The 72,089-nt window shown below is 32.4% G+C and overlaps 5 protein-coding genes across 14 annotated transcripts in view; 1 reads left to right on the top strand and 4 right to left on the bottom strand.

Annotated features, from left to right (window-relative positions):
* LOC108455493 (nuclear poly(A) polymerase 4-like) overlaps window positions 1-4,439 on the bottom strand; it is a 4,932-nt gene extending 493 nt beyond the window's left edge. Inside the window, exons 1-12 of one of the 2 annotated variants that reach the window (XM_053019583.1) lie at window positions 3,853-4,439; window positions 3,656-3,733; window positions 3,376-3,483; window positions 3,089-3,151; window positions 2,841-3,002; window positions 2,214-2,327; window positions 2,033-2,095; window positions 1,620-1,949; window positions 1,367-1,531; window positions 485-1,249; window positions 154-233; window positions 1-25 (exon numbers count right to left, since the gene is read on the bottom strand). The exon at window positions 1-25 is cut by the window's left edge and continues 493 nt beyond it. In XM_053019583.1, the coding sequence (XP_052875543.1) occupies window positions 1-25; window positions 154-233; window positions 485-1,249; window positions 1,367-1,531; window positions 1,620-1,949; window positions 2,033-2,095; window positions 2,214-2,327; window positions 2,841-3,002; window positions 3,089-3,151; window positions 3,376-3,483; window positions 3,656-3,733; window positions 3,853-3,987 (2,088 nt within the window). In that variant the 5' untranslated portion in view covers window positions 3,988-4,439. Of the gene's footprint in view, window positions 46-153; window positions 234-484; window positions 1,250-1,366; window positions 1,532-1,619; window positions 1,950-2,032; window positions 2,096-2,213; window positions 2,328-2,840; window positions 3,003-3,088; window positions 3,152-3,375; window positions 3,484-3,655; window positions 3,734-3,852 lie in introns of both variants that reach the window. The other variant, XM_053019582.1, reaches the window with a different exon arrangement.
* A 20,283-nt stretch (window positions 4,440-24,722) lies between these two features.
* Window positions 24,723-26,028, bottom strand: LOC108455909 (protein OXIDATIVE STRESS 3-like). Its single transcript, XM_017754485.2, has 2 exons — window positions 25,572-26,028; window positions 24,723-25,109 (listed from the first exon to the last, which is right to left on the bottom strand). The coding sequence occupies exons 1-2, from the start codon at window positions 25,865-25,867 to the stop codon at window positions 24,833-24,835; spliced, it is 573 nt and encodes a 190-aa protein (XP_017609974.1). The 5' UTR covers window positions 25,868-26,028; the 3' UTR covers window positions 24,723-24,832.
* Window positions 26,029-34,141: 8,113 nt separating this feature from the next.
* LOC108454177 (protein HEADING DATE 3B-like) lies at window positions 34,142-39,025 on the top strand. 8 transcript variants are annotated; one of them, XM_053019578.1, is made up of 6 exons: window positions 34,142-34,227; window positions 35,169-35,227; window positions 35,319-35,561; window positions 36,711-37,525; window positions 37,725-37,776; window positions 37,925-39,025. In XM_053019578.1, the coding sequence occupies exons 2-6, from the start codon at window positions 35,222-35,224 to the stop codon at window positions 38,912-38,914; spliced, it is 2,106 nt and encodes a 701-aa protein (XP_052875538.1). In that variant the 5' UTR covers window positions 34,142-34,227; window positions 35,169-35,221; the 3' UTR covers window positions 38,915-39,025. The 8 variants fall into 8 exon arrangements, with proteins under 8 accessions (XP_052875538.1, XP_052875539.1, XP_052875535.1 ...); XM_053019579.1 differs by lacking the exon at window positions 34,142-34,227 and adding an exon at window positions 34,279-34,451; XM_053019575.1 differs by lacking the exon at window positions 34,142-34,227 and adding an exon at window positions 34,283-34,515.
* Window positions 39,026-41,307: 2,282 nt separating this feature from the next.
* On the bottom strand, window positions 41,308-57,182 carry LOC108456880 (isoleucine--tRNA ligase, chloroplastic/mitochondrial). Its single transcript, XM_017755612.2, has 22 exons — window positions 56,943-57,182; window positions 56,228-56,426; window positions 55,857-56,011; window positions 55,681-55,782; window positions 54,757-54,826; window positions 53,258-53,370; window positions 52,993-53,061; window positions 52,420-52,527; window positions 51,473-51,623; window positions 49,715-49,946; window positions 49,300-49,586; window positions 48,987-49,123; window positions 48,127-48,274; window positions 47,777-47,908; window positions 47,044-47,172; window positions 45,826-45,953; window positions 45,563-45,727; window positions 44,690-44,815; window positions 44,181-44,254; window positions 42,439-42,688; window positions 42,148-42,327; window positions 41,308-41,858 (listed from the first exon to the last, which is right to left on the bottom strand). The coding sequence occupies exons 1-22, from the start codon at window positions 57,030-57,032 to the stop codon at window positions 41,616-41,618; spliced, it is 3,288 nt and encodes a 1,095-aa protein (XP_017611101.1). The 5' UTR covers window positions 57,033-57,182; the 3' UTR covers window positions 41,308-41,615.
* A 13,483-nt stretch (window positions 57,183-70,665) lies between these two features.
* The window catches only part of LOC108454413 (uncharacterized protein At1g51745-like), a 4,638-nt gene continuing 3,214 nt past the window's right edge, over window positions 70,666-72,089 (bottom strand). For both annotated transcript variants that reach the window (XM_017752866.2, XM_053019573.1), the window contains exon 3: window positions 70,666-72,089. This exon is cut by the window's right edge and continues 15 nt beyond it. In XM_017752866.2, the coding sequence (XP_017608355.1) occupies window positions 71,143-72,089 (947 nt within the window). In that variant the 3' untranslated portion in view covers window positions 70,666-71,142.

Below are 72,089 nucleotides of genomic sequence, written 5' to 3'. Positions count from 1 at the left end.
CTAAACTTGAGATCCTTGCGTCACGCTGTTGATGCCAAACTCAACCTGTTATACAAAGCAACAACAAAAGAAACACCAAAAGAAAGCAGTATAAAGAAAAACATTGCACATGGAACACAAAAAAAGAAGTCAATTAAGATTTCGAATACAAACCGTATCACAGGATTCTGCACAGATTCTGAATCGACAACTCCGTTCATGGACTTAAGAACCACGCCAACCACAGTTTTTGGCTTCACAACAGAAAAACAACAAACAAAAACATATAGCTTAGGTAAAGAAGTTGAATCAACGGATCAAAATATAGCTCAAGGGGGGAGACAATAGGTTATTTGAAGCTTGAACTAGTAAGAGTCGTTCATCTCGAGGATCACGCACTGCCCAACTTGAAGTTTATATACTACTATGGCAACAAACATATAAATTATGGAGCAGAAAAAACATAATTTTCATTAACGAAATTTATGGAACTTCAATCCAAAACCTCTAAATCTTTCAGCAATCCATCTTGGAACACTTTGTTCTGATCAGCATGGTCATCCTCCACAGAAGATTTTAGATCGTCACTTGAATCACTCTGAGAAGACGATGGGTTATCATCACCTACATTGCTCCCTTCACTACTACCTGCTGTAGATTCATTCCCAATATCCTCATGTGAGCAGGAGCTGATACCACTGGAATTCGATGATGTATTGACTTCAGCAAATCTATTCATTTCATCTAGATCTGATGTAGAACAACCTGTGCAAGTGCTGCCAAGCTTGCAACTTATAATCTCGGGAGAAACTGATTGATTCCTGTCAGGACTCCTCCGTTTATCCAGCCTACTTTGCTCACTATCTTCTCCATCGGGATCCTTCTTCCTTTTAAGGCATTTCTCACCAGATTCAGCTTGATATGCAACACCATTGTTGCGAGACATATTGTAAGACGGCTGCTCGGGAGTAAGGTGTAAATTCCGAGAACGTTCACAGCCATCTGGGTAAACATAAGCCGGAAGCTGCTTTCTACGGACATGTGATACATAGATTTCCATCCCAGGCTTCCAAAACATGTACATATTTATTGAATGGCGGAACTCATCAACTGACCCGCGAATATCAAACTGTTGACCTTCTTGAACAATTTCTCCATGTTTTCTTTGTAAACCCATAAAAAATGCACAATGGGCACATGGCTTGGAGGCATCTACATAATCCTGAGGATAAGGATGGCACTGCAACTTTCCATAAGTGTCTCGCTCAATCTGTGAACAATACACATAAATACAGATGAGATAAAAACAGAAACATCAAGAATGATGTCTCTGTTTCATGAAGGATCACAAAATTTAAAAACCATGCTATAAAGGCACAAAAATTACCATCAAAGTCAGCTGCCTCAGACGGGATTCCACCCAGCCTTTCCAAGAACGCAAGTCATCAGCATCAGCTGCAAGAATGTCCACCTGCAGATAGTTGGTGTAGCTTTGGAAGAACAAGTAAGGCTCGAACAGAGCACTCCACTTTGCTTTATTCAGCTCAATTTTCTGGATTTGAATTTGAAAGGACAAGGATCAGTATAATTGTTTAGCCAAAATTATCAGTAAAGAGGGAATTCGTTCTCCATTATCTCACCTCACACACGTTGTTACCATATTGGAACTGCTCCATCATGACTCGAAGCGTACTTGTAGACACATTATAGCTAGAATTCATGCATGGATAGGCAGGTGTGATAATTGGCATATGATGAGTCCTATCACGAGGGTTTTTACGAGGATCCCAAACAGAAAATCCGAGTCTATCTTCATCAATTGCACAAAGCATAACTGGGTTTGGCCAACGCCACTGGGTAAAGACCCTAAAAAATCGTGAAACAAGCATACTTGGAGCTGCATTAGGATAAAGTTGGCAAATTCGAGCTACAAGAAGTGCCCAATTAACACCCCCGAGAAATCCAGTCACCTGAAAATGGAGATTTATGTTAAAATAAATAGAGACTACAGACTGAAAAAAATTAGAAGAGTAGGAAGGAGAAGAAGACTTACATTGGAATAAACACCACGCCTTTTAGCCCAAAACTTCAGACATCGGAGTGTTGTGCGAAAATGCTACAACATTAAAAGAACATGCAGCTTAGTAGATGATACAGACCATCAACAATTATAATATAAGACAGGAAAATAAATTAAATTTTGAAGATCAAGTATTTGATTAGCAGCACTTCACCTCAACATTCGGCACCAGTTTCAGAATTTGATCTGCAACCCTGCAGCCATTAAGACTTCGAACAGTAGGCTCATCTACATTGTACAGTACTGAAATGTCTGAGATGTCCAGATCCTGTCCCCAAGCAAGCATTTATCAAATATATGCAAACCACATAAAAATCAAGATAGTCTTCACCTACTTGTTCATCACAAAGCATAGAAGCTCAAACAACTAGACGGGAGTAAGAAGCAACAGAACTACATAGAACACATTTTGACTACATAATTCTTAGAAAGGAAAAACAATCAAACAAATAAGAGTGGGAAAAAATGGTATATTCTAACAAATGAAACATATTAAGTCATATTAGCACACTTCTTAAAAGAAGCAATGTGAAGGACTAAAGGGAGGTGAACATAGGCAGATACGAACACCAACAAAGAGAGAAAGGGCACAACTTTAGATGCTTTAAGACAAAATAAAGATTGGCTATGGAGAGAAGTGAAACACTTTCATAACCTTCAATACAATTCTTAAAATTGAGCAAGCACTGATCAGCAATATCCAACAACAAGACACCAGAAATTAATGTACAGGTGCTTATTTGAAATAGAATTTTTAAAATAAAAGGTGGTTCAGACTCACATGAGGGACAACCAAATGAGAGATGCTTGCATAAAGAAGATCAATTGGTATTCCATTAAACTTGAATCTCATTACAGGGACATGAGCATCCGGAACTGGTTGTAACTCTGTAACTTCTTCCCTTTCTGCCAGGATGTTGTGCAGTACAAAGAAGAAATCTTCCTGGTTAAGACACCAATCAAGGAGAGAATAAATTATTCCAGTGTCTGTAAATCATTCAAAGAGTCACTAATGGATTAAGTATTTACCTCTCGGCTCACATAAGATGGTCCCACACATAGGGCGTCTATGTCAGATCCAGGTCCATGAACCTACACGAAATAAAACTTAACCAATATATCTTCACACAGAACATAATTACAGCGTAACATATCATAAATGTGTAACAAAAAACAATAAAAAAAGGTTCATAGTAACATCAGCAAGCTTTCAACTCCATCAGTCAACATTGGAGTTATGTTATAGCCAGCATAGTTATTCAAGTGTGAATACCATAAGCGCCATACAACAAGAAAGAAAAACATAAGACACTCACCCCAAGTCGATAAGAACCAAAAGTAAAAATGAGTGCCTTTGCATCCTCAACCATCTGATCAGTATAACCCCTCAAACGAGTAAGTTGCTTAACCCAATTTGTCACAATCTGAACACAATGAAGAGAGATATCACCAAAACTAGGCTACATTGAACAAAAAGTTCAACATATTTCAAACCAAAGTAACAATAATAGCTTCCCATTACTTAAACAATCTAATTGTAGGTAACATGGCACTAACACTATCTCTAGAGGGAGAAAAAATATTGCAGGCAATTACCTCTTGAATTTGACCAAGAACTTCTTCTCTCTTTGATGCTTCCTCTTTACTCTCATATAGCCCAGCTTGCACCAAAAACTGTAAACAGATTTCCACACAAAACAAACAAAAGAACATGAATAGATAGATAAATAAGATCAACAATACCCCCACCCCCAACCCCCCCAAAAAAAAATCAGATATTTCCCTACATATACCTTTTCCAAATCACGACTTCTTTGTATGTCGGCTGCGGTGGGGCCCGCCATGGAAATAGGCTTTGTCACACCATACTGCGTCACTGGCGCAGCTATCGGCGGCTGCGAACCACATAATCCCTCTGAACTCACCATCTCTAATCAATAGATAACCGTTTACCGCCAAAAATGAAAACCCTAGAATTTCCGACTCAAAGCAGAAACCAATCGTTGCCCAAAAAGAAAATTTCTTCGATCGAGTAAATCAAAAAAGACGCAAAAACCACAAGGAAATTATGGGAAAGAAAGGGAAATTTTTGAAGAAAAAAAAAAAGGAAAGTTTCTCAAAAGGAAAAATTGAAACCAAGAAAAAAAAAACAAAAGAGGAATGAAAAAAAAAAGGAGAAAATTGAGAGAGGTCGGCAACGATGGAAGGGATGATTTTTCGGGGAGAATTTTTAAACCTAAGTAGAAATAATAAAAATGGGTAGATTAATAGGTCTAAATATCTTTTATCTTATATATAGTATAATATATAATATATTTCTAATTCGTAAAGGAGTCTATACCATACTCCATTTCTACTTACTTGTTCTATTCTGGATAAGTTGTATATTTATTTTTATATTTTATAATACATTTTATATCTTCTATAGTTTTCAAATTTGAATCGTCTTCAAATTATTTTTTAAATTTTAACTTTTTATATATTTTTAGAATTTTAGAATTTTTCTTAAAATATAAATTTTGAAATTTTATAAATATTTTAAATTTTAAAATTATTTTGAATTTATAAATTTTATTTTATTTTATTTTTGTAATTTTTGTTGAGAGAAAGATTAATTTGTTTATTTTCAAAGTTGTCGTGATTCAAAGAGTATTTACACCAATATGTTATTCAAATTATTCGAATTATGAAATTCAACTCGACTCGAACTTGAAACTCGAATTGAGTTATTCGAGTTTACTCGAATAATTCAAATAACTTAAAATTCAATTTTTCTTCAAATCGAATAAAATTTTGCTCACCCCTAATTCCTAAATCTTGTAACAGCGCTAACATAAAAGTAGAATTCTAAAATTTAATTAGTATATCATGTTTCAACTTAAATCATTTTATAATTTTTATATTTTTATAATACTACATTTATATATAATTTATATATTTTATTTTAATATCATTTAATAATATTTTAACCTTATTTATAATTTTATTTTACATGCAAAAGCTCACTTTATAATTTAATCATCTTTTAAATAGTTTTACAATTATTTCTTTAATGTTTCAATCATTTTAATTAATTTTAAGCACAAATAAGTAATATAGATTTTATTTTAAAACATTTTATAATTTTAAGCACAATTAATTAAATACCATATCTCAATCCATATTTTTAATTGAAAATTAATTTTTGTAATTTAATTTTTTAAAAAGTCTAAATTTAAAATTTCTAATTCAATTATTAATAAAAAATATAACCAATTATTGAAGAAAAGGATATATATTGATAAAAAAAAGGATATATATTGATAAAAATGAATATGCATTACATTTAATTAAGGCATAATTGTAAAAAAAACCTTCAACGTTTGGAGGCTTTTGATTTTATGCCCTTAACCTTTTTATTTTTTGATTAACACTATCAACGTTACGATTTTTTCAGAAATCAGTTCACTTTTAACGGTCAACGTGAGTTGATTGTTAATCAAATTATAGGTCAACATAGTGGCCTATGTGGTATGCCACATAAGCATACGATGTCATATATGACGTCATCTATTTAACTTCTTTTTTTTTTCATTTTGTTTCCATTTTCTTTCTTTTTCCCTCTTTCTCTCTTCCCCTGCAAATCACACCATTGAAGAGCTGAATGCTTGTTATTAGGACCAGATTTTTTATTCAATGTTTAAGCAAAAGCACAAGTAACAGTCCCATCACTTTCAGGGCCAAATTCATTAGCAATCCCAGTAGCATAAAGAACAATGAAATCAAAACAATCAGTACCGTGTGAGTGATTACCATCGATAGCCATTAATCGTGAATGAACCTTGTTACCAGTATGGAGACAAGTATCACATGCCATTAAATCACCGAGATCAGCTTTGCAACATTGGTCTAACACCGTGGATTGACCTAATTTAGCGACCCAATCTTTAGTCGTTTATATCTCACCGAAAAGATCAGGCGTAATCACGAACTGGGTCGGCTCGAAACAAAGGGAAACAACATCGTTAAGGAGAGAAAGAAAATCGAGCTTGGAATGGAAATCATGGAGGCATGAAACGGAAGTGGGCAAATTAGGGAGCTGAAAAAGAGTGGTTTTTTTAAGGTGTTCGGCTAATCCAATGCCGAAAATCGATAACAGCGAAACACAACAGTTTTGTTTTGAGATTTTAGCTTTGCGTGTTGAATTTGAAGGGTGAAAATCATGGAAAAGAGTTGAGTTGCATGGGATTCTCGTTACATAGTTGAGATCCATTGGACAAGAAGCAGCTATGGTTAATGAAAGGGTTGATAGGAAAATAATGGACGAGATTGAAAACTTTAAACTATTGATGATCTTCATTCCTTGGTTTTTTTTTTTACTTTTTTTTTGGTGATATCAATATGAGGAAGAAAATTTTCATTTCTTTAAAATTTGCCATTGTAGTGGTGGTGATAAAGAGCAAATTTAAATCTTTAGGTTTTAGAAGAATCCTTCAATATATGGTGTGATTTGCAGGGGAAGAGAGAAAGAGGAAGAAGAAAGAAAATGGAAAGAAAATGAAAAAAAAAAGTTAAATAGATGACGTCATATATGACGTTGTATGCTTATGTGGCATGACATATGGGCCACTATGTTAACCTACAGTTTAATTAACGGTCAACTCATATTGACAGTTAAACGTAGACTGATTTCTGAAAAAATCATAACGTTGAGGGTGTTAATCAAAAAATAAAAAGGTTAAGGGCACAAAACCAAAAGCCCCCAAACGTTGAGGGTTTTTTTTACAATTATGCCATTAATTAATTTGTATTATAGAAGTTAATGCATTTATAAATAAAATTGTTATTGTATTATATGGTGTATATGTGAATTGTTATTGGATTATTGAATTGAATTGTTACGGTTCAGATTGAATGTCGAGACAGGAACTAAATTGAATAGAATAGCAAGTTGTATGAATTAATTGATATGTGATTATTAGTATGAACTTGAGTTGAAATATGTTGTTTTCATGATGATTTGATGATTTTATGGATTATTTGAACATGATTAAATATGATTTGAACTTTATATAATAAATCAAAATTTTGGTTGCCCTATTAGCTGTTCGGACCGAGTTGGATATAGTTGGGATGCCATAGGGTTAGATTATTGATTGAAAATTATCATTGTCGGGAAACCTAAGGTGGTATGTAATGACCCAAATTTTAAGGTCATTGGAAAAATTGAAATTTTCGAGTCATTATTTTTGCAAAATGAATTCGTAAATATTTATTAGAAATATTTACGAAGCTAGTAGTGTAGTTGATTAGACTTTGATTAAGTGAATTAGCTTGAATTAAGGCTAATTTAATGAAAGGACTAGATTGAATAAAGTGTGAAGTTTTAATTATAAACTGTAGGAAAGCCAAGAGACTAAATTAGCAATTAGGCCATAAGGTGACAAATGTATGGTAAAAATAAGTAAAATGTGTAAAATATAAATGGTACACATGTAATAAACATGTGTATTTACTTATTTTATAAGAAAATAATAATAATGATTAAAGTATATTATAATAATATAATATAATTAAATAATTAAATAAAACAAATAAAATAAAAGAAAGAATGAAAACTAAATAGAGCAGGGAAAGAAAGAAAGAAAAAGAAAAGGAAAATTTAGGGTTTTTGAGTTCCAAGCTTGATTGGTAAGTCAATTTGATCCTTTTTCTTGTGATTTTAATGTCTATGGAATCCTAGGAAGAAATACTTTTTGGGTTATGTTGAAATTTAGAAAGATATTGAATTTTTAGATGTTGATTAAGTTGAATAAATGGAAGAATTAAGTGTTAATTTAATGGAAATTCAAGTTAGAAGTGGGAGAATGAATAAATTGTAAAAGAAAATATAGGTCTTGCAATAATAGGGATTGAATTGAGAAGATGTTATAATTAATGTTTTATGCTGTAAATTTAAGAGTTGGAATAGTTTAAAATGATAATTGAATGAAAATATAGGATTTATTTTGAAGAAAAAGAATGGTTATGGTGGAAGGACTAAATTGGAATTTAAGTAAAAGATACTTGGAAATACAAGAGTGTGTTATTAAATAATATATATTGATCATTTTAAATGTTAAATTTTATGTAGCCAACGTAGCACCGGAAACATCATCGAAAAAGGGAAATGAGAAAGTGAACGAGGATATCGAGTAAACTCGAGAAATTCAGTTTGTATTTTTATAAACTATGCTTAATGATTTAATACAATGTAATTGCTATTCTTAGTAGTTAGAATGTATAATGAATGATATGATAGAAATTATTACTGCTTTTGTATTGAAATGTAAAGATTTGTACACCCTATTAACAAGTGTCGGACTAGTCGGATATAATTGGCATGCCATAGGATTGGAAGTGTTTAGGGATATTCCAACTGTGTGTCGATGAGACACTATATGTGTCGACTACTGTGACTGTTCCGGATTTGTTCCAAAGAGGTACTCTGTACCTGACTATGACTATTACTGCTACTGTTACTGTTACCCTACGGTGTATTCCGGTTTCGGCCGATGAAACACTGTACATTATCCTTGGTGTGTGGGTTGGATCCGTGTATCCGTCCAGGTCCGAGTTATGTTAATAGGGGTAATTAAAAATACTAAAGACAAAGACTGACTGCTATTGATTATGTGGCTGTGACTGTCATACAAGTATTGAAAAATATTGAATGATATGAAAAGTATAAAAAGAATTGTTTAAATACATTTAAGAGCTATAAGTTAAAGGTAAGTGATGAAGCTAATAAGATTTTGAAATAAAAAGTTATCTTACAATGTATATACATAGCTTATTATTGTTTTAAGTATTAGTTTATAGAAATACCACTGAGTGTATACTTAGCGTACGGTATGTTTCCGTACGTAGGTCTAGGTACGAAAGAAAGTTAAGGACTCAGCATCCAAGCCAATCCCGGACTCAAAGTGGTGAATACTTTTCTTTTGGCAAAATGGCATGTACCTAGGTTGTTAAGGTGTTATTTTGTATATGATAGTGTATAAACATGAAAGTTGTTGAAGCATGGTATGAAATATGCATATTTTGAAAGTAAAACTTACATGAGTTTGACTAGTATGATAATGTTGTATAATTTTGATATGAATTGTGGTACTTAATTCTTAAGAGGTATTGAATGAATGAATGGATATTTGTTAAGTTTGAATGGCATAATGAATGATATTTAATGTAAGAACTATTAGTAAATGTTTGGGCATGAAATAGATGTGTTTAGCATGTGAAAATAGCTTTAAAATGGTCAAAAATCATGTTTTCACACGGCCAAGTCACATGGCCGTGTGCCCAGACCGAGTGAATAAGTTAGAATCTGCCCATGGCCTGGCCCCATGGTTATGTCCCAGGCCACACAGGCATGTGCCCCTATCTTCAAGGAAAAATTTCCAAAGTTGCCAGTTTAGTCCCAAATCACTTCTAAAACATATATTGGGCCCCGTAGGCCCATATTAGGGACTTTATGATGAAGTTTGATGAATATTGATCTGAAATGTAAAGTTTATGACTCGATTTTGTATAAATGTTAGTGTATAATTCTGGTAATACCTCGTAGCCCTATTCCGGTGACGGCTTGGGGTTAAGGGGTGTTTCATGGTAGATTGTACACAATGAGTCATTGTTTCCTGGCAACCCGTGGTGGCAAATTAATCAGATCGAGAAAACTATTATTGTCAAGCAATCTAGGGTGGTAATATGTACATGTATAGCGTCATCGCTGTCGAGCAACTCGGGGTGATAGATTCACGTATTCGTTTCAACTTCATGTTTGGTTAATAGGGTAATAAAGACATGAAGTGATTAAATGATAAATGAAATGTTAAATGAAATTAAGATACAATATGTGATCATATGTGAAATGAATCGAAAACAAGCCCTAGGGGCCAAATGTGAACGAGAGAGCCAATAGGCTCAGAAATAGTTAAAGAGCTTGTATGAATTTTAATATATATATATATATATATATATATATATATAAATGTTGATGTTGTAATATTAATTGGTATGTTATAAAAGAGTGAAATCGTACCTTAATTGATGAATAACATATATGGTATATTTTGGACGCTTGTGTGATGTTATGAAGCATGAAATGAATTTTGGGCATATGATGAGATAATGGTAGCTATGATATGAATAGATGAAAATTTTGTCTAATGCAAATATATATGGAAATGATATCACTTAACTTGAATCATACGGGAATAGTTTTAAATGAAATGTGTGTATATGTTTAAGCTTTCATTATTTGTCTTGAATCATTGAATTATCACTAAGCGTATTTGCTCAGCGTGTGGTTTGTTTTCTCGATGCATAAGTATAGCAAATTCCTGGTAGTTTGAGCATGATCCAGCATTTCAGAAGCAATCCCCAAATCAACAAAGTTTGTATAATTTTTGTTTTGGTGTTAAGTATTGCATATACCTAGGCTGAGTCAAATTTGGTACAAAACTATGTTTATATACACTTTTTTTGGTTTAAAAAGTTGATGTATGAACTTGGTTAATAGATTAAAAAAATGGATTCAAATATGGTTTGAAATGGTATGAAATGTTATGATTGCCAATGACGTTGGTAAATAAGTATGTATGTTGATGGTTTGGAATGAATTATACTAGTTAGTTAGCTTGTAACATGGTATTGGTACACCATTGTCAAAGATGTTTTGCAATGTTGGAGGCTTAGAGATTATAGGTTTTGACTGAATTTGTGGTTTGGTTTTGCATATGTAATTATTTGGAAAGTGCTTGCTGAAGTTTCATTTGAAAATTGCAGAAATAGGATGTCATGTCACGACGTCGAGTGTATGTTGTCGCGAAGAGATTAGGCCACCATGCTATGATGCGACATCGAGCATGGGTCATTGGGACAAGGCTAGTTAGTATGTCAGGTTCCAACAAGGAACCCCCAAACGTCACAACATCAATCTAAAATTTTGAAAACATTATAATATAGTCCTAATTTGATCTCGGGTTAGCACTAGAGCTTTCGTAAGCTTGTATAAGACCCGAAAATGAATACAAATCATTTTATATACCTACTTAACTTATATTGGGATGTTTGTGATCAAAATTGAACTATGATTTGATCAAAGTTGCTCTAACAATGAATGTGACACTTTGTAACTCAAATTCGGCAACCAAGTCGAGTTTGGGGTGTTACATTTTGATACAGGGACTAAATCGATAAAACTGGACTAAATCGAATAAAATTCAAAACTTAGAATTTATGCCTCTAAGAGAAAATATAGATAGGTGAGATTGAGAGGAGATGCTATTGAGCATCAATTTGATTGTCTTGAGTTAGTTTTGTGAGGTCGACAGATAAATTGAAGTAAATCTTTTAATTTGGTAAAATGGTAACCAAGAGCTAACATTGAGCCAATTAGAAGTTTAAGCTTTTTAGATCCTTAATTGAAAGACTAATCAGCAATATGGAAGTCAACCAACCGTTTTTGTTTATTGAATTGTTAATCGTTTAATTTTATCTGTTTTACAATTTGGTCTTTTTAGTGTTAGGTAATCAATTAGTGTAATTAACCTCGATTATTGTTTTATTTAAATAAAATATTCACATAATAAAAATTGTAATCACCAACTAAACAAAAATAATTAAAATAAATTATTGTAACCCATATTTTTTCAACTAAAATTTAAGAATCTTTATTAAAAAATATATATCAATATAAGCACAAACCAACTTTTCTTCTCCCCAAAACTTAAACACAAACAATTTTTTTACCAACTAAAATATAATTTTAAACATTAAATCTAAATATTATAAGTAAAATATTATAATACACAAATTACTATTACAAACTAAAAAAACATACATTAAAACTATCATAATGTATTCATACAACTTAAACATAAAAATAATCTTTACAAACAAAATATAATCTTAAATATTAAATCTAAAAATTAACAACAATTTAAAATATAAGGGCAAATATGCCATTATCCTTTAAAATAAATATCATAATGTGCACTTATATTTTAGGATTTACATTCGTATGCATTGGTATTTAGAGTGGGTTTGGATGGGCAATGCGTTTACCTGTGATCAGTATAAAAATAGCTGTGACGATAAGATTAAATACTATAACGATACTAGAGCATGAGATAAAAAGTAAGGCAAACGCTCTGCACTGCACTTTATTACTCATCCAAACCCACCTTTAGTAAGAGTAATCTAATCATCTCTATCATCATCGTTCTCTTTTCTTAACATGATGACATTAAGTGTGAGTTCTAATACGAATAGGAGTTCTGATCATAATAACCATAACTAATGTGTAAAAAAATTTGAGGGCTAGATTTTAAAAATAAATTATTAGAGAAGTTCAAAGATAATTTTATCATTATACTAATTTATAAATTTATAATTTTAAGGAACTTAAAAATAATTTTACAAATTTAAGAACCAAGCCCATGCCTGCGTTAGATTCGTTTCCAATTATTTGTAAAATATTTAAAAAGCACCGCACAACAAAGGGATTTTGGAGTAGATGTTTATATCAAAAAAATATAAGAAATATACTTATTTAGCTTATTTTAATAATATTATTATAGGTTTTGATTATATATGTTCTTTTTTATATAATATTTAGAATTATCTGTAGTCACTCCTCAACTAATAAATAAGAGGACAATGCGCTTCAGCGCACTTAAACTCATGTCCTCTTCCATTGACACCAAAATAAAACTTAATCAACAGTTTTTTTAATTTTCAAATGTGTATTATTGAAATGATTTGATTTAATTAAATTGAACCTAATGCAATTTGAAAATGAGAGTTTATGGCTACATCTTTTAAATATTAAAAGTTAATTTTAAAAATTAAAAAAGGATTCCGACATTTTAAAAATAATGAAAAGATTAAAACAATTAATTTTTTAATCGTAATCGTTATAATTAATATAAGAGATAATTATATAATCAAAATATTTGATTTGATAATTGCTTTAGTTTATGTAATTATAATCAATAACTAATTACTTTTTATTTAAAATTAATTTAAAATAAATAGCATATTTAAGGTTTCATTTAAAAATTTGTGGGAAATGTGAAAATTTTAAATATATTTCATTCAGCCTATGAAAAAGATTCCATTTATAATTGTTTTCTATATTTGATTTACTTTAAATTAATGAAAATTACTTGGTTTAATTCCATTTATAAAATATTAAGTTTTAGGTCCAATGAGGCATCTAGCTTCAAATTAGAAGAAATAAGTTTTATGATACACGTGGTAAAAATTGAAAAGGACATTAGTCCAGCTGTCCAAGAACCAAGAAGTTTCCAATGCTTAAAAAGCTCATACCTTTGGAATTAAATGTATCAAAATGATGATGAAAAAGAATTAAATAGAAAAAGGAAATTATAATATGTAATAAAGCATAAAGGCTTCCACGTAAAAAAAAAAAAAAAGAGAGAAATAGGGTAGATTAAGAAATAAAGGACGGATGAAAATGAAATAAAATTGTTGAACAAGGGAAGAAGTAATAACAGATAAGTTGGAGATAAGGAGAGATAGACAAGATGTTGAAGGGTGAGTTCACCTAGAGACACAAAAAGTTGAGATAGGCTGATTGTTGAAGGGGAGGATTAGGAGCTTAGAGGGACAATTCCTTCTCTATTTTTGAAAATGTATTCATAGAGAGGCCCTTTTGCTCTATAGTGTGATGTGGTAGGCTCTTATTGTAGACATACAAACATAGTGTACATGAGGTGTTGATAAAAAATACTGAATTAAGATCATATTCAAATTATTCGACTCGAGAAATAAAAATTTGAATTTGACTTGAAAAGAAAACACCAAATAAGTTTAGGAAAACAACGAAAATATAAATAACTAAAATAAGAAATTTAAGAAATATTCAAAATAATAAATAAATAAACAAAAAAATAAAATAAAAGTAGAAGATGGATCGAATAAACCGATTGATAGATGGATAAGTGTCAAATTGAACCCTTTGAAATATCATTCCTAGCAAACTCAATTAACGACTCTAATCAAATCTCCAAGAAATAATCCTTAGCAAATTGAAGGAGAAGAATGAATTCCCACAACTCCTTAAAGAAAATCGAGAAGAAAACTACTTCTAATAAACAGATAAAACCCTCAAGTATACTAGAACTCTAATTAATCTAAACAAGTAGTTTTAAACCAAACTTTCTTGTTGATTAAGAAACATAAAACTTCTAAATAATTTGAAATACTTAAAAAAATGTCCAAAATTCGGAATAAATAACTAATAAAATAATAAAACCTAATAAATACAATATTAGGCTTATATGTAATAAAAATAAAGCCTAAAAATCGAACCCAATATGATTTAAACTTGAATTAAAAGCCTGAAACTCATAATTTTCATAATAATCATGTCTAGAAATTCTTACTCGCACAGTTTTCACTAAAACGATCATAACTTGAATTCCAAAACTCGAAATCAAGTGATTTAAAGTGCATTTCGAAGATAAGAGGTAGATCTTAGAACACCATGAGACATCCCAACCCAAAAATGCCTAGATTCTATCCAAAAATTCGTCACAAGTTGACTAGTTTTCCAGACTTGAAAATTGGCACCTTTAATGAATGAAATTTAATAAATTTCACCTCATCCTTGCATGTATCAAGTGTGGATATAGTGGTCTAAGAAGTACAAGGTCGTTGTTATTCTCTAGTGGGGACCACTCATCATTGGAGGTTTGTTCACACTTTAGGAGTATCTATGTAACACCTCTAACCCATATCCGTTGTCGAAACAGGGTTACAGAGCATTATCGGAGTTTACAAATCAAGTATAGATATTTTATATTGTTTCTCATTCTTATCAGAAACTAATCAAAACCATACATGTTGTCTCTTATATGAGCCCTCAAGTCTCAATACATATATTAGAAACGAGTCAGGACTAAACCGGGTACTCAGAGAATTTTTTGCAAAATGTCAAAAAAATTTTAAAGTGCAAGGGACACACGCCCATGTGGTCAGGACGTGTGTCTTACACGGTCATGTCCCAACCTGTGTCCAAATTAAGGTGCTTACTGACTTGGGTCACACGGTCAAGCCACACGCCCGTGTGCTAGGTCGTGTTGAGCATACTGACTTGTAATAATTAGGTGCAGGGTTCACATAGCCAAGCCACATGCTCGTGTGCTAGGCTGTGTAGATAATTTTGAGCATTCTATTTCTTAATTTTTAAGATGCAGGGGACACACGGCCAAGTCACACGCCCATGTGCTAGGCCGTGTGTCACACACAGTTGAGACACACATGTTTGTGTTTCTGCCTGTGTGGACGAAAATAGGCTATTTTCAAGCCACATTTCTCACCTAAATTTGCCTTACACCTACATTAACATTTTAACACATTCACAAGCCAATGTAAGATATTTAAATCAAGCCAAAACCAAGTTTTACGCATGACATTTCATCATATATGACCAAGTATCTAACTTACCAAATTGATCAATTACATATTTAAACATATGTATACTAAATACACAAGTTAACTTATACTCAATATATCTATTAGTTAACCATCATTCAATCATACTAAAACACACAAATCAATCATAATAAGGTCATATACTTTCATATCCAAATATACCAACCATAAGTCATACCAATTGCTAGTTACAACCAAAATATTTACAAGCCATCATTGACTAATTAACCTATACATGCCATTATATCCAAAATTAGTTTTGTATTTGTACCAAAGTGGGTCGATGGATAGTGTGATGTGTCTCCGACCAACTGTAACACCCCTAACCCATATTCGTTGCAGGAATAGGGTTACGAGGCATTACTAATCAAATCACAACATACGACATACATTTCTCAAACATAAATTCATTATCACTTAAATATTAATCAAATATAATTACATTGTCCCTTATAAGGCTCTATGAGACCTTAAAACATGCTTGAAAGAGGTTTGAGACTAAACCAATAACATTTGAAAACTTTGTGAACCTTATAAAATTTTCATGTATACAGGGATCACACGCCCTCACCAGACACGCCTATGTCACAAGCCGTATAGAAACAGGACATACATACTAACTTGCATCACATGGCTGGAGACACGCCCGTGTGCCTTGACTGTGTGAAATCTGAAGGGTATACTGACTTGGGTCACACGGTCAGCCACACACCCATGTGCTAGCTCGTGTGTCACACACAGCCAATAGACACGCCTGTGTGTCTAAGCCGTGTAACTCACTGACTTGTTTAAATAAGTTACAACAGGCACACGGTCGAGTCACACGCCCGTGTGCTCAACCGTGTGGGGCACAAATAGGCTTGGTTTAAGCCATATTTCTCACCCACTTTAAGCACACCTAAACCACAACATTTCATACCATTTTAATACACTTATAGGCAACCAAAACATGCCAATTCATACACAAATCATGCCATTTCATCTTCAACCATTTCATTACTCAAATCATAACCATAAACATACCAAAACAATATGTCTTCAACCATTTCACTACTCAAATCTCACTACTCAAATCATAACCATAAACATACCAAAACAATATGTCTTCAACCATTTCACTACTCAAATCATAACCATAAACATACCAAAACAATATGTCATTACCAACAATTTCACCTGTCTTTCCTATGCATTTTTCTCATCATTTCATCAACAAATTCATGCCACAAAATATACCAATTCATCATCCCTATATCATACCAAATCAACCATGATATATCATTGGTAACCAATCAAAACAATTAACCACTTAGCCATCACAACAACCATACCAAACATGCCAAAACACAAGGTTATATATACATCACATATCACTTACCAAATTCATAAATTAAGCCAACCCAAATGGCCAAATACACACCCACATTTACATCATTTACAAGCTAACTCTTATGGCTAATTTTCATAGCTCAAAACATATCACAATAACACTAGCCTATACATGCCATATACCATATTTACAAAGCATCAAAAGTACCAACAAGTTGCTCGATAGTGTGACGATGTTCCTGATGATCCCTGAGTCCGAGCTAGCTTCGATTATCTATAAAACAGGGAAATAACACACAAAGTAAGCTTTAAAAGCTTAGTAAGCCATATTCAAATAAAAGTACCATATGAATCAACACCATTTCCATCAATAGGCAAACTATGAGTAAGCACATATAAGCTCACAAACCTTTCCCAATATATACATATTCAATATCATGAGTGAGTTTATCAATTACTTTCCTTTTTAATACTCATATGAATCTCGTACGTACCTGAGTCACTTAACACATTCACACATTCTTTCTTGACTTGACTTTGCCCGTTGAACTTTTTGGAATAATTAAGGATACTTGGAAATCACATATAACTCGTACAATGCCATATCCCAGATATGGTATTACATGTTATCACATATCGATGACGATAGCCCAGCTATAATCTCACACGAAATCAAATAACGATGCCAATGTCCTCGACATGGTCTTACACGTAATCACATAATGATGCCAATGTCCCAGACATGGTCTTACACATAATCACATCTCGTTAATCCTAATTTCATGACATTCATATCCTATACTATTTCTAAAGTTCATACAAGATTTTCGGATATTGTAACGCTGTCGATTCTTACTCGTATTTGATCATTCAATATTCATAGCAGTTCAATGATAATTAAACATATATAATTCAATTTAAAGGCATTTATTTGCATATGAACTTACTTTGTATTCGAGATAAACGGATTGGATCGACTATTCGATAACCTTTGATTTTACCCGATCTAAATCTGATTTCTTTCGTTCTTGATCTATATACGTTCAAAATTAACTCATTTATTCATCAAATCATTCAATTCAGTCCACAAACACCTATTTGGGCATTTTTACACTTTATCCCCTAAAGTTTTACATTTTTACAATTTAGTCCTTATTTCACAAATACAAAAAATTCATGAAATTTCATTAAACCCAAGCCTAAACGAATTTCATATAGGTCCCTAGAAGCCCAATACTTTTATTTATTTCACATTTCAACCCTTCAATTTACAATTTTCACAATTAAATCCCTAATAGGTATTTTTACTCAAAATCACTTAACAAAACTTATATAACTATAAAAAAATATTCATTTTTCATCATAAAACATTCAAAAGCTTAAGCATTCATCAATGTCACTTCAAAAAATCATTAAAAACTTCAAAAATTAAGGCATGGGCTAGTTAGAATACAAAGCAATGATCTCACAAATGTAAAAATTATCAAAACCGAGCTAAAGTCGTACCTTAATTAAGCTATGCAAGTTTTGAACCCTAAATGAGCAACAATGGTTCCTTTTCTTCTTCAATATTCGGCTAGATGATGAAAATTGAAGGAAAAATGGCTTTTGTTTTATTTAATTAAAGTTAATTTACAATTTTACTATTATAACCTTAATGAAACCATTATAAAATCACTTAATACATGCCCACTTATGTCCATTAACCTTTAAAATGGTATAATTACTATTTAAGGCCATCGTATTAAAAAGTCAAGGCCAATTGACACCTTTAACTAATAGCATGCAACTTCTACATTTAACGCGATTTAGTCATTTTTCTCAAATTGACTATTAAACGATAAAATTAGCTCACGAAATTTTCACACATGCATATAATCATGCTGTAAACACATAAAATAATATTAAAATAATTTTTCAACCTCGACTTTGTGGTTCCAAAACTACTGTTCCAACTTAGCTAAAACCGGGCTGTTACACCAACTTCTAACCTAAACGAGCCACGAAGTTACTATAAAACAGGGGAAAACAAACCGAGTAAGCTTTTAATCTTAGTAAGTTCGTATAACGGGAAATTAACTTACCATTCATTTACAGTTAAGGTAAACATACAAAATAAATCTAAAACAATTCGGCCAATAGCCTAAACACATATCTTCATCAAACATGTTAGTCGAGTATTTCTCATGAATATTAAGAAACATGTATAAGTTCATCAATAATCAATTTCCATATACATATGCTTTTCACTTCAAGTATTCATGAAACATGTACAAATCATATCCTTGTATTTTAAGTATATACTTGTTACAATTCATCTTTGAGTCATATTATCTCATGTAAGAACTTTGCCCGTTGAATCATTTAAAATATCGATGGATGCATGGGTAGTACACACGAAATGTATAAATCTGTAATCCGTCAATTCATATTCGGGAATGCTCATAAGAGCACATAAACGGAAAGCTCTCTCTAGATCCATATAACAGGAAACTCATCTGAGTCATGTAACGGGAAGTTCAAGCGAGCCAATATCGGGAAGCTCCGAAGAGCCATATATCGGATGCTTATAAGAGCTGTGGTGTGTCCGCAACACATGCAGGATTACAACCAATTGGGGTGCTCCGAAGAGCTATTAAAGGGAAACTCGCAAGAACCATATAATAGGAAGCTCATGAGAGCCAAATATTGGGATGCTCATGAGAGCTAATAACGGGACGCTCTTTCGAGCTGTGGTGTGTCCGCAACATATGCAGGATTACAACCAATAGAGATGCTCCGAAGAGCTATTAATAGGAAGCTCACAAGAACCATATAACAGGAAGCTCGTGAGAGAAAAATATCAGAATGCTCATGAGAGCTAATAACGGGACGCTCTTTCGAGTTGTGGTGTGTCCGCAATATATGCAGGACCATAACCAATCCAGGGACCCTGTATCCATCGAATATCATCTATTCAAACGAGACTTAGCACTTTTCAGACATTATCGAATATGCGATCCATTCTTATACATAACAATTTTATACATTTCACATACATAACATTCAATTCAAACATATAAATATACAATTTAGTTACACGAACTTACCTTGACAAGTGTTCGTGTACAAAAGCTACTAATCCGACACTTTCTCTTTTCTTCAATCTAACTCCGCATTTGGTCTATCTAAATCTATATAAACAAATTTAACTCAATTTAATAAAATTCATATTCAATTCAATCCAATTCACATCTTAGGTAAAATTACCATTTTGCCCATATATTTTTGATTAATTACAATTTCGTCTCTAGGCTCGGAATATGAAATTCATGCAATTTAATCCTTATTCCAAGCCTAGCCGATTTTTACATATAAAAATAACAGCTCATGCATTTCAAAAAATTCATAATTTTTCCATAAATTTTACCTTTTTTCAATTTAGTCCCTAAATCATAATTTCATCAAAATTCCCTTAACAAAAGTTGTTTATCTATCAACAACTTTTTATTTTCTACCATAAATCTTCATAACTCATGCATACTCATCCATGTCAAAACCCTATTACTTTGATAACTTTACAAATTAATCCCCGAGATAGCTAAATTAAGCTATTACAATTTCAGAAACATAAAAATTATTAAAAACGAAACTTGAATACTCACCTAATTGAGCAATATAAGATTATCGATTCTTCAAGCTTTAAACTAGGGTTTCCATGTATTTTTATTTGGGAAAAATGATGAAAATAATGATATTTTGTCATTTAATCATTTATCATCATTTATTATTTCCACTTTCCAATTTAGTCCTTTTCTTTATCAAATTTTTCATTGATGACTAATCATACTTATCTACTAACTCTTCTTAATGGTCTATTTTCCATATAAAGACCTCTAATTTTGAATTCCATAGCTACTTGATACTTATAGCTACTAGAACTCAACTTTTGCATTTGATACAATTTGGTCCTTTTATCAATTAAACATGTAATCGGTAAAATTCTTCTTAACAAAATTTTTATACAATATTCCTATCATATGGTAGACCATAAAAAATTTTAAAATAAATTTTCTTCCAGACTCGAATTTGTGGTCCCGAAACCACTGTTCCAATTTAACTGAAAACGGGCTGTTACAATCTATTCCTAAAAAGCAGAACTTACCTTATTTCTAAGAGCAAAAGGATTGGTTAAGGGTCATTTTGGTCGAATGGTATGCTATTGGAAGGCCTATGCTCCTTTAGCCAAGGCAAGTGGCCAATTAGGTCATAACTTTGGGCGACATCAATCAGGAGGTCAAAGCCATTTGTTCTGCTGACACGTGTATAGGTTGGGGAAAGGTTAACAATAGCCTCCCCTAAGTTGAAAAGTAGGTTACAAAGTGACCTTTCGTGAGACATTTCTTTACTCACATGTTTTGAGATAGAAAAAATGTTTTTTTTTTGTCGAGAAAGATAAAAAGTTGTTTTAATTCTTCTAGAAGGTTTGCCATAAATGCCAAGTTTAATCCAAATTCACTTAGGGAGTAATGGCAATGATGAAAGGTGTTTGACATGGTGCATATGGTCAAATGCCATTGGTCATAGCCCTCAAACCTAAAACGGTGTGCTTGTGAAGACCTTTGAGAAAATCTATAAATCTTAGACTTGGTTGTCTTTGAAACCTTTTTTGTTTTATTTGATTTTCAAGGTTTTTCCTTTGTATTTTCAATCATCTGAGGTTCTTCTTTGGTTGTTAGAGTTATAGGCTTTCTTGTGTTCATCATCAAAGTTTCTATAGACGTTTTTTTTCTCCCTATTTCATTTGTTGTTGTCGTAAGGATTTAACCATGTCTAGGAACTAAGGATCAGGATTTTCAAGGGGAAGGAGCTCTACTAAGGATCAGTCATGGGGGAACAGGTCCATCGTCGTGGAAGATAGGTCCACCACCATGACATCAAGTTCAAAGGGGGAAACCCATAATATGAAAAAGTAGTAGATGAAGTGGTTGTTAGTGGTATGTACAAATGTATTACCACCACGAAGCAAGAGATGTGGAGGGTATTGAGGTGCAAGATGCTCCTTCAAACAATGTACAAAATAAAATACGTCACTTTCGACATAATAAATATATAATTTCATCATTCAAAACAACTATTTCCAATTTCAAAATATTCATGGTAAAACCACCCACACCTTCTTACTTTCAATTATTCACATAAAATCATTCATTGAATTATTTATAATATCATTCACCATTTATTTCATCTGTAAACATAATACTTTCATCACTTAAATATAGAAAATAATTCGCAAACTTAATTCTTACAATTTCACATCAAATTATACAATTAATAAATATAACATAATAATTTAAAAACTTACCCATATTTTCTCTCACTTCCATCTTTGTTTTCAAGCCTCTATTAGTTTAATATGAACGGACATTTTGAATTAGAATTGGATTTGATATCTCACTTGAATTTCAAAGAATTTTTTGTTAGTAATATGCTTGAACAAGAAAATGACCAAATTGTATTAAATGTAAATTATTTTTCCTCTCCCACATTAGGGTATTTATAGAAGAGAAATATTTCTCTTCATATTTCTAGAATTTTCTTTATTTATCTTTATTTAACATTTAATTAATTTTATCAAGGGTTCACATTTAATCACATGATTTTAATCCAATGGTTATAATTTTCCTCATAAAAATATCACATTTTTAAATTTAAAATTGAAAAATAATATTTAATGACAAAATAATCAAATTGCCCTTTAAAATATTTTGACATATTTAAGACATAAGGGTTAAATAGTCATTTTACCCTTTCCCATCACTCATTTGTTTGACAAATGGCATACTTATGTGTCCTAAGTATAAAATTCATGGTATAATTGCAATTAAGTTATTTTCTCATAAAATAGTAAAATTGTACTTTAGTCCTTATATTTTTCACCACTTTCCACTCTAGTCCATATTTCAAATTTTCGACTCCATCTATTGATTCATATCCATGTCATATTCATACAAAATATTCCTTATTGATTCATATCCATGTCATATTCATACAAAATATTCCTTAAATTTTTCCCTTTTTCTAGAATAGTAAATTTGCACTTGTAGCTCATTTTCATAAACTTTCAATTGAATCTTTATTAAACTTTCGCTATTCATACTTTCTTTTCATTGTCAAAATTTGATTTTATTATCATTATTCAATTAATAAACTCTTACTTTTTGAAAAAAATTACTATTTATCTTTGAAATATTAAATGTTTCATAACTTAATTTTTATTAATTAATTATTTAACATTAAATTAATAATTAAATATCAAACCATATAAATTATATTGAATCAATCAATTCAATCCATTTTAAATATAAAAATTACCAACTTTTAACATTTAATTTAATGACTAAAAGAAATAAACAGTTTCACCACTGATTTTATATACATGGAAACTAATGTTCAATCTTCTTTACAATATTTTTTTGGTGAAAAGACAAGAATTTGAAAAAAAAAATACAATAAAATAAAACTAGTTCCCCAACAAGGAAATGTCAAACACTTGAAGATTTTCTCTCCTTTCTTTAACTAGTTTTGCGATTCTATCAACCTCTTCATTCTCCTCCCTAGAAATATGTCGAATGTCCTAATGTCTTACTCTAGCCAAATTTTGGAGAATTCCCCTAACCAGAGTTGAGACTAACTCATTAGGAGCCCGGTTTTGGATAGCTAGAATTGCCTCCATGCTATCAGTTTGAATCAACACGGTGTCATAATTCTGCTCCAAAAGAAGCGTTAATCCATTCAAGATGCCCCACAATTCAGCTTCCATAACAGAGCGAAAGCCCAAATACATGTTGTAGCCTAAGATCCATCTTTCATTTTGATCCCTCATAACACCCCTAATTGCAACAAAACCAGAACCCTTTTTAACAACACCATCAGATCTTAAGCGAATCCAATTATTGTGCAAGGTCAAAAGTGGTGATGATATTTGCAAAGCCCTCTTACTTGCCTTACTTTTAAAGAATCTATAGTGTTTAGCCCAACTGCAAGATACTTTGATAACTTCATTTGTACTAAAAATTTAAAAAATACACTTATATAATCCTTCACAAATCGAGAAATTAAATTTTTACATCTTTCGAGTTAAACGAAAAGAACTCAAGAAGTGACCTTTATCCCCCACTCAAATGGAAAATTCTTTATATAATCCCTTTTAACTTTTAGGAAATCATAAGTTAATATAATGATAAAATTATATTTTGTCATTCCAAATTTTTTTATTCATTTTCACTCAAAACAATTCTTCTAGCTTCTCTTGTTGGAAATTATAGATTGCAAATTAATTATTTATGAGCACTATTCAAATTTAAAGTGATGATTTATCATCTTGCAAATTAGTTATTCATAAGCACTATTCAAATTAAAAGTGATAATTTATCATTCAATGAATACATTTCCGTGGGACATGTTTCTTCCATGAAGTATGTCCAAAATGAAGGGTTATGACTCTTCAAAATAGTATTCCTTGAGTGCATATAAATAGAGGGATTATGGTGCTCACAAATTACATTAAAATCAATTCAATTTCAGAAATTAGAATAAGTGTTAAGGAATTCCTTGATTTTGCTAATTAAAGGAAACTCAAAACTTCGTTGTATCATGGAAAGATCTTTGTCTTAACCCTCTAACAACTTCTTGGGGCAAATAGTTCTCTTTAGAAAATGTCACCCGCACCTAGAAGTTTACTGTTTATTTCTATATTAATCTTTTTTTCTATAGTCTCCACTCAAATTATCCAACATCTCTCTTGTCTTGGATTTGAACATTGTAAATAAAAAAAAAAAAACCAACATTGAGAGAGCTTCCATAAGTAAAGTTTTGGGGTTATAATCTTGTGGATCTTCCCGCACTAAGGAGTAAAATGTGGCTCAAGTTCAAATATAGTTGAAATTCAACATGGTTATCGAATACCGAAAATCTCGAAAATTAAAATTTCTTTGGAATAGGAATTATGGGAGGCCTACCACTTAAAAAACTACTTCTAACATTCCTCCCTAGGCATGACGATGAAAGCCCATGATTTCTCCATAATTTCTTACCAATGGTGGCCCTTGGAGGAGTGTACAATTTATGGCTTTTACATGCCTTCAATTTCTTCCTATAAAATGGGGTTTCCTTCTTTGCAAGTTCTTCAACGGTGTTCACACTTGAAAGTGATGTAAATGTTTGTGATTTCCCTTGAAAATATTTGGAAAGTCCTCTCCTATAACACCAAAAAAACTCGATCGTTAAGCATATATGATATAAAATCAATTATCGATAATACAAGAAAATATCTAAACACATGGTTGAAAGCAAAGGGAGGCAATGGCGTTGGCTTCCAGAAAATGGTACATCTACTATTTAACTCTTTAAAATTTATAAAATTACATATTAATATAATAATAAAATTATATTTAAAATTTATGATTCATCTACTGTTCCTAACGCAAATTTTCACTTAATTCCTATCTAAATATATTTAACTTAGAATTGATTATATATATATATATATATATCAGTTCTTGTATATGCATAAACATGTTAAGCATCCAGATAATACAAGCAAAAATCTAAGCATATAACTTAAATGATGTGGGATAACAGTATTTCATGGTACATAAATGAAGAAATATGCATATAGAAATTTGTAAATTAGGGTTTATATATGTATGTATATACTTACTTGATGGGGAGTTGGGCCATGAGCTCAGATAAATGAAACAAAGGTCCATCAATGGTGGAAGAAGATGAAGATGAAGATGCATCATCCACCATGTCTAATGATGATGATGATGAACAAGTTCTTGAATATACATCCCCGATGAATGATGATGATGATGAACTTGTAATCTCATCATCATCATCATAAATAATGATATGATCATCATGATCCTTCATGTTCATCCATTGATCTTTCTTCTCAACAAAATTTGGAGTACTTGCAAACATTCCATTATTCATATCAGCTTCTTCACCCATTTCTGCAAATTCTTAGGGGAAAAAATAATTTATGAATGTTTCAGAAAAGGAAAAAAAAAAAAACCAAGGCAATACCTATAATTATGAAGAAGATTAAGATTTATATATATGTATATATTTATAAGTGTATATAATTTGAGAAGCTGATATGCATGACATGAAAGCATACATCTGGATTAGGTTTGTTGTTATCTTTTATTATTTATTTTCAGGATAATGTCTGTATGACAGAAAACACACACATTTTCCATGATATTTAACAAAAAATGGTTAAATATATTTGGTACATGATATTAATTTTAATATTCAATTTGGTACTTAAATTTTTTTGTCTCAATTTTATACTGAGTTTAACATCATTTTTCAATTTGGTGCCTAAATCAAAAATTCAATGAATATAATTGACATGTATATTCTAATAAAAAACCCCAATATTTATTAAAAGAAAAAGCTCTAATACTAAATTGAACATTGTAACTAAATTTAAGTATGAAATAGTTTATTAACCGAAAAACTATGAAATGTGACCAAAATTAACATTTAAAATTTAAAAATTTAATTAATAAAGTGAATGGAAAAGAAAAAGAAGAAGAAGAAAATCATTGTTTAAGTGTTATCAAAGTATTTGGATAATTTCTAAAGTTAAAAAAAAATTTAAAAATAACCTTGGTTTAAAACAATAATAAATTTCATGTAAAAATAAATTTCATTAAATATTTCATACAACTAATAAATAAGCTTAAAATGCCCAAATTCATATTTTAGTACATCTACTTTTTATTTTAAGAATTTATCTTTTATTTTTAAAATTTTAAAATTTAAGTCTATTAATTAATCTTTTAAAAATTATTTTATTAAATTCATGTTCATTACGACGTCATTTTTTAGTTACATTGCTACAAAAAATCAAAATATTACACCAAAAAATTAATAGTATTAACAATTGGATGTAAATTTTGAAGTCTGAAAAATCTTAAAAATTAAAATAGAGAAACTAAATTCCAAATTTATAAATAGTAGAGGGACTTATAGCATATTTTAACCAAGAAATAAAAATTAAGGTTGAAGGATATACACGTGTTGTTTGCTGGGAATGGAGGTGGATGAAGTTTCCATGCCCTAAGAGGTTAGATTAGAAGTGGTCTTTGTCAGTAGTAAATTATTAATAGCTTAGCCCTTATCCATAAGATTCGACATTATCTATTTTGATTTTTTTTGGACATAGAATTATGTAGTAGAATAATTATAAAAGATGATAAGCTTATTGCCTTTCAACGTCCAACACCAACATTTTCAACATCTTTTAATTTCAAATTTAATCAATTTATTCAAATATAAAATTAATAATGAGTACTACCTCAATTATTATATCAAAACTACTAAATTTTAAATTTTAAATTATATAAATATAAGGTAAGTAAATGCTTTGGTCCTAAAATTAGAAATTTGAATTTTAATATTTTAAAATATATAAAATTAATAATGATAAAATTACACTTTAATCCTAAAATTATAAAGGTATAAGGCTAAGGCATTATCTATTTTAATGATTAATATATATAATCTAAATTTAAGATGATTTGAAATAAATTTACAAGATGTAATTCTTTTTATACAATGTATAGAATTATTCATAGTCCTTCTCAACTTATAAATAGGAAAATAATGCATTTCAGCGCATTCAAACTTACATCCTCCTACATAGACAACAATGCCCATATTAATTTTTTTAAATCGAATCAAGTTTTACTCGCCCTTAATCTAATTAACAAATATAACAAAATTTTTTAATCAAACCTATAGAGAAATAAATTAAACCATTATTTCCTAATTCAACCGATTTAACTGATTCAATTAGATAAATTATTTATAAAAAAAAATTCGAATCCAACCAATTTAGTTCACATAAATAAATAAACGTTGAAGGGAGGGCCACATTGTTTTTGGTTTCCTATAGTAAGAAATTCACAAGCCGCTCTGATATTTTCTAGCGTTATTTCAGCAAAATCCTAACCGTTTGGGGTGGTGGGTGGGGCCATCATCGCATCATCACCATCATCTTCCACGTAAGCATTACTTTTTAGAAATTATATATTATCGGTGGGCTACTCAGTAATCACATGATCCCAAACGCTACGAATTACATGTGGCAGACAATTAGGTGGTGACCTAAATGGATAACTATCACCCATGTGGAGAAAATCTAAAAACTTTTATTAATTAACGATGTTGACCTTTGACTTTCCCCATCCTTCTCTTCAAATTTTAGGTCTAATTATGGTTTCAGTCCCTTAGTAAATTTGATGAATTTGTATTTAATTTTAAAATATATTTTTGAAAGAACCTTATATTTGATACTAATATGTTTACATTGAATAAAATACTTCCATCCGTTCAATATTTTTTTATTATTATTAATAATAAAATGTTTGACTATGTTAATATTACAAATTAATTAAATATCAATATAATGGGATAACGTTTTAAGAGATTTTTTTTATATAAAAAAACTTTTATCCATATTTTGGTATGCCAAATTCTAGTCAACCATGAATAAGTATGGGATATGAAGTGTATGAGAATATGTATCGAAGATGATAATGGATTAGGGCGTGAAGAATATTGCCAAATCCACTATTGTTCTATTGTTTGTATGATTTGTCTTGCTTTATTGTGGATGTTAAATTTTAAATATTCCTACCACCTTCATGAAAGTTGTATATAGCCATAATGTCCATTTGGCCATGAAACCATAATGTTAGGCTCAAAGTTATTTAGAGGGGGTGAATTGGGATTTGAAAATTCTTTTCTAAAGTTAAGAGAGGGTAGAAAAACTTGATTAGCATCAGCATTATTTTCAGAGAAGGAGAACGTGGGTTCAAACACGTTGAAATGTGTTTATCCTTCTATTTAAGGGTGTGAAAGGGTGATGGGTAGTTGTATACGTTGTATCAATAAAAAAAATAGGGTAAAAAAACTTGACACGATTGATTTTTGGTGGTTCAGTTCCAATTGCTTACCTTTACTATCTTAACCTCACTTACCCGGGATTTTCTTAATTTCCTAACTTGAATAAGATACTTTTGAAGAAAAAAGTATAACCTTTACAACTCTATTTTTTTTGTAAAGCTAAAATAAAACATTTTTCTTTATTTTTCAAGGTTAAACTAAAACCTTTCTAATTTTTATAGCTCAACTGGAAATCCTTCCCAATTTACAATTGAAGAAATTAAAATAAAGAAAGAAACTACTTTAAGATAGGTGTTTACAAGATTTAGGGTCACTAAAAACTAGAATAAAACTTGACCCAAAATTTTGCAATGAAGCACTAAAAAACTACAAACAAGAAAAAGATGAAAAAAAATCAACCTTTTAAGTAATTTTATCTTTAATTTGGTACTTGATATTGATCTCTTTCATCTTATAATATTCTTGAGGTTTTCATCTATCAAAGAATTAATTTGTAATTATTGAAGACAAAATATAGCTGTTGCAACCTATGCTAATGATACCTCTAAGAAATATAGCTATTAGATACACTGTAGTATCGATACCATGAAGCTAGATATTGATTAGGGAAAATATTAATACTTTGCCCCTCTAGAATTATTTGTGGCTACTAATTCCCCAAGGTATCGATATACTTTAGTACTGGGTATTGAATTACTTTAAAACCATTTTAAACAGTTTTAAAACAATTTGGTATCAATGCCAAAACATGAAGTATAAGATAAAACATATTTAGACCATGTTTTTGAGTATCTTAAAGTCTTGAAAATGTATAATAAAAATATTAATAATATTACATAAAAATAATTTAAATATATATAATTTATTATATCATAAAGAGAAATTTGTAAAATATGATCTTTGTTCTTTAAAATACATATCAAATATAAATTACGTGAAGAAATAAGAAGGCAAAAACATGGACATCGAGAGGGAAATCAGAATTCCAAACAAAAAAATACGAAATAGATAATTGCAACAATGGACATAATAGTATACATTAAATTTGCAAAAAACATGATGCAATTAAAACTCGAATGTTCGACCTTTTGTATGCTGCCATTAATGTCCCATGTGCAGGGTCGTGGAAGGCCTCAGATTTTCGATAAGTCAATTTACTCCATGCGAATAAATTTTAAATTTAGATAAACTATTAAAATAGTCACTTATGTTTGAAATGTTACGTCTTAATCACTTACATTAACGTATTGTAACATTTTAGTCACTGAGTCATTAATTGCTGTTAACGGTGTAATGGTAAGTTAACGTGGTATGTTCAATCATCATAGGTATTTATACCAATACCTAAAACTACTCATAACCGCTATATATTCTTTTGGATTTTTTTTTGAATAGTTTTATTATAGATTTTAATCATATCTTCTCTTTTCAACACAATACCTAGAACTACTCATAACTCCTTTCCAACCCTTAAATAGGAGACAATATGCTTCAACGCACTCAAACTCACGTCCTCCTATATTGACAACAATACCCATGTTAATCGAGCTAAGACTCAATTGGTTGATATCATTCGAATTTATAACATTCATAGTTGAATAAATTTGAATAAATCTAAGTTTAGGTAATTTTGGCTTTTGGATTTAGGTTATTCCAATTTTCCATTTAGATTTGTTGGATAAGACTATTTCAAGTGTTGCTTGTTTAGGTAATCTTACATTTGAATGGGTTTAAATATTATTGAGTTTAGGTTGTTGACTTTTTATAATTTTTTCGAGTTTGGATTTTTATTAATTGAGTTAAAATTTTGACTTCAGATCAAAATTGAGTTGAAAACTTACATAATATCTTTGTTTTATGGACTTCAATTTGAATGTGAAACATAAAAAATAGACATGTTATTTACTCAAAGTTTTGTGGTTACTAGTGTAATAAAATAAAGAATAGTTAGTATAAATTTAAACTTGAAATTAGAAAGATGAGTCAAAACGCTTATAAAAAAATAAGACTTCATCAACATAAGCGAAAAATTTTCCTTCTCTTTGCTAAAATTAAGTTATGAGAGTGGCTGAATATTATCAATTGAATTAGTTTATAACTAATTTATATATAAAAACATGTGTAAAAAATAATACTTCTACGAAAAGTAACAGCAAAGTCATGTAAAAGTATCCGGTAATGGGATGCACAATTTCTTTTAGTACATTACAATTTTGGGTAGAGGGCAATAATATTCACTCAAATATTCAGTTCATTCTATTTTGGTCACTTAATTATTAATTTATTTTAGTTATTTAACTTTCCGAAATTAAATATTTTAGTCATTCTTTTGTTAGTTGCCTAACAAAAGTCTAATGTGGGCTTTGTTTTATTGGCCTAATAACAAATTTAGCTCTCTAATGTTTACACATTCTATTAATTTGATCCTAAATCTAAAAAATAACAAATTTAGCCCTCTTTGTGTCATTTTAATCCTAATTATAAAAAAATTAAAAATATTGAGGGCTAAATTTGTCATTTTAAGTTTTTAAATATATTTTATAATTTTTAGAATTAGAACAAAAATGACAAATTTTGTAAACGTTGAGGGCTAAATTTGTTAAATTTTTTAGATGTAGGATTAAATTGATAGAATGTGTAAACATTGAAGGGCTAACTTTGTCATTAGACCAATAAATAGTTGAGTGAATATTTTTATACTTTATCCTATAATTTTTGAGGAAGGAGATGAATTGTACATAGTTTTGGATCAAGGAATGTAACATTATTGGAGGTAGGATTTCCATGTTTGGATTTCTAACATTATCTTGCGCGGGTAATTTTATTTTCCCAGGTAATTTCAATACCAAGTAGTTAATCTGACATTCTCATGTTTTTTTCTTTTTTTACAAATTTACCCATATTTTTACTGACTATAATAAAAAAAAGGTAAACTATACTGTAGGTCACCTTAAAATAGCATTATTTCTATTTTGGTTATTCTATTTTTTTTGTCAATTTAATTACTCTAATTAAGATAATTGTTCGAAATAGTTATTGTCGTTAAAAATTATGTTAATCCATTAACGAATTGCTAACGTGACATCTCTTTTTTACTTTTGATTAAAGATAGGAACCTCTCTATAATTAGTCAAAAATATTTTTTTTGTTTATTTGTAACATGAAAATTCTAATTATGATATTATCAACATTTAAATTCTCTTTAAGAAAAGAAAACCTAATGACAACAAGAACGAATCACGACCATAACTCCATCCTTTTCAATAAACCCACCTATCAACATAATACCACCAACCACCCTTTGATGTGAATAAATTCTTCATTAGAAATGGCCAATATTTGTTTTTGGCATTGTTTCATCAGAGGTCAGGCAGCACATTCTTCCCAACCGGCCAAAAGGATAAACAAAATCAAATCGTGTATTGGGCACATTTTTAGATAATAATGGTAGAGCTGAAATGGGTGTAATAAAGAGTAAAGCATGGCAGCAAGGAAAGAAGTTGAAATAATTTAATGATGCCGTTACAACCATAACATGGAGAATCACAGCGTATATCAAAATGATGAACCCTCCAAAAGAAACAACATTCATAACCAACTTAAAATGATCGAATTTCATGAAAAGGTCCTTTTCAGTTGAAATCCAACAAATGCAGAGGAAACGTATCAATAAATTACTTGAAGCCATTGAAGGAAGTGGTCCAGTTTTGCTTCTTCTCTACGTGCCATTATCGTTGGTGGCTTGAGTTGGCCGGTGACCAAAAGCACCACAGCTAGGTTTAATAAGGGCTTTAGCTGTTGTTGGCGGTTGAGTGGCCGGTGGTGCTCTACTGGTAGGTTATGGTTCGTCGTCATCATTGTTGGATCCTCTCTTCTAAAAAAGATTCAAATATTAAAATATTTATGTTGCAAATAAATAAAAAATGCGTTTTGGACTAATTATAAAAGGATCTCTAACTTTTGTCAAAAATTAAAAAAAATGCCACATCAGCGAGCCGTTAGTGGATTAACGGAATTTTTAATAACAATGACTAATTGAACAATTATCTTAATTAAAATGATTAAATTGATAGAAAAAACTTTAAATGACCAAAATAAGAATAACACTATTTTAAGATGACATACAATATAGTTTACCCTAAAAAATAATGAATCAAACTCTCTAGTTATGTGATATATTCTTCATTAACATTGCAATTATATTTATTTATATTATAAGTTGAGAAAATTAACATTTTGTTTGAAATATTACATTTATAACAATTATTTTTATCAAATTTACCCTTAAACCATTACGAATAAAATTTTATTTAGTTTTTTTTCCTTTGAAAACGAGTTTTATTAGGTTAAATTAAAGGTTAAGGGTTTATTTACATACAAATTAAAAAATTAAGGGCTTATTTGGATACTAAATGAAGTATACTGATTAAAGTTTAACTGTTTAACCTCAAGTTGTGGTCAGGGTGTTCACATCCTCCTGTAAGCATAAGGACTTAATTAAATATAATGATAAATTTAAAGGACTTATTAAATATATTATCCTATTATTTTGTTTTGCTACCTCTAAAGTACCGTGAATTAATCACGTGTGATTAAAATATCTATATACACGCACAGCCAAGTTAAAACATAAAATCTTTATTTCCTTTACCGAGATTTGAGTTTAATTAATATCTATTCAGATGTTCATCTTTAATCCCAAGCGCTAATAAAGGGAGTGACTGTCACTCGCATATATGTCACGCCATATGAATCACTATTCGTCCGTGTAAACCATGCACCTAACATCCACGTGAGTATCAACCACGCAACTTCCATTGTTTTCTTGCAAAATCTGGCGAGAAAGTTTAGGAAAAAATAAAGCAAAATCGAAACAAAAGATTGATATTTTTTAGTTTTTGGTCAAAATTTGATAGTAGTCCCTGTACTTTGATAAAATTATAAATTTAGTCCTATACTTTAAAAGTTAAATTTTATTTCATTTTATTTTTTTGATTTCATTCCAATCATTAACATTGTTGAAATTTATCAACTTAGTATATATATTTTTTTCAATCAGATGCGAGGCCATATGAGACTAGTTTAATCAACAAGCTAAGTTGATAAATTTTGATGAAAAATATTAACAGTTATCAATAATTGGACTAAAATTTTAATTTTTAAAAATAAGACTTTTAATTAAGGAAACTAAAACTCAAATTTTAATAAAGTACAAGGGCCGAATAAATATTTTAACCTTTTTTTTTTTTTTAAAAACGGATTTTTAGTTAAAAGATTGGCTCAAAATTTTGAATAACAAATCACATTTGGCCATTAAATCCCCACACACCATCTCGTTAATTACTCACATGTTAATAAGACTCAGTCACTTTGGTTCTTCAAATTTACATGTAAATCTTCCATTTTCCTTTTTCCTTTTTACTATTATTACTCCCTGTAAATTGCTTAGATTTTTTTCCCCTTGTTTTATACCCAATGAAGCAATGTATGTCAGCAACATGATGGGTTACAAAAAAAAAAAAAGGGTTCTAGATGATATGGCATGATCTTGTTTGTTCCATGCAAATTCCTTCAATAAAGCCATGAATATGAGCAACATGATGGAATAAAAAAAGTGGGTTCTTGATGATATTGTAAGATCTTGTTTATACTCAGTCACTTTGGTTCTGCAAATTCAAGTAATCTTTTGTTTCCTTTCAAAAAAAAAAGTAATCTTTTGTTTTGTTTCTCTTTACATATTCCCTACAAATTCTTAAGCTTTTTTATTTTTTATATACCTAATGAAGCCATGGATGTCAACTGGATTAGGAAAAAGTGAGTCATAGGTGATATGGCATGATCTTTGCTGTTTTTAGCTCTATTTAGTTCAATGGTGAATTGGTGATGGGGCCTGTTTGGGTGATAAAAAGGAGAGAGAAAAAAGATCTTTCTGTTTGTGGAATTTTGAAGGCAAACCCTCTTCTCTGACAGAACCATTTTCTACATATTTATGTGTCTCCACCAGCTGTTTGTTTTCTTTTCTATATTTTTATTTGATTTTTTACCCCATTTTACTGGGTTTATGTTGTTAAAAAAGGAATGTTTTTAATTGTACTATTGTGGTAGTGGTGGTGTTGGTATCTGAATATATGCTCAAATTTGTTCTTTTTTTTTTTCTAGCAATAGAGCATGGATATTGGTTAATTTGTATATTATCATTAGTAGCTTTAATTTATTACAAAGGGTAGTGTTCTTTTTGGAGCAAAAGTTTCATGAATTATTGTTTGCGGTTTATGTTTTTCAGAAGAAATTTATCTTCTTTAATCCCAATTACTTCTTTGTTTGCAAATAGGTTGATTTTGGGTGAGAAGCTATTCAATTGCCAGTCGCCAATGCCATCAAGGGATGAAGGTTGGCCTTGAAATGATGTTAAAAGGAAATGTTTTTTATGGTGGAATAAGTATAGCCTGTTTTTGAAATTGAATTTTTTGTGGTGAAAAAGGGCTTTGGAAAAATGATGATGAAAGGAGGAAAAGATGAGGCAAAAGTGATGAACCCTATGTTTCCTAGGCTTCATGTGAATGACGCTGAGAAAGGAGGGCCAAAGGCACCTCCAAGGAATAAAATGGCACTTTATGAACAACTCAGTATCACTTCCCAAAGGTTCAACTCAGGATCACAATCCATGTTGCCTTTTCCACCAAATAATAGCAACATCTTGGTTCCTTCAATGTCATCAAGCCATGTAAGTTTAGTTGGTTTTTAGCGATTTCCTGAAGTCATATGTGATGCAATTGTCTCCTTCAAGTTGCCTTGTTTATTAGTTATCTCTGTTTGTATGTCTGTTTAATCATCTATGTTACTCGTATTTAGGTGTTATTATTAGATGCAGGTATGTTTCAGACACGGATATGGATATGGGTACTTTAAAAGAAAATGTAGAGTAGGAGCAACATGGTTAACCATTTTAGCCTTTGAACTTTGAAGTCCTTTTTGATCAGATGATACATATTGTATCATAATCATATTCATATCCAACACTCACATTGAGTGTGAGGAACATAGCTGGATTTAATCAAATGTTATCAAGCCATGTAAGTTTAGCTGTTTTTTATTGATTTCCTGAAGTCATATGTGATGCAATTGTCTCCTTCAAGTTGCCTTGTTTGTAAGTTATCTCTGTTTAACCATCTATGTTACTCATATTTATGTGTTGGTGTTAGATACGGGTAAGTATTTGAGGGTCTTTGGACGGTCATGTATTTGTATTTATACCCCTGTATGTGTTGGATAAAGATTAGATATGGGTACTTTAAAAAAATGTAGAGTCCGTGTAATATGGTTAACCAATTTAGCCTTTGAACTTTGAGCTTTGAAGTCTTTTTTCATCAAATGATACATGTATCATACGTGTATTCATATCTGACACTCACACTGACTGATTTTTGTTTATAAGTGATATTTTTGAAGTCCTTTTTGGAGTCATATGATGCATTTGTCTCCTTCAAGTTGCCTTGTTTATAAGTGATCTTTGTTTGTATCTCTGTTTAACCATCTATGTTACTCATATTTAGGTGTTAGTGTCAGATAGGATAAGTATATAATATAGGCATCTTTAATTTCCTTTTAAGTTTTTCTATGCATTTGAAGGTTTTTGGACGGTCATGTCTTTGTACTCATATCCCAGTATGTGTTTGACACGGATATTAGATATGGGTACTTGTACCATACCTATATTCATATCCGACACTCACACCGAGTAACATAGCGGTATTGAATCAACTGTCATTAAGCCTCAGTCTCTTCCATTGCATTCATAGTTCTTTACCTTAAAAATTTCCAGTTTATACAAAAGAAAATCGTATGAAGTTCTAAGTTATGTTCATATTTTTAGGGTGGTGGTAATGAAAGGAACATGTTTATGCCATTAGCAAACTCTCATGAATCTTCAGTTTTGGCTGATGAGAAGTTTAATTCTTGTTCCATCCCTGGGACTAAACTAAGCACCATGAAAGGAAATCAAGATCGAAAATCCTCGAAAACTACCAAGTGCCGTAGTTTTGATCCATTGCAACCACTTCATTTCTCGAAGTTCAAGAAATTTTCATATCGGTCAGTAGGACTCGATGATGACCTTACAGTCCCAACCTCTATTCTACCTGGGATGGATCGAAATCATGGTTGCAGTAAGCAAAGTGAAGGTAGGGAAAGATTTTCTAAATCGAACTTGAGCTCTTCGATGCAGTTTTGGGCTTCTAATAAAAAGCAGATGAAGGAAAATGGAAGATTATGTGAAAATAGTCAGGACCTCATGGAAAGGTCCAATTCAATCGTGTCAACCAGAGATGAAATATTGGCCGGCACGTCATTGGACTTGTCAACCAAAATCAAGAACCCAGGATCGTTAAAACGACCACATGCGGTGATGAATCAAGAAAATAAAAGCATCACGGTTGATGTGTTGAATAGTAATGATGTTCCTGATGCAAGGTTGATATGCTCGAGACAATCACTTGGAGTCGATAATGAAAACAGAAATCTGGTGCACGAAGAAAAGACACATGGGGCTACAGAAGTTGAGGGTGTTAACAGACATAACAATGTCCCAGATGCATCAGAGTACATATCTGCTTCCGATATATGTCCTGATGATGTCGTGGAAATAATTGGCGAAAAGCATTTCTGGAAAGTAAGAAGAGCCATAGCCAAGTAAGTATCCTTTTGGTGTTGCTATCTGCGTCTGCTACAGCTAATGAACATCAAAAGGTCTATTGAATTCGGTTTTCCATGACTGCATTTTTGTACCGATATTGAATCATATGAACACCAAAACTCTTCCCGAATGCATTAACATGTGTTGTTAGTTGTGCTTCTTAATGGTATACTAACATTATGTCGTAATTTTCAGCCAACAAAGAGTCTTTTCCGTGCAAGTCTTCGAGTTGCATAGACTGATAAAGGTAGACATCTTAACATGATATTAATCTCATTTCTTGGTTTCATACCAATCGGTGTAACATGAAAACTAAATCACCCTGCTCGATTTTCTTATTTCTCGGATGGAACTGAAAGAAAGGGAATTTACATTGCATATTGCTTTTGGAACAGGTTCAGAGGTTGATTGCTGGCTCACCACATATGTTGTTTGAAGATACATTTCATATCGACAAACCATCTTTCGATGTTTCTGCTATCAAGAAGTTGTCATCTGATGATGTTCCTCAACCACCATTGATTTCTAAAGTAAAAAGTAATTCTCGAAAACCTGATACTAACATCGAATGTGCGAATGACAATGCATTTGCAGAGCTTCCTTGTGCTTCTGCTAATGATGAGACCAAAGGACTTGTTATACATCAGCCTAAATACGAGTCTTATTCTGGAAATGCCTTCTCAACACTGATGACTGCCAATTCCGGGTTGTCTCCTTGGTGTGTCTCACCACCCGGAAATCAATGGTTAGTTCCCATAATGTCTCCTTCGGAAGGACTTGTGTACAAGCCCTACACATGGCCTATACCTCCAACTGCTGGCTTACTTACACCAGTTTATGGAAGCTGTGGTACTGTGAACTTAGGTGTAAGCGGTCGGGACTTTTTGAACACGGCTAAAAATCTTGCAGCTTCTCACCAACATGATATTGAAATTCTTCGAACTGACCCTCCTATAAGTCAGACCACCTTTCCGCATTATGGCATGCCGGTCATGAATCCATCAGTTACTGGCTCAGCACTTGAGCAGATGAGCCTTGTTATTGCAGTCCAGTCTAAGGCCAACTTCACCATGGCTCAACCGAGTTCATGTAACACGTCTAGCCAACCAAGTCAAGCAATCTCATATTCTACTCAGAAACTGCCTGCACCAAATGAGACCGAAATACAAGGGACTACTGCCAGTAGTCCCTCTGAGAGAGCTAAAGTGGATGCACTTCCTCTTTTCCCTACTGAACCACCAACAACGGCAGCTAATTGCGATGCTCGGACTCATCAACAACGAACAAAGGTGATTAAGGTTATACCCCATAACCACGTATCGGCAACTGAATCCGCAGCTCGTATTTTCCAGTCTATACAAGAAGAAAGGAAACAGTATGATTAGTGTTTTCCTTTTTATCTAATGAGAGTGTTCTTGGTTTTGTGTCTGAATATTTGATGTGTAATATTTAAATGTTAATTCGTGTACATATATGCAACATAAGGTTGAAAAGAACCAGTTTTTGTTCTATTCTAACCAATGCTTGCTTCTATGCTTTTATGATCAATAGGCATTTATTCGAGAGCCTTTTTGCAGCTGGGCTGGACCGGCCGGTTCAACTGAAAACCGATGATTCTTATCGTCCAAGACATCCTAAAAACTGAAAACTTAATGGGTAAAAGTCGGCTTTTGTTAATTCGAGATTTAGCTGCTACTTGCCCCTCGTTGGCTAAATGAGCAAATTACTCTTTAACTCCTCCTAAAATTAAAAGATTCAACGTAGACTTTTTTAACCTCTGATTAAATAGAAAATAATATATAATTTTAACTCTTTAGAAAAATTAATAATTTAATATAAGCATTTTTATTATAAAATTTGTAGCTTCCTGTACTCAAACCTCCAATTTCAAATTGTTGTAATAACAACAGTATCAATCGACAATAAATTGACAATAAATTTAAATAAATTTTAAGATGATTTTTTTTTATTTAATTAGTAGTACACGAGTGCCCCAACTTTTCATAAAACTTTCATTGCATAGACTAGTGAAAGCAAGATGGATAAGTTGATGTTTCTATCCATTTTATGAAAGCTATCTCAGTTTTGAATGAATGACAAATATTCACATTTGAATTCGAGTAATTAAAGTGAAAGAAGAACAAAAAAGTGATGTTTTCTTTCTATTGCGATAGCTAACTTAGTTTTGAATCTATATTTCCAACATCCACATTCGAGTTCGAGTAATTAAATCAACATTTCCTAAAATTTGTTTCATGTGCATTTCGAAACTTCTAAGAAAATGTTTACATCTGAGTTCTTATTTTTTTAATCATATAGAAACATTATACTCTAAGAACATGAAAGAACTTAGGAAAGAAAAAAATTAACTATACCAATGTCTAATTTCTTATTTCTTTGCTCACTGGCAAGGTACTCATGAGTTGAGCCTAAGTATGATATTAACACATTTTATATTTAATTAAATTGGTCTAATCCAAAATATAGGTCTAAATTTTTTTTCAAGTCTGCTCATATTTTTAAATGTTTTACTCAAACCCATTTTAAACTGCTCATATAATTTTAATTTAATACTTAATAATTTTATATTTTTATTTATTAAAATTTTATATCTTGTCATTTTAACATAATGTATACATTATAGTAATATATAACTCACATAATATATTTTTGCTTCATCGTATTTTTGAGTTTAATATTTTACTCAAACACTCTCAAATTTCAAGTAAATAATAACTAATCTATAAAATCTAATTTGGTTAATTAATAATAAAGGAAAAGGAAAGTTGAAGAGAAGGGTAAAGGAAATATATATTTTTATGGATAACTAAAAATAATAAAAGAATGGGAAATAATTTTAACATATTTTTATTTGGTTAAGACTTGAAAATGAGAGTTAAAGTAAAAAGTCATTAAAATAGACAAAGGATAAAAATATCCTTTTAAAAATAAAAATTTTATTTTATTTTATTTTCTCTCACTTTCTTTCAATTAGGGTATTAAAAAAATAAATTGATTGACTCTTAGCTTGATTGGCATGAACATTATAGTCAATACAGGAAGACGTGAGTTCAAGTATGTTGAAGCATATTATCCTCCTACTTATGGATTAAAAAGTAAAGTGCGTAAATGTAACTCGTTTAAGAGCTATTCAGAGTTCTTAGTGCTCCATGTAAAGCTTGTTGGAAAATCCGTTGTTGGACTTGATTAATCACTCTTTGTTATTCAAAATAAATGGTTTCGTTTTTATAATTTTCTAATTGTTCCAAAATCTTATAAGTTGAATTAATTAAATTAAATTTTTCTCGTTCTATCTCAGAGCATCTATTCACTCGAAACTAATCCGCCTCCGTTTCTATTTTCCGTAAGCAAACCTGAGTCTTTTCCAGCCGTTCAATAGCCCCTCCCCCTCCCGCACATGATTTTTTTGAATTTCGAATAGTATTCAAAATCATTTTTTTCAATTATCTAATAAACCACTTACTGAAAATAAATTACCTTTCCATTATTTTTTTTTATTTCCCATGATTTTTTTTAACATTATTCGGGCTCCATGCATTTCATTTCTTCTATTTAAATTTAACTCTTGAATTTGAATAATTCTAAATTATTTCGAATCATTTCAATTTGGGATTTTGATTAAGATCAAATCTAATTAATCCATGCTTTAAAATTTGAATTAGAAATGGAGTTATTTTCAAGTCATTTGTAAATAAAGGGTTGTGGATTGGAAGAAATAAAATGACTTTTTTACTATTCAAGAAAATGTAAAAAAATATTTTTATATTGTAAATTTTTAATAATTATTATTAAATAATCGCTCAAATTGGACACTACTGAGTTAGAAAACAATCTTACCTAAAATCCAGCTCTAGTAATCTGTTCTATATTTTGTGTGCAAAGTTTAGTAATTTTGCAGAAAGGTCACATGTACGCAGAAAAATTGATTTACTTAACACTCTTCTGCAAAGAATGGGTAATATTTTAGCTTGGACATGAAATTAGCTACACTGTGAAGCTCAAAACGAAGATCGGCCAACTTCCAGGTTAACCTCATTTTCAGCCGGATTTGTTTGAGTTTAGGTCTCAGCTGATGGCTGCTGCCATTGCAGGAGTTGGTTGAATACCAACAACATTAAAACAACGGCCACAAAGGGTAGGGTGCTCCGTAAAAGATCCAACTTGAGGTGAGTAATTCCAGCATCGCTCACACTTTGAGCCGTCGGCCCTTGATACTCCGATCCAAACCCTGTCATCTTCGACAACGTACTCTCCAGTATGTGAAATATTTTGAACAAGTTCCTGGTCTAAAGATGGAACTACCTCTACCTGCAATATTTCCATTGAGAAGAAAGAACATGTGTTGAAAAATTATGCGTAAAGAAGTGTAATCCATTAAGTTAATAACAAGGTTTTTTTCCCAACTAGACCTGCCCAAGGGCCGGACTATCTATTCAGCCCGAGCCAACCTTGGACGAGGATAATTTCGAGTATTGGGGAAAATCGACTAACTACAGCTTAAACCGATTGGTGAATTCCAGTTCGAACATAGGCAAGCCATCAAATGTAACAGATCACTCAGTTTCAAGAGTATATATGTAAATGAAATTAAAATTACCTGAGACGTTAAGAATATGCGGTGTAAGGCGTCTGCATCATAGTTAGCTGAACACATTTCGAGTAATCTAGACGCCAGGATGGCATCAGATACATGTAGATAAACCTTTGCTTCAAGACTGGAACCTATTAACTTCCCGGTACGAGCAATCTCCAGCACCTTGTTTACCTCGGTTCTCAGCTGGTATCAACACGATAAACATTAGCCCTTTGCCAGTCTTCAATTTTAGTGCATTTCTCAAATAAACAAATCCAAGATTAAACATTTTGTTACGTTTAAAAGATTGGTTACCTCAAGGACCTTTCCCCAGAAATCGACTTCTTCAGCTGGAAATGTGAGCCATTTTTCATTCACAGATGGCCATTTTGACTCGAAAACAAAACCAGCAATAGAATCATCTTTGATGGTATACTGAAATGGAAGATTCTGCCACACATCCTCTGCTAAATGTGGCAAAATAGGAGCAATTACCCTGGATAGGGAAAGGAGATGCGCAGCAAGAACAGTTTGACAACTTCTCCTTGTAAAACTTGTCGTGCCGCTGAAAATTGTCAAACTTAGCAAGGAAAACAAGAGAGAAAGAGAAAGAGATACTTTTTCATGATCACTTTCTTTAAGACTAGACAATCTACAAAAAATAAACTAAGCATAATGGTTGGTTGTGGTTGAAACTCTTTACTAGTTATAATGCGAAGTACAACTGGATAAATCTAGCTTATTCTTTAAATAAAGAACCAGCACACAATCCCTTTCCAGAAAACCTCAATACACCAAGGGCCATACTTAGATTTATTGGATTTGTTACTGAAATATCAGTATTAACCCCAAAACTACCAGTTGATGGCCAGTGACCCAAGGAAATGAAAGACTCAGTCACATTTTTCAGACTGACAGATGATTTGTGGCTATTAATAAGAAATCAGTTATCTAAAAATGTCCTAATGCACATGACACGAAGATTCTCAATCTATAGGTATGAAGTAAAATGTTCCTAAAACTTGGAGACAATTTATCATTATATAAAAAGCTCGGCAATTTCAAAATAAGGGAAACAATATAAAATTATATGAAAAGCTCAGCAATTTCAAAACGGAGAATGCTCCAAGCAGGCTTAAACAGTGCTCAAAGAATCAGTTGGGCATCAATTCCGCCCAATAATAAAATAAATGGAAACTAAAATGTTAAGTGATGGGTAAAACATATTAACTCAGCATTTTTGACTACTCAACCTTATTTTCCTGAAATAAATTAAAGAACTTTCAGGGAAAGCAAGAAGAAGAAACATTTGAACATGCACTCCTTCACTTTTAAGACTAGTTCCAAGCATATGAACATCCCAAGCCATGACTCATACTACCAGTTTATGTTTCAATTCAATCGATCAATAGCGTATAGAACTCTTATCCTGCATTCATATGCTGAATGTCTGTTGATCAAGTTTATTAAGCTAAATACAAATGCATCACAATAACAGCAAACTCATTCCAAAAATAAATAAATAAATAAAAATCTATAGATGCATTGCATTAAGCACGGACATAAGCTGTTGGGTTATAACTTGTTCATGCAGAATGATCATGCCTGAATTGCCTAGATATAAAAGAAAAAAAACACTAACCAACTTTCTTTGCAAGTTAGATATTCTGAAGCAGTCTTGCTCTTAATTGTGCAAGCAAAAAACCATAATAATGAGAACTCTAGTTTAAACTACATAGTTACTGATGGTAAATTACTGCAACAATAAAATTACACGGCATATGACCCACAGTGACCTGTCTTTGCATATAAAAAGCTGGTACTCTGTCAGAATTTGTTTATACTTGGGAGTAAAAGTCATTCTTGTTATTAAATCAATGCGAACTCCAAAAACTTAGTCCAAGATGTGGAAAGAGGCAAATGATATTAACCAATATCATACAAAGACTCACACTCTAATCATCAGTTCAATAAAAGGGGGTCTACTAGAACACAATAATGAAGAAAAAGTAAAGTGGAACAGCTATCTAGATATGATACATTAGGGAAAGAATTACCCAACATAAAGTCGATCTTTGGCAATATCAAAGTAGAAATTTGACAAATCAACATTCACAAACCGTTGTATGATCTGAAATAGGGAAAAAGTTGTAAGTATTAGAAAAAAAGCAATAATGTGCATTTAGCTAAATACAAGATCTACTATATAGCAAATGAGTCATCTGTAAGGCAGCTACCAGAAACACCCAAGACTACTGTACGCAACAAAAAGCTGAAGGTTGGAACCATATTGTGATTTCAACTTTTTCCTCACAGTATTGTTACATTGTCCAATAATAGTAGGATCTCAATAAGAAGAAAAACATAGTAGGATCTATGTTAGGGTGCCATTATCATTGAGAAAAACTAACAGAGAGGAAAGTGTGTAGAAAGCATTTTCTGTGACCAACAACTTTTCACTGATTGTTGCACTTTAGGGAATAACTAAAACTCCAAAATGCCAGTTTGCTTGAAGCTAAACTTGCCAGAAATCATGAATTCAATATACAATTTAAAATATATATACCTGGAATATTTTGAAAAACTGATAATTTTCATAACCCTCCCTTATATTCTTTACAACATTTTCAAGCTGAAACAGTGCATGCCGATCAATCATGGGCAGTTCCTGGTAAGAGACAGCATTTTCAACCTGCCATGTAAGTAGGCCAAACTGTAAATAACAAATGATGTGAAACAAACCAAGAAATGCAAATATGCTTCTCAAATTCTTCTTCTGAGTGTATCATATATTTATTGTTTTTGTGTAAGGTATGCAGGTTAGGTAGTGAAAAGTCTAACAGAATTAGCAAGTAATTTAATCATCTAGTGGAGAAAATATAAGTGTGTGTTTTGATGAGGGATTTAATTCGTATAGAAAAAAAAAAAAAAAAAAACCCTTGCTTGACATGATAAAAATTTAAATTCTCAAAACTCTTTGAATTTGAATAAGGGAATTGGATGACTCAAATTCTCATTTCAAATTCCACCTCTCGAGGTTAAACCTGTCAAGTCCTTTAAATGAGCATCTGTTATGTTTCAGTTTTAAGCAGCTTTTATTTTATCTAACTCTTAGCAACAAAAAATTGATTTACAATATCTTCTTTTTTTTCTTTTACATATTATTAATAATATTATTTCACAAATTAAATGATAGCAGATTGTTCTTTTTCTATCTATAACATCATTACTTTCTACTATAATTTTTATCTCATCATATTCTAGCACTTAAAATTTCTTTTAAAAAAATATTCATCTAAACAGAGCAATTTTAAATGTTTTCAGTTCAAAATTCTTCAAAATTTCAAAATCCTCATCCAAACCCACTGTAACAGGGAAAACAGGGTAACAAGTGAAGCCGGGACTTTGAAGGTTGATTTTAAAAAGAACTAGAACATACCTTCCAGTCATGCAGATTCCCAAGGAGATATCTCAATGTTCCTCTCAGCTTCCTATATACATCAGATATTTGACGGAGGATCTGTGGCCCAATCATCACATCACCAGTATAATCTACACTAGAAACCCAGAGTCTCATGATATCAGCTCCATAGCCAGGTGCTTCCTACCACCATGAGATAATTATCATCAGAAGCTATATCTATTGAAAGAAACAGGGAAGACAGAAAGAATTTGGAGGGGATTATATTGCCAAAAACTAACCTTCTGGTTCTTCCCTCCCTCAATAATGGTATGAGGATCTACAACATTCCCCAAAGATTTGCTCATCTTTAAACCCTTCTCATCCAATACAAATCCATGCGTTATAACACTGGAATACGGAGCCTTTCCTGGATGGTAGAGAAGAAAGAACAACCAATCAGGGTTACATATCCAAACAGAATGAACAACATTGCAACAAGAGACATGCTGGAATCTATTACATTGCAGTAATATAATTCTATTCAACAAGCAAGTTTAATATCAAATCAGAGAATTGGTAGCAACCACTAGTGCGCCGCAAAAGTTCATAAGGACTACTAATTATAGAAACCAGGTGTACTTACAGTCATTGATGCAGAATAGGAAGAAGCTGCATGAGATATTTAAATATTATTAACTACATGGATATATTGTTGGGTTTACTCACAATTGTTATATATATTGAGAATAGCATATTATTTAGGAAATTTAGTGTTACTGTTTCACTTATTTTGAGATGATAAGTCATCAAGTTATATTTGGAATTTTGTTTGGTTCCTGGTGTACTCTACAACCTACAAATTGCTTCCTTATCTCACCAATTGCACTCGGTAATCATGAATCAACTGATATTTAGGTCCATTTTAATAATTGAGATTTTGAGATTTAAGGTATCGAAATGAAACTTTACCCTCTTGTTCTACTTTCCACTTTCCCTCAGTTTTCTCTCCAAGCTGTATATCCTTGTTCTCTATCAGACACTCTGTCTCATGGTGATCGCTAGTTATGAAAACATAATATAATAAGGTTTATTTTATTTTTGATAGTTGTATTTAAATGCTTAGCTAAAAATTGCAAGTAAAGAAAAAAAAAATACAAGAATATAGTTACAGTCATTCTGAAAAATGAAACGACATTGTCATTTACTACTCAAAATGGAACAAGATAAGGTGACAAGTATCCACAAGGAGACCAATGCTAATAGAGTTAAATATAGTCTTAGGGAAATAAACCATCTCTGTTTCTTCCATCTTTCCTAGCAAAATTCACAAATGTTAACATATGGATGCCCTTCTCACTTGACCTTATGGCTAGAATAATTCTTTTCGACAAAAGGATCAAACTTGAAAAAGAGACATACCAAGAAAATAAAAGAATGACACCATGCAAAACAAAAGAATTATGCATTTTAAAAACCGTTTGATTATAGGGTTAACATTTAGTTTTCAACATTGATACCTTTTGTGGCAATACTTGTTAACAAGGAACTCTGGAACCACCCACGGTGCTGATCTGTACCCTCAAGATACAAATCCGCAGGAAAATTAAGGCAGTCTCTTTCTCCCAAGACAGCAGCCCAAGAGGAGCCTGACATACATGAGCAGCTATCAAACATCAGAAAACTATATAAGCAATATTTCACAACATTAACCATTTCTCAACTATAGTAACAGAACTCAAAGCTAGAAACAGTAAATGAAAGAAGGGAAAATAATTGCATAACATTTAATGATGTCCCTGTGCTATCTGTAGTCTAACCAGAAAAGAGGTTCTATGAAGTTTAAAAGCAATATAATCTATTTCATATCATTAATCTAGCATACAACACAAGTAAAACTTTCTTCCTCATTGGTCAGCAACCTTCAGGAAAGCTTTGCTAAAACTCTACGCCAAAGAATTTCATCTAACCAGTTGTCCTGAGGTACCACAATCCCCTTCCAATGCACAACCCAAAAGAACAATAACTAATAAAGAAAAAGAAAAGAAAAGTGAAGCTTCTAGTTTTAGAATAAGTCAGCTTGATGCACAATTATCTGGAGAGTTTGTAACACAACCATAACAATTTAATGAGAGTGGCAATGACAGCCCCAACCTTGCGATGATGCTCAAGCAAGACCAAGCAACTTCTACATTCTAATCTATTTCTCAAAAGCAGCAAAGCACTTGAAGGTTGACCCCTAAGTGAACAAACCTGAGTCAAACCAGACATCCATGGTGTCTGTACTCTTTTCATACTCTGATGCTGTATCACAATATTCCTCAGGTAGCAGGTCCTCCACTGTCATGTACCACCATGCATCACTGCCTTTTTGGGCTATAATGGCTGCCACAATAAATGACCAAAATATCATGGCATGAAATCTTAATAACTCCACAGAAGTTTAAAAGTAGCATACAAGGGCAATAATTACAGACTGTCATAGCAGTGGAAAATAACCCAACTTGAATAGAAATCCAAAAATATCACTAATGAATCCTTGAAAGATTATCAAGTGAGGGAAAAATATAAACTAAGGCAGTAAGGTTTAGAGGACATCTTACATTTGATATGATCAATAGTTTCTTTGTTCATAAGAGGTTCCCTTGAAGTGACATGATAAAAGACAGGTATAGGAAGGCCCCATGTTCTTTGCCTTGATATGCACCAATCAGAGCGGCTGGAAGTCATGGAAGATATTCTATTTTGTGCCTAAAATGCCATTAACAAAATATACCAACATATAATTGTCAACATAAATGATACCATTTTTCAAAAGATAAACTCAAGGCTTTGCTTGGTAAAATGGAAAGAAAATTGGAAAGATGAAAGATTGAAGGAGAAAAATGGAAAGAAAATATTTTTGTCCTTTCTGTTGGTGCACTTGATAGGAAAGATGGAAAAATAGAAAGAAAAGGTAATTTATTTTCATCCATTGCTTGATAGAGTAAAAAAATGAGAGGAAAGCAAATTAAAATTTAAGATGTGAAAGCCAAATCACCAATGAGCTTGAATATATTTTATTACTTTTCATAGTGTTAAGCATCCAACCTAAAACTACTTGGCAGTATATGGGGAAACACAACTTGAATATAAGACAAGAAACCAAAGACTTAAGACGTGAGATTACACAAATTAACACTGCCCCTCACGAGCTCAACAAGAGCCCACATGTGAACAACCTCATGTTAAGCATCCAACATGAAACCAATTGAAAACAAGGTGGAGAGACTCAACTTGAATATAAGACTACAGAAAACCTAAATCTTAATCGATGTGGGATAACATTACATAACACAGAATTCATATTCAATCACATTGTTCACATAGGCTCAATGAAAGGTGCATACATCTGCTGCTAAAGGTCAGGTTTGAATCTCCTCTCTACTCAAAGATTACTTCCAATGCCAATTAAAGCAAATACCTGAGCAGGAATCCATTTTACATGACCAATAGCATCCATAGCAGCCTGACGAAAGCCTTCCACTGATGCAAACCATTGTTCAGTTGCCCTAAATATAGTAGGCTTCTTTGTACGCCAATCGTATGGATACTTATGTTCTGCATAACAGAATAGGTATGGTGATTCCTGGCATGGCTGCCCTTTTTTGTTTAACAATACCTCAGAAAAAAAATAGCAGCCAACAACAGACCTTTATAAAATTATCACAAATAATAATAATAACAACAATAATAATAGTAGTAGTAGAAAGATGGGCTTTAAATGAAAAACATACCATATGATTCTTCCATTATAATGGACAATGTTTCATCCAAGTATTTGACAACTGCAGCATTACCATCTCCAAGAACATCAAGCCCATTAAACTGCCCAGCTTCCTCGGTGAACTTTCCATCATCATCTACTGGAGAATATATAGGCAGTCCATATTTCAGACCAGTCACATAATCCTCCTGACCATGACCAGGGGCTGTATGAACCAATCCAGTTCCTGATTCTGTAGTAATGTAATCTCCTCCGATGACAACAGGACATTCCATGTTGTTAATTGGATGAATATACCTGAAACCGCAAGTAAAATCTATGATCAGCAAATTGACAATTTCTTTAATTCCCCAAACATGCATTGTTAAATGATGCATTGGATTATTTAGCTCAAAAGTAACTACATATTTCAGTTTTAACTCAACCTGCAGTTTTCAAGATCAGAACCCGATAGTGTTTTCTTGACAATGAGCTTAATTCCCCATTTTGCTTCTAATGTTGGGACAAGATCAGATGCCACTATAAAGAAAGGCATCTTTGGTTCTGTCACAATATTTCCAAGTCTTTTCTTTTTATTTCCAGCAGATAGGTGGACATCTTCTGACAATGATTTTGCTTCAACAACAGCATATTTAAGCTTGGCATTCACCGCAACAGCTGACAGGAAGTAGAAGAGAGATGTCAATTCTTTCTTCAGACTAATGAACAAAATACTTGTTATCAACCTAGACAGCACAAATTTAACAGGTAAGTACAGTGCCTCAAACATTCAAACAACCAAAGTAGCAAGAATTTATAGACTAGCTGCTTATTCATCTTCAAATTCAATGATAGTTTTCCTATAGTACCATTGGCTTAACATAGACATTGAACCAAAACCAAATCACGTGATTTATTTGACAATAATTTGATTAAATAAAATTAGTAACACGTGACCTTTCACAAGTTAAAAGTAAAGCAATAACCATAAATTTGAAAAATCAAAGAGAAGTATACCTTCATTAAGATCGCCTGTATCTTACCCTTATCATATCTGTGACTAATAATTTGCAATTTAGATATACCTATAATGATTTTGTAGGCTGAAAGTGCATGTATAGAAACTACTGCTGTGATCACTAGTCACTAGAATTCAATATATAACTTAAATACCTATACAAGAAAGTATCATGGTATGCATCCACCCGGTCACAATTAATATATAATTTTTAAAACCAATTAACATGTTTTCTTATATGTCTATTTATACATATTTCTTTTTTACACCAATTATTTTTAAAGAAATCTGGTCTTTTAATGTGGATAATCAAACACTTGAAGATTAAAAATAACATGAAATTTCTAGAAACATCAGATATTGATAGAGATAAAGTCATATCAAGGCTGAACAACAACAATGTAACACTAAACCCACATACCTGGTGACATAAGACCTATATAGACCTGTCAATTTGGGAAGTAGGGTTGGTTTCAAGTTGGACCAATCTGGATCAGGTCAAGTCAGGTTTTGAAAATTTCAGGTTCAAGTCAGTTTTGGATTGGTTTAGTTTAGGTTTGTCGGTGGGATTTTCGGGTCAGGTGATTTCGGGTTTAACATGCAAGTTTGACACTTGAATTTAGGTCATTTTCCGGTCCAAGTTGTTGATTCTTTTATGGTCAAATTGAGTTCGGTTGAGTTCAGATTCAATGTTATGACCATGTGTTTGAGATTGAAACCTTTCATCTCATCAAAGGTGACTAAAACCTTAAGGTTTTGTCCTTGATAAATCTCTTTTGACCACCATAAATAAAAGGAATAATAATTATCTATTTACACGGCTATTTACAGGTAATGTTAGTTTGATTGAAAATTTAAAAAGGTTAATGGGCCATTTGCTATTCGAAACATAGAATTAAGAACCAAAGGTAGATAGGATATAAGCGTATTTTCCTAATAGGATATTTGTACCAAAATCTCTCTTTAAACCTTTTCAATGGTGACAAAAGACTACAAAAAGGCCCAAAAATAAGATGCCTACTCAAGTTTTAAAAAGGAGCCAAAAGTGCCATAATTGTCATACAGACCACCATTCCAACTTAAAGAAAGGATGCGACACTTCTGTAAGATGCATGTCTAACAAGCTGAAAAGGACAAGTATGACAGTGATATGGGCAAATGCAGGGAAAAGTCAAAGAAGACATACCAGCATTGGCTGGAACAGTCCACGGAGTTGTAGTCCATATTGCTAGGCATATATCTGGAAAGAATTCTTCCAATAAGCTATCTTTACTTGAAGGTGTACTGACCATTCTAAAAAGAGCATAAATGCTTCTTGAAACATGACCCTCCGGATACTGCATTAGGACATAAATGAGAAAATTAGAAACATAGCGATCCTAGAAGAAATGCATGAGGAAACAAGAATAAATATCAGTACTGAAAGAAGAGTCATAAATCATTACAACAATAGTTTTAAAAATAGTAATAAGAAAAATAAAAGGGATAACTCTTTTACATAAATATGATATTCAACCCTCCAACTTTTGTTCCATCCAAATAAGCATCTATCTCTTTTCACATACTAGTCTTTAGCCATTATGATGAGTGTGATGCAGCATAACAGGAAAGTACTCTTTTTTGTTTCTTTTTGGATAAGCAACATTAACCCTTTTTACTTATGCAGAGTTATGCTTGGACGACCCATATGGTAATTATAAACAGAAACAATTAAAGCTGAGAATTAAATATACTTTTTTTCATATTTCATTTCTTTGGGTCCTTTTCTCTTTTTTTAATGTGCCAGAAAAAAAGAAAAAAATCCAACAACATGCCAACTATACTTGCTATTCCTAGATCTCCATAGTGAAACAGCAAGGGAAAGCACAATGTAGCAGACATGTTTAAGTACAGTGACTAGTCTCTAACTACAATGGAATCTCTTTGGATACAATCCAGCATAAAACATAAAAGTATACCAAATTATGTGATTCAGAATGACATGCTTATACTGCCCCAGTTTCCTTATTTCTCTTTTCTAGTTTTCTCTTCTTTCTTTTTTTGCAGGGTTTTTTTTTTATGTTTCTATGTGTTGGTGTTTTTTTTTTTTTTTTTGGGGGGGGGGGGGGGACACTAGGAAAATAGATTTTTTACCTCCAATTCAGCCTCTGCAAGTGCTGTACGTGACGATGGACTCCAATGAACTGGTTTCCTTCCCCTATATATATGACCTTTAAGTGCCATCTCGCCAAACACTTCAATCTGGCAGATGTAGATACAAGAAAAAACAATTACTTAGTTAATAATACACCACTTTCATTAGAGATATTATAAGGGTACCCAAAAGGCATCTTATCAGGGCGTGTGCTAGAATCAGAACTTGAATTACACATTTTCTCATGCTAGATCAGTAAAAGAAAGAGTGGGATATAATTTAAAGGTCTCAAAGAAGAGAAACAACAGTTAACTCTAATGTTGGAAAGAAATCATAGGAAGGTAATATTTTAGAATTATTTTCCTTTATAATTCACAGCAACTCTCCTTTGTATCAATGACCCACTTTTCTTCCTTCTTCCCCTTCTTTTTAGCAAAATACGCAAAGAAAAACCATCCTCTTACCAAGTTTTGACTTAATTTGTAAATCTTATTGCAGCACACAAGATTTGCATGTTTATGATTTATGATTAGGCACTGGTAAGTAAAACGATGAAAGACTGTACCAGATACCTGGGCAGCTTCATATTTTGGATCTAATGTTAGATAAGGATTATTCCAGTCTGCCCAAACTCCAAAGCGCTGCAAAAATTTAAAATTCAAACTACTCAATTGCAAATTTTAGTCATCTATTACCAACATTAATAAATGGAAAAACAAATAAATATATCATCAATGTGACTCTTAACCATGAAAAGCTTTAAAATGTAAGTTCATTAAAAAATCAGTGATTCATTGATAACATGAATCAAGTAAAATAAGCCAAACTGGTTAACACCTGAAATGACGACATTTGAGCTTTGACAGTTGCTTTGGCAAATTTGGCAGCCTTCGCTCTCAATTTCAGTGGTGTTAGATCCTTTCTGGCATCTTGATCCAATGATTGAAGAACTGTTACAATTAGAAGTAATATAGTCAACTTAGAATTTCAACTGGGAAGATTTTGAGCTTCCTCATAAGTCAAGTATGAATGACCCTGCTATGAAGTTGTCATGAATGAGACATATTCCATTATTGGACCTAGACCAAAAACACGACTGGCAAAAGGCCGTTATGGCCAATATATCTATTATTGAAAAATAACATTCAATATTTACTGAAGTTGACCCAAAACAGAAATACCTGCCCCAACCCAATTTGACCCAGAAAAATAAATCAAAACCCACCTAACTTGACCCCAAAATTTAATGAAGTATAATTTTAACATTTAAAAATATTAATGTTATAAAAATAATAAATATAAGATATTATATTAAGAAAATATAACTTTGATTATTATCTTCCATAATAACAATTCAAATTTTGAAAAGAAAATTTATCATTATAACAATTTTTAACTTAACAAAATAATATATATCTTCAAAAAGTAGTCCAAAAGATTACTGTTTAGTGAAAAATGTAAAACAGCATATATTATCTACTAAAAGATTAACTATATTTTAAAGCAAACAATGTTCATAGTTCTTTCCATGTCTTTTAGATGGTTTTTTTTTTTTTTTGTACCTCTTAAATAAAATTCTACTTTATAAATTAAAACTAATAATTAACACCATTCAAACTTTTGGAGTTAAGTTTGATTGTGTAAGCTAAACATACAAGTCTTAACAAAAATAATAATCAAGCCATGAAAATTGAAAACTAAATTAAATATCAATCCCTAAAAAATCATTAATACTTTTTTACCAGGAGCATATTGTTAATCTTTTCTATGACATAAACATGCATAAAGGAGTATACTATTAGCAATTTGCATTTAATGCACTTGTTATGATCTTAATTTTACATAATTCATTGACAGTTATGTTTAAGAAAAAAAATTATCTTTATGATACTAAAAATTTAAAAAAAGAAATTGAAAGTATGTGGCAGGTCCACATGCCCCTAGTTCACTTAAATAACTTAATTACCAATGATAAATTTGAACTTTATTTGAATAATTTGTCCAAAACCAATCTGCGCTGATATTAAAAGTTAACAAAATGAACACAAATTGACTCGTAACCCAAGTATTGAACCCGAAATGACTTCAACCTAAGACAACTTGAATAAAAAAAAAGACCTAAACTTATATTCACTTTAAATAGAATTTACTATGGCCTGAAACAACTTAGCTTGCCTGAGTGAAAACTCTAGACATATAGATTCATTATCAATAACAATTCCAAATTTTATACACCTACTTTCTCAAATTTCTAGGTGCACCTTTTTCAGTAGCATTTGAATAAGGATCACTTTAACATCTTAATAAACAGAAGCAGTGACCTTAGTGATACTTGCCTTTCAACTCAATTGGCAGGCCATGACAATCCCAACCAGGCACAAAATGAACTTTATAATTTTGAAGAAGCTGTCCAAATAAAGAACGAAGTAAAAACGGATGATAACTGTTTGATTTGAAGTTATAAGAAAGAAAAAAATAAGGTACTTGAAAAGAAAATATAATAGGGAAAGAACAAAATAAATTACAGCAAATATCGATGATATGATGCCATCACTGCAGCAATAAGTGTGTTCATGATCTGATAGTCAATAGTTTGGGCCAATACTAAACAAAACTATCTTGGTTAGACATATGTTACAGATACAGAAACTTGAAGACTTCATTAACAGAATTTGAAACAAATATAAAGTGCCATGCTCCATAACTAAAGCCACAATTAAATCACTAGATCTAGAAAATAGACAACTTAAACTGCCTCAGAAAAGTAGACCAGGCAGAGAGTTGAAGCAAGAGTGTTCTATAACAATAAATAAGTTCTCAAAATCTAAAGGAAAAGTGTCATTCAGAGATACTACAGCAACTTATCAGTTTTAATTGAGTTTGAGTTTCAAGTTCCTTATCTTTTCCATTATTTTTGCTGAAATGAGCATAATTGAGTTTGAGTTTCAGACCCAAATTGGCATTGTGTTTGTGACTAAAAGCAAGCGGAATCACAACACAGATCTCTACCTGCTTTTTTTATTGCAAACAACACATGACAGATTCTTGGTCAAAACTTTGTCTTGTTTGACGATGTGTTTTCAATCAAATTCAGCGATCACAATAAAAAGCATTTAGATCACAATGGCTAACAGACTCAAATTCCTTGTTTTTATTGCTCTTCTGATCTTGTGCACCCCACAACAGAGAAAAAGCATCCATAAATCGAAATTCAAGGGCAACAAACTAGATTTCCAAGGTAAAGAAGCCAGAATACCTACCTTATAACGGTTAATTATATCCTTTAATATCTTATTTAATGCATGACCCATGTGTAGATCACCATTGGCATATGGAGGGCCGTCATGAAGGACAAAATTTCCCTGAAAAAGTAACTAAATCTAAGATAACAAGTCCATATAAATAAAACACAGGAATAAGTGTATGGTAAACCTACCCCATCATTTTTATCAACAACTCTCTTGAACACTTGATGGTCATCCCACAGTTTTTGAATTTCAGGTTCCCTCACCAAAGCATTAGCCCTCATGCCGAATGTTGTCTTCGGTAAATCAACAGTATGCTTGTACCTTCCTTCTTCTTCCTTTTGACCTGGATGATTGCAAACAAGCTAATTAGTTATTAAAAATCTGAAAGTGCGAAAAGTGTGTGATCACGAATGCACATTTGTGTATGTGCCATTGTCGTGGGGGTTGGGATGGGGGAGAGAAAAGGAAAGAGATTGGTGAACAAAAAGATAAGTTAACAGCCACAGTCTGATTAACTCGTTAATGTCTCCCATTAAAGAAAATATATGATGAACCTGACCTTGAGATGCTTTCTTTGCAGCCATAACAGGTCCTCTAGATCTTCTCTTTGAAGAAGAATAAAACTCCTCTCCGGAACAACTTGAATAGCGTGCAATATTTAAGAAAGAGAAGACTCTAACTGAAGAGCTTCCTCTGAAATAAAGTAAGTTAACAGAAGTGGTTTTCCTAATAGATGAACCAGCTCTTTGCGACAATACCTGTACATATATAGCATGCTACTATTAGTACAAAAACTGCACTTATTTATTAACATATTCTGATGAATTTCTGAGGCTGAGGACCTTTCCACCATAACATTATAGTAACTTGCTTTGAACAATCAATTTGAATATTTTCAAGCAAAATGCAACATCATAGTTCAGAGCAACTTTAATCGCTTTCAGTAACTCTTCATCTAAAAGGAAAAAAGCATGACACAATCACCGTGCATCTTACAAGGTAAACAAGTAAAAGACCAAAGTCCACAACAATAACAAGTAAACTGATTTTTTCGTTTTTGGGATTAGAATTCACATGCAAAAAACACTATTTATTGGTACCAAAGATTAATGAAGCAACATCAAAGTCAATAAAAGAGTGAGGCTGCATATGTATCGCAATTGTCACTAAAAGAAATAAAGACCCAATGGCCAAAAAGAAAACCCTTTGCAGTCTCTATGGCATTTGATCGAACACTTTGTGTGGCACAAAGAACGGATGAAGAAGATGCTTACCCTATAAGTAGAAGGTTGCCGCATCGCCATTTTGGCTTCCCTGGGAGTGAAAACAGACGAATTTGCCGCAACTGATTTGAAGAAAGACATTACTGCTTTCAATTCTCTTAAAAAAAATGATTTGTTTTTCAGCTATGGAAACACTCCATCTATTGCCAGGATTGAAAGGTGGAGTGAGAGGGAAAAAAAAAAGTGGATAATTACGAACCACTATTTTTATGGTACTCATTTTAGCTTTAGGACATGGAGATTTAGACCCGACCCGAAATAAAATTTTAATAATAAAATGGTAAAAGTGCATCTTCAATCCCTCTAAATTCCATATTAACAAATTGATTCCTTTAAAAAAAATGAAGCAATTTAATTATTGCCAAATTTTTTATATTATATCTATGTTTGGGGTTCGTGGTTTGTGGTTGGCCCACCCCACAATGAAGTATCCAAGATTCAAACCTAGGTCTTTTCTTCAGGAGTGTAATATGTTTTACGATTTCATCCAACCACTTGTTGATAATACTTACTAATTTTGAAAGTGAACAATTAAATATAATTAATCATGATTTTTTGTCAATTTTATGTAATTTTGATTTCTATAATAACAAATTTAGCCTTTAGCACTTTATATATTCTATGTAAATGTGTTAATGTTGCAAGCTAAATTTGTTAAAATAGGACCAATTTGAGAAAATGTTGCGAATAAAAAATAAAGTGAGAGAATATGTAAATTTTAATGGCTAAATTTATTATTATAGTAATAAAAATATATACGATTGACAAAAAATATTAATGTTGTGATTAATTGTCTTTAATTGTTCACTTCCAAAATTGATACTAGTTAAATTACTTTGGCTTTTTAAAGGAATCTTTTTTAAAGAAATTAAAAAATCTTTTACCTAACAAAATTAATATTTTTATTAAATTTTCATTACAAACTATAAATATGAACATATAATTTTAATTTATATATCACAATAGTACTAATAAGTTACAATAATTTTTTATTAAAATCTCATAATATTAATGAATTTTAATATTATTTAAAATACATATTGTCGAAACCACTTTTTTGAAAAACAGGAATTGACTTTTTAAAACAAAAATTTGGAGTCGCCACCGATCCTTTTTGATGAGGTGTGATCTGGTACCCCAAAACGTGGTTGTTTTTCAATTAACATATTGATTTATCAAAACAACGATTTTGGTCGGCGAAAATTGGAAAAATGGGTTCGGGAGTCGATTACGTGTGAGGAAGGGTTATCACCCTTGTCACACCCAAATTTGGTACCTAATTGATTATTCAGTGTCTTAATGTCGAAAATTGAAATTTTGACAAGAGTTTCAAATACGATCCTTCTTAGTGTTAATGTTTTTTTAAAGTATTTGGATGAATTAAAATGTATGTCAAGGACCATTTCATCTCAAGGTAAAATGTTATATCCAGTACGTTAGGACACAATACCTCGACCCTCGAGTATGAGCTTGCCTTCTATTTCATTTAAAACTCATGTATTTAAATTTTAAAAAGGATATTCGGATATTTAGATCAAACGGAAAATCGAAACCCAATACGTTAGGGCACGACTACTCGAATTTCTAAATACAGAATATTGCCTTTTATTTTATTTAAAACTCATGTATTTTAATTTAAAAGGATAATCGATTACTTAGATCAAACGAAAAACCAGAACCCAGTATGTTAGGACACGATTTATCGAATTTTCAAATATCGAATATTGCCTTTACTTGAAAAATCTAGACGAAATAATAATAAATAAAATAATATAGAGATAAAAATGGAACAACAAAAAAATTCAAATGAAAATTTAATTTAAATCAGGTGGGCAAATAAATACATGTACAACAAAATATTGAATAAAATAATTTAAAAATAGGACGGATAATAAAAATAATAGTAATAATAAAAAATATAATGGTAATAATATTAAAAAAGTAAATATAATGATGTTAATAGTGTTAAAAATAATAATAATAATAAACAAACGACATATTAATGATAATAGAAAATAATGAAAATAATAATAGAAGTAATGAAAATAATAATAATAGAAACAGTAGTAATAAAAGTAATAATAAAATAGAAAATAACAATGATACATTAATAATAATAATATACGTGCTAATAATAATAACAATATAAAAAAAGAAAACAATATTATATTAATAAAAATAATAATAGTAGGTTAATAATAATAATAATAATAATAATAATAATAATAATAATAATACTCTCCCCTTCCCTTCTAAATCCGGCCATCAGTCCGACCTTGCTCCGGTCACCGGACCTCCACGCGCCATCGTTGGCATCACCGTACATGGCAGCTGGACCTTAAAAAAAACCCTTTTTTGGGTAATTTCAAAATGAGTAAGCTTCTTCCCTTTATTTTTACTTTCGTATATAAAAAAACTAAATAAAATCAGAAGAAAAAAAAACAAAGAACTTAAAACGAGAATAGACAAAAAAAACACCTCTTTTGCTTTGATTTTTGATTAATCTCGTGTATTTCTTGTATTGAAATTCTCTATTCGAATCTCTCTCCTTTTTCCTCCAAAAAAAAACCCTTTACAATAGTTCTGAATGGCTTTTATAGCCAAATTTTGCAACTGATTGCCTCTTTCTTTTTGCAGGCAAGTGGGGTGATGGAGTTAGTAGGGTGTAGTGGTTGGTTTAGTATGGTGTTAATTGGACTGTTAATTTATTTGGTGATTTGGGCTCTGCTTGTTAGGTCAAGGCAAAATTTGGGCTCTACAGTTGCCCCTCTTTGCTCATTATCGTGTAACGAGAACAGAGCAAAGACTTTCGAGGAAGACCAATTTTGCCCGGCCTCACGGGGTCTTGACTTCTTTTGGTGTTTCTTTTCTTCAGATAACCTCATTCCAGTTCTCTGCGTCTTGTTGCTTTGATCCATTCCACCGCAAATTTAGAGAGATAAAACTTATAGTTTTGATATACTCTGTTGTCGCCTTAATCCACTCCATTGCAACTTCAGGGAGATAGGATTAGCTGTCTTCAGTCTACTCCGCTGCAACTTCAAGGAGATAAGATTTGTTGCTTCAATCTATTCCAATGTAATTTCAGGGAGAAGAGATTTGTAACTTCGATCTACTCCGCTGGAACTTCAAGGAGGTAAGAGTTTGTAATTTCAACCTGCTCCACTGCAACTTCAAGGAGATAAGGTTTGTAGTCTTCAATCTGCTCCACTGTAACTTTAGGGAGATAAGACTTGTTACTTCAACCTGTTCTACTGCAACTTCAGAGAGATAAGGTTTACTATCTTTGATCTGCTCCGCTACAACTTCAGGGAGATAAGATCTGCTATCTTCGATATGTTCCACTGCAACTTCAGATAGATAAGACATGTTCAATCTGCTCCACTGTAACTTTAGGGAGATAAGACTTGTTACTTCAACCTGTTCTACTGCAACTTCAGAGAGATAAGGTTTACTATCTTTGATCTGCTCCGCTACAACTTCAGGGAGATAAGATCTGCTATCTTCGATATGTTCCACTGCAACTTCAGATAGATAAGACCTGTAACTTCAACCTGCTCTCTGCAACTTCAGAGAGATAAGGTTTGTTATCCTCGATCTATTCCACTATAACTTCAAGGAAATAAGATCTGGTGACTTAAATCTACTCCATTGCCGCTACATAGAGATAAGAGTCGCCATATTCGATCTGCTTCACTACTGCTTAGGGAGATAAGATTCGTTATCTTCAGTTTGCTCCACTGCAACTTCAAGGAGATAAGACTTGTATATTGAACCTGCTCCACTGCAACTTTAGAGAGATAAGGCTGGTAGCTTAAGTCAGCTCTATTGCCGCTACATGGAGATAAGATTTGCTGCCCTCGATCTACTTTACTACTACTTAGAGAGATAAGATCTGTAATTTTCAGTCTGCTCCACTGCAACTTTAAGGAGATAAGACCGGTGGCTTAAATCTACTCCATTGTTGCTATATAAAGATAAGATTTGTCGTCTTCGGTCTGCTCCACTACTGCTTAAGGAGATAAGATCTGCAATTTTCAGTCTGCTCCACTGCAACTTCAGGGAGATAAGACTTGTATCTTAAACCCGCTTCACTGCAACTTCAGGAAGATAAGACTGATGGCTTAAATCTGCTCCATTTTCGCTACATGGAGATAAGATTTGCCGTCTTCGATCTACTTCACTATTGCTTAGGGAGATAAGATCTGCAATTTTCAGTTTGCTCTACTGCAACTTCAGGGAGATAAGACTGGTGGCTTAAATCTGCTTTATTGCCACTACATGGAGATAAGATTTGCCTTCTTCGATCTGCTCTACTATTGCTTAGGGAGATAAGATTTGCAATTTTCAATCTGCTCCACTGCAACTTCAGGGAGATAAGACTTGTATCTTGAACATGCTCCACTGCAACTTTAGGGAGATAAGGATGGTGGCTTAAATCTGTTCCATTGTCGCTACATGGAGATAAAATTTGTCGTCTTCGATCTACTCCACTACTACTTAAGAAGATAAGATCTGTAATTTTTAGTCTGCTCCACTGCAACTTCAGGGAGATAAGATTTGTATCTTGAACCTGCTCCACTGCAACTTTAGAGATATAAGATTGGTAGCTTAAATTTGCTCTATTGCCACTACATGGAGATAAGATTTACGGTCTTCAATCTGCTCTACTACTGCTTAAGGAGATAAGATCTGCAATTTTTAGTCTGCTCCACAGCAACTTTAGAGAAATAAGACTGGTGGCTTAAATCTACTCCATTGCCACTACATGGAGATAAGATTTACCGTCTTTGATCTGCTCCACTACTACTTAGGGAGATAAGATCTGCAATTTCACCGATGTTGCTACACCGTCCTCTAGGAGACATGTCCTGTAGACTCGATTTTATATGCCTATGTTTATGCCAAATAATTAGAATGCTACAATCAGAATGAATCAGATGCTCCTAACCAAATGTGCTATTAATGATATAAATGCAGAAATGTCATGAGAATGATTCCTTTTTAAATGCTTAAAATGTCATCACTCGTTATTCATCAGAGTTTTATTACTGACGTATTATGCTGCCATCTTGTTCGACTGGTATTCTCGACAGAAAATCTAAAAAAAACAATCACATTTTGCTCAGCCAACTTGCCCCGCTGTTATTTCAGAGTCCCTTCCACTGTACCTTCTGGGACATAAAGTTTATACCTCCCACTGCAACTTTAGGGGAATAATATTTGGTTTCTTCTATCCATCCTGCTGTAACTCAGAGGTATAGGATTTGTATCATCTTCAATCAATTTGCTCTGTTACACCATTCCCTGGGTGTAATGACCAAATGTATATGTCTACTATTTGTATAAATGCAAAGTATCAATTTTTTTCCCGAGAATGATCCCTTTTTACACTTGAGTTGACATTACTTGTTATTTGTCGAGGTTGTATCACTGATGAAATGTCTTATCTTTTGTTCCACCGATAAAAAGTCCACAGAGATAATCATCTTTCTTCAATATTTTCAACCTCCAGGCTTGGTGAGTTCTAAACAATAGTCCTGTTTCAAGTTCTTGTATTATTTAGAAGCCTCCAAAGTAATATGCAAAACTTCTTTTATAAAAGTATTATTAGTCCATTAATCTTTATTTCAATGCAAAATGATTGAAAAAGATCATAACAATGGACCGGAAGGAAATTAATTACAAGTATAGCTCGAAGTAATCAAGGATAGCAAATGCAATTAAGAACGAAATTTATTGAGACGTATCTTGAAAAGAATAAGGTAATCAAAGATAGCAAATTTAAAATGGGCAAAATGGAAAACTAGGTGCCTCAGATATCATAGCTTGAGCTTCTCTGTACCAACTTCTTGAGGACCATTTTGAGTTCAATTTGTATTTAGGGAATCCAGAGTACTTTGTCGATGCCCCAAGACGTAGCATACTTCTTCATTGTTAATTCAGGAATAGCAAAACTACTGTATGCCCCACTTTGATCCAAATTTGAGCCGTCCTTTTCGAGTTTTCAACTTAAATCCCCTTTGGTCTCAAGGCGCCCTTTGCGGGTTTTCACATTGGCCTCTCTTGTTTCTTTTTTTTCTTTTTTTTTAAACTATTAACTGTGACTGAATTTGAGTTTATCGGATTGGGCAGGTCCTTGCCATCCATCTCGGTCAATATTAATGCTCCTCTAAAACAGGCTTTCTTTACTACATAAGGTCCTTCCCAATTTGACATCCATTTTCCTCTAAAGTCTTTTTGTATAGAAATGATCTTCCTCAATGCCAGGTCTCTAATTCTCTAGGATGAACCCTTTTGTTGTAAGCCTGCATCATCTGATCGTGACAAATATCCTTCAAATTCGACTGATCATATCGGGATTAGATCCATTTTACCCCATCCAACTTTAGTTCTGACAAGACTCAGAGAAAAGAAATAATGGACAAAATGCTTCCATTCCACAAACTAATTAGAAAGGCATTGCCCCGATGAAGGTCTTAGCCGATGTTCTATAAGTATAGAAGGTAAATGGTAACTTCTTTATGTCAATCTTTACAAGTCTCGGTCACCTTCCACAATCTTTTTTTGTTGTTTTTGTTTTTGTTTTTTTTTCTCTTTTTTTTGTTTATTTCTTTTTGGCTGCCTTTGTTGTACTAGGATATGGTGTATGATCTTTAAACAGACTGCAAGATTTTGACATTGTGCAGTTGTATTAGAGATGATCATTTCTGATATTTCTTGTCGGTACCTAATCTTTTTCTTTCTTTTTTTTTTTTTAAATTTGATAACTATCTACTGTATAACATTGGCATATGAAGCGACTTTCACCCTCTTCATGAAGTAATCGATGACCCCAGAGATGAATCGGTATCGGTTAGAAGCTTCTTAAGAGATCGGCCCCATAATATTCATGCCCCACATATAGAAAATCTGTGAAAAAATGGAGGTGGCATATAAGTCTTGTCTTCCTCCATTTGGCATTTATGGCATAACTGATACAATCCCCTTCCATGGTGGATTAGCAGTACCCGAACCTCATGATTAGTCTGGCTAACGTAAAACCATTAGCATGTGTCCTTCTAACACCTATATGGACCTTTTTTAGCATCCACAAGTCTTAGTAGCCTAGGCATATCTTGATACGATCATGCGAAAACATCTTTAAATTCTTGAAATAACTTAATGACGTCTCACTTTGTCTTTGCAGTGATGCTGGCTCCGATCTTTGCCTCTTTCTCTTTTCCTAGGCTCATTGTCCATTGACTTTTTGTAGAGTAGGATCTGTTTTTTATCTTGCTCTACCATTCTTAACAAATCAGGAGATAAGTTACAATCTCTGTCATCTTCAAAGTCCTGAAATCTTCCTAAATACATATCTCACCCAAAGGAAACTTTGAGTCAATGACAGTTCGCTCACGTCATTGATATCTGGGGACCTGTTGTAGGTACGAAGGCAGATTTCAAAGAATAAATGATTCTAAGGATAATTATTTGTATGGTATAATCATGAATGAAATGAAAGAATAAAAGAATATTTGCTTAAAATAAGAAACAAAAATGTATTGTATTGAAATAAAGATGCTGGACATAAGCCTATTTCATAAAAGAATTCTTATTTGCTCCTAAGCTTAGAATAATAAGCGTGTTCTGAACATTACTCCGAATTGGCTCTAAAAAATATAGGATCTTCTCTACAGTCTCATTGTTCAAAACACTCCAGGTAAGTAAGGGCGAATGCCTGATAAATTCTCTTCTTCGGCTCCCTTTATAGATACGATATTAATATTTAGAATCCCTAATATCCGAGCCATTGGCTTTTTTAAAGAATTCCAACTTTTTATTATCCATTAGGCCCTACACCAAAGTTTTGAATTCAGCGCACTCCTGAATTTCATGACCGTCTTTAACGTGGAATGTACAGTAGCTCCCCATCCCTTTGGGTATCTTCCCCGAATTTTAGATGATCAACCCTATATCTATCATTTGTTTCCAAACCCAGTTCAGTGAGGTTTTTACTTCTGCAATGTTCTTCTTGATTCTCTTCCCCACATTCTAGATTATCGCGTTTACCCCCTTATTAGCATGGTTAGGTAACGAATTTTCTACCCAGACAAATCATCCAATTTCACAATACCCATTTTGATAAGCCTTTCGATTAACTTTTTGAAAGTAGTGCAGTTTTCTATCGAGTGTCCCGTGATTCCCGTATTATAATCGCATTGGGCATTCGTGTCGTACCATTTAGGGAACGAAGGCTGCATAGGTTCTGAGTAGAACGGAGATACTATATGGGCATCAAATAAATTTTGGTACAACTCCCTACACGTTATCAGGATGGGAGTGAACTGGAGTTTTTTTTAGCTCAGCCTCAAGTTGGATTCTTACCTTGAAGGGCCTTGATAACTAGTAGTCACAGCTCTCGGTTGGCCAACAGTGACCAATTTGGAATACCCTTTGCTCACATTGTTCACTTCATTTTTATTTTTCTTTAGGGTTAATCTTTTAGTGTTGTCTCCCGCGTCTATTTTCCCACATCTTATTACATTCTTTATCATTTCACCAGACATCACTATGTCCGAGAAACTCTTAGTTGTGCTTTTCAGCATGTGATTAATAAAAGGTGCCTTCAGGGTATTAATGAAGAGCATGGTTGTTTCCTTCTCTAGCAGTGGCGGTTGGACTTGTGTGGCGACTTCCCTTCACCTTTGAGCATATTGCCTGAAGTTCTCATTTTGCTTCTTTTTCATATTCTGCAAGGTAATTCTATCAGGTGTCATGTCTGTTACATGGCTATACTACTTCATAAAAGCTTGTGCTAAGTCCTTCCATGAACTAATTTTAGCACGACTCAATTGATTGTACCATTTAGCTGCTGACCTGATCAGACTGTCTTGGAAGCAGTGGATTAATAGTTGGTCGTTATTAACATATCTTGTTAATAAATGCAAAAGAAAGAAAGGCGTTGATTCTGAATTCAATTCTATTAGAACAACTTTTCTAGAAAATAAATTCCTTTACATAAAACGGAGACTGTCTTGAAAGTAGTGGATTAATAGTTGGTCGTTATTAACATATCTTGTTATCCTTCGACAGAACATTGTGATGTGAGCTTCAGGACAACTAATCCCATTAAACTTTTCAAACTCTGGAGTCTTAAATTTTGGCGGGAGTACTAGATCGAGGACAAACTCAGATCCTTGGCTTCAATCCTATAGTAGTAGTCAACATTCTCCATTGCCTTAAATTTCTCCTCCAACCACCTATACTGATCCTCGAGTTGTTTTGGAAGTCCCATCTTTGCTTTTTCCCTTTCATCCAGATCAAGAGCTACAGGATTGGTTGGATTGCTCCCCGGATTAGAGCCTGAGCCTATCGGGTAATTTACTGGTGCTGAGGTACCGGCCTAATATTGCTGGGTTCTGATAATAGGTACACTTTGCAGACATGTCTGAGCATTTGTCAGGGTGAAACTCGGAGGGTAGAGAGACTCATCATTGTCCTACCCAGTATTGTTCATAGAGCTTTTTCATTTTTCTAGCTCTTTAGTTAGCAATTGGGACAACTGATTCATAATATTCCTTTGAGACTCTACCACTTGGTCTCTCATATCTTGCTGGATTTTCGCCAGTTGCTCTTGCATTTTCATTTGTAATTGGTATTGCATCTCTATTTGAAGTTGTTCAAGTCTTTCCAATCTTTGGTACATATCTTTTGTCTTAGCACGGGTACTGTAATAATGCTTGGTTGGTAAGCTTTTATCGGTTTCCAGATTAACTGAAATGATTTCAATTAATTAGGGTCTTTTTATGAAAATCTAATGCAAATGATGCAATACAATGCTAATGCATGCAAAAGAAAGAAAGGCGTTGATTCTGAATTCAATTCTATTAGAACAACTTTTTTAGAAAATAAATTCCTTTACATAAAACGGAGACTGTCTTGGAAGCAGTGGATTAATAGTTAGTCGTTATTAACATATCTTGTTATCCTTCGACAGAATAATGTAATGTAAGCTTCAGGACAACTAATCCCATTATACTTTTCAAACTCTGGAGTCTTAAATTTTGGCAGGAGTACTAGATCGGGGACCAAACTCAGATCCTTGGCGTCAATCCTACAGTAGTAGTCAATGTTCTCCATTGCCTCAAATTTCTCCTCCAACCACCTATACCGATCTTCGAGTTGTTTTGGTAGTCCCATCTTTGCTTTTTCCCTTTCATCCAGATTAAGAGCTACAGGATTGGTTGGATTGCTTCCCGGATTGGAGCCTGAGCCTATCGGGTAATTTACTGGTGCTGAGGTACCGGCCTAATATTGCTGGGTTCTAATAATAGGTATATTTTGCAGACATGTTTGAGCATTTGTCAGGGTGAAACCCAGAGGGTAGAGAGACTCATCATTGTCCCACCCAACATTGTTCATAGAGCTTTTTCCTTTTTCTAGCTCTTTAGTCAGCAATTGGGACAACTGATTCATAATATTCCTTTGAGACTTTACCACTTGGTTCCTCATATCTTGCTGGATTTTTGCCAGTTGCTCTTGCATTTTCATTTGTAATTGGTATTGCATCTCTCTTTGAAGTTGTTCAAGTCTTTCCAATCTTTGGTCCATATTTTTTGTCTTAGCACGGGTACTGTAACGATGCTTAGTTGGTAAGCTTTTATCGGTTTCCAGATTAATTGAAATGATTTCAATTAATTAGGGTCTTTTTATGAAAATCTAATGCAAATGATGCAATACAATGCTAATGCATGGAATGAATGCAAAAGAAAGAAAGGCGTTGATTCTGAATTCAATTCTATTAGAACAATTTTTCTAGAAAATAAATTCCTTTACATAAAAAGGATTACATATGCGGCCCTGCCCTCATATTCCAGGCGAAGACACCGATCCCTTTCTTTCGTAAAAGTCAAATTTTGCAAACTTCCAATAGATGCCTCTTTTAAGAAAGTCGAGATGTGACGGCTCTCAAATAATCTTTATCGGCTTGAATCCTCGGGCAATAAAACAAAGTCTCGTTTTCCTCCGCGAACTATCAGCCTTCTTTCGTTGTGTTTACTTGGACCATATTCAGACAACCGTATTATAATCGACTTTATCAAGAAATTTATTTTCCATTAAAAGATATTCTATTTAGTAATCGAATATGAATCAACACCTCCTTTCTATGATGAGTAATGCAATGCAGTAATAAACAAAACAAAACACGTTAGCAGAGGAGAAAAAAACAATATAAAACACCTATTCGGGTGACTGCTAGGATTTGGCATGGCTCTACCTAGGGTATGCTCCTAGGTCTCTCTATATGTAGTTCGGTTCTAAAGTAAGGGTACCTGAACCAACAGATTCCTCGATCCTCACCCATTATAGGCTCATATGGATCAAGTTCAGTTTAGGGGAATACATTTCCCTATGGCTATGCGGAGATGAAAATCTCACGAATACATAGGTATGGATGTATCCTGAAAGTAATCCACTAGCCCATGCGGAGGTAAAAACCTCACGAAGGCATAGCTTCTCACTCACACTTAAAGGTGTAACCACGACGATCATACAATGCAATGCAAGAGTATTCTACTAGATTCAAACAACAACAATCATGGAGATCACAAACAAATGCGACAAAAGAATCATGATTTTTCAAATCAAATTTTCAATTTTCGACAAAATGATAGAAAATAATCAATTTTACGGCCTAACTCTCTTATTATCCCTAGTGAAGTCGCCAAGCTATCAAAACCACTTTTTTGAATAACGGGAATCGACTTTTTAAAACGAAAGTTTGGAGTCGCCACCGATCCTTTTTGATGATGTGTGATCGGGTCACCTCAAAATGTGGTTGTTTTTCAATAAACAGGTTGATTTATCAAAACAACGATTTTGGTTTGCGAAAATTGAAAAAACGGGTTCGGGAGTCGATTACGTGCGAGGAAGGGTTATCACCCTTGTCACGCCCAAATTTGGTACTTAATTGATTATTCAGTGTCTTAATGTCGAAAATTGAAATTTTGACAAGAGTTTAAAATACGATCCCTCTTAGTGTTAATGCTTTTTCAAAGTATTTGGATAATTAAAATATATATCAAGGACCGTTTCATCTCAAGGTAAAATGTTATATCCAGTACGTTAGGACACAACACCTTGACCCTCGAGTATGAGCTTGCTTTCTATTTCATTTAAAACTCATGTATTTAAATTTTAAAAAGGATATTCGGATATTTGATCAAACGGAAAATCGAAACCCAATACGTTAGGGCACGACTACTCGAATTTCTAAATACAGAATATTACCTTTTATTTTATTTAAAACTCATGTATTTTAATTTAAAAGGATAATCGATTACTTAGATCAAACGAAAAACTGAAACCCAGTACGTTAGGACACGATTTATCGAATTTCCAAGTATCGAATATTGCCTTTACTTGAAAAATCCAAACAAAATAATAATAAATAAAATAATATAGAGATAAAAAATGGAACAACAAAAAATTCAAATGAAAATTTAATTTAAATCGAGAGTGGACAAATAAATACATATACAATAAAATAGTGAATAAAATAGTTTAAAAATAGGACGGATAATAAAAATAATAGAAATAATAAAAAATATAATGGTAAATGATGATAATAGTGTTAAGAATAATAATAATAATAAACAAACGACTTATTAATGATAATAGAAAATAATGATAATAATAATGGAAGTAATAATAATAGAAACAATAGTAATAAAAGTAATAATAAAATAGAAAATAACAATGATACATTAATAATAATAATATACGTGCTAATAATAATAACAATATAAAAGAAAGAAAGCAATACTATATTGATAAAAATAATAATAGTAGGTTAATAACAATAGTAATAAAAAGGTAATAATAATAAAATAATAAAAATACTATTACGTTATTACTAATAATAATAAAAAGAAAACAGTAATACTATATAGAATAATAATAATAATAATAATAATAATAATAATAATAAGAATAACACTCTCTCCCTCCCTTCTAAATCCGGCCATCGGTCCGGCCTTGCTCCGGTCACCGGACCTCCACGCGCCACTGTCGGCATCACCGTACAAGGCGGCCGGACCTAAAAAAAATCCTTTTTTTCGGCAATTTCAAAATGGGTAAGCTTCTTCCCCTTTATTTTTACTTTCGTATATAAAAAAACAAAATAAAATCGGGAAAAAAAAAAACAAAGACCTTAAAACGAGAATAGACAAAAAAAATACATCTTTTGCTTTGATTTTTGATTAATCTCGTGTATTTCTTGTATTGAAAGTCTCTATTCGAATCTCTTTTCTTTTTCTTCCAAAAAAAAAACTGTTTACAATAGTTTTGAATGACTTTTATAGCTAAATTTTAAAAATGATTGCCTCTTTCAAGCAAGTGGGGTGATGGAGTTAGTGGGGTGATTTAGTGGGGTGTAGTGGTTGGTTTAGTGGGGTGTTAATTAGACTGTTAATTTATTTGGTGCTTTAGACTCTGCTTGTTGGACCCAAGTAAAATTTGGACTCTACACGTATGTTTTACTTTCATGTTTGACAGCAGTACTAAATCAAGTAACTTTTAAAAATATTTTTTCAAAATCACATTATTCACTATAATTTACGAAAATAAAAAAGCTAAACAAATCCTAAATAACGTGAAAACCTTGTTTATGAGCCATTTATGAATAATAAACAAAGAGAGGTACAGTTACAAAGATGTAAAGCTCAAGTAGTTTCTTTCAAATTTTTAATATGCTTCAACCAGTTTTGACCAATGGATACAAGATTTTGATATTTTAAAATTTTAAAAATTTTGATAACCCTAAAATAGTACACCATTCCAACTACATACCAATATCAGAACAAAAAGGGTACGTCTAATACTACATTACTAACTACTAACTACTAACTACCTTGCCTTTACACCGCAACAAATGTTACATTTTCATGTATAAAAAGAAAAGCCTAATAAACCCATCTTCATCATCCTTCATATTCCAACCATGTTCTTGTTCTACAACAACAAATGTTAACTCAATCATACAACTGGGATTCCTTCTACCCGCAGCTGAATGCAACGGTTCGGGCCGCTGCTGCTTCTATTCGAAGCTTTGAAAATGAAACAGCTACCAGGTTTTTCAAATGAACAAAAACACCGAAATGGCGAAATTCATTATAGTAAGGACTACCTATTCTTGAATTGCCAGATGTTAATGACGCGGTGTGTTGGAGTTGTTCAATGCTTCGTTTATCCTACTGAATGCTAACTTTACAGCAATGCAAGCTATTTCATGGCCCTTGAACTTCTTTGTCACTAGTTTCCAGTCATCTACCCCTGGCTTTGGACAGTTCAGTGAAATCAATTTCCGAGTCTTCTTAGATGATAATCCAGTTTTCTTCACCTTAGCTGATTTATGTGACGGGAAACGTGATTCCATTTTCATATGCTTTGTAGAGATTAGTCCACCGGGATTTTGCTTCACTAAATGACCAACTTCGGTGCACTCCATAGCAACTTCATGAGTCAAATCACCGTAGTAACAATCATCACTTGAAACCTCAACCGTTAGAGGATGACCAATTAAGGCTTTCCCATTTACTTTACTCACAAGGGAAACTAATTGAACATGCTGTGGCCGGTAGTTAGCTTTCACCTCGATCCTAACATCATATAATGATGAATCAGTAGAATCAGTTATTCCATGAAATTCTGTCATCAGATATCTGGAGTTAACAGTATAGTGACAATGATGGTACAGAAGTGACCTTCGAGAAGTCATAGAACGACCAGGTAGTATTTTTGCCTCCACTATCGGCCCCCTCACTCGAGGCTCCTGAGACATAGACTTACAGTCCTGGAACCCATCGAGCTGCTCTTCAACTTTCTGATCAGAACCCCGAGAAAACCCATACGAGTGTTTTGATTCATCATCCATGTGCACATATTTTCTCAAGCCACGCTTATGAAATTTACTTATTTGTCTCATTCTTCTCTTTCCTTTTAACTGCCAATCCGTGGCACCTTCCTCCATTCTTTGGCTAGTACTATTTGTATCGATAGCAACTAATCTCGTAAAACCAGATTCATTATGTCCTTCAATTTTAGCTCGCCTTCCCAAATCACCAACTTCAGGTATTGCAGATGGACATGATACAA

Source organism: Gossypium arboreum, chromosome 9, assembly GCF_025698485.1.
Source record: "Gossypium arboreum isolate Shixiya-1 chromosome 9, ASM2569848v2, whole genome shotgun sequence".
Classification (NCBI taxonomy): Eukaryota; Viridiplantae; Streptophyta; class Magnoliopsida; order Malvales; family Malvaceae; genus Gossypium; species Gossypium arboreum.
This window is presented reverse-complemented; position numbering and strand designations above follow the sequence as displayed.

Coding starts and splice junctions, on each gene's coding strand:
- LOC108455909 (XM_017754485.2), bottom strand. CDS start 25,867: ATGGGTGAAGAAGCTGATATGAATAATGGAATGTTTGCAAGTACTCCA. Junction 25,110..25,571: donor ATGGCCCAACTCCCCATCAA/GTAAGTATATAC, acceptor TTGGTGTTATAG/GAGAGGACTTTCCAAATATT.
- LOC108454177 (XM_053019578.1), top strand. Junction 37,526..37,724: donor GTAAGAAGAGCCATAGCCAA/GTAAGTATCCTT, acceptor CGTAATTTTCAG/CCAACAAAGAGTCTTTTCCG. Junction 37,777..37,924: donor AGTTGCATAGACTGATAAAG/GTAGACATCTTA, acceptor CTTTTGGAACAG/GTTCAGAGGTTGATTGCTGG.
- LOC108456880 (XM_017755612.2), bottom strand. CDS start 57,032: ATGTCTTTCTTCAAATCAGTTGCGGCAAATTCGTCTGTTTTCACTCCC. Junction 47,909..48,126: donor AACTATTGATCATATCAAAT/GTAAGATGTCCT, acceptor TTATTGTGGCAG/CCATTATAGCCCAAAAAGGC. Junction 42,689..44,180: donor AAAGATCGACTTTATGTTGG/GTAATTCTTTCC, acceptor GACAATTTTCAG/CGGCACGACAAGTTTTACAA.